Raw genomic sequence first — 71705 nt, 5'->3', positions numbered from 1 at the left:
TATTTGTGATAAAAAGACGAGAACCTACAATAAAAAAATTACACACCACTGAAGACGAAATTTGAAAACGGCAGACTTTTCGACGTGCATCCGTTAGAACTATTTCCTAATTAAGAAATACGGGTTTTTATGCGTCGTTTTTGGCATAGCTGCTTCAGATAATGAGATTTTTTTCCTTCTGTTCAATTTTGGATTTCATAGTACTAAGTTTAATCATGTGATGATTTATAAAAATCCCGAATAATCCTCATCAAAATACATTTCCTCAGGTGGCATGCACTGTGTGTAGATTTCAAGCTGTAAAAGACGACAAAACAAAAACTTTTCAACCAAACAATAGAAGATAGAAACGAATTTAAACAATAATATTTAGAAACAATCTTTTGTTTTGCAGAAAGTATTTATATGTTTTGTATTTGGCTTGTTGTGAAAATGGAATATTTAAACTGTTAAAGTCATTTAACAAACAATTAAATATTACAAAAAGTACATATAGTACTCACATCGTCAATATCTCCTTCAAAATCATCTAAGTTCTCGCCATGTCCAATTTGTAGCGCACACGGTCTAGACTGAATTTTTCCTTTTAAAAAAATATCAGGATAATTTCTCACGCATATTATTAACACATGAAAACACGTTTAAGGTATATATTTTTTTAATCTATAAGATTTTGAAGTCTTGTTACATGTTTTCAAATAGGTCCGTGTTTTGATTAACATATAATCTTACCTCCACCCGGAATCCATCTGGTGACTTGCTCATTATTCACTGAACCCTGAAGACGGCCAAGGTTGTATGAATATTTCACATTTTTCCATTCAGTGTTCTATTTAAGATAAAAAGACAATGTTCAACTTGAAACACTTGCTGATAACATCATTCAACTTCTTAATTGAAATACTAATATTACAATGGAATTTCAAAATTTTATATTATTCCTTAAAGCTTGAAAAAATAAAGTCTTCCTTGTTAAAATAAGTCAATCCTACCGGTTTCGGAATTTCTATTTGAGTGTAGTCCCCCTTTTCAGTATGGGCGCCAAACATGATGCGATCCTTGTCTTTTGCAATTAGAATAGATGCATTATTCCCACAATCTGCGTTACTAATAATAGCCTGTGGACGCCCGGAACTATTAGTGGAGTCCCGGAAACGGATCCTGAGCATGACTGCATCTCCATAATCCACATTTGAAAGCTGGGGCACGCGCAATCGACTACTTCCGGTAAATTTAGCAACTCCTCCCGAAAAAGAGACGTTGTTGTTGACAATGTACACTGGTCGTTTGTCACGCTCATCTTCAAATCCGTCTGAAAAGTTCAGCTTCACCTTCGATGTGCATTCAGCAGCTACAAAGCAAATTGCAACGCTGTTATAACGGGTAAAACATATCGAGCGTACTTAGCAATTTAGCAAAATAACAGTATAATAGTATATAGTATATATACTTCATCAATAACTTCAGTTATTTTAATAATAATATGCGTTTTATATTAAGTAACACGTGTTTGAAATGATACACTTGTATACGAGGTGATACTGACTTTTGTTTGAGGAGTATGGTACTCTAGTCGTACATTCACAATCGGCCTGACTGTATTGTGTACCGGGGGCACAAGGCATCTTAATCCATCCATACCGCTGTACAAACTGTTCAAAGCTGTTGGAATCTCCTCGGACAGGCTTCTTGTCACAAGCTACGAGTGAAAAAAATACAGTTGAATGTGTACTGTAAATTTTTATTATTGATACAATATAATTTTTTAAAATGGTGTTTATTCAGTTTATTCTATCTGGAAAGGTATATGCAGGAATCATCGCAAAAGTACGAATGACACTCGCCTGGTTTTCGTGGTTTTATCGTCAGTTTGGGTTTTAAAGCTGAAAATGGAAAATTCATTATTGTACTATGTCAATGCTCATAATAAGCAAGATTTTATAAATAAACTTGAAGTCATATTCACATTAAAATGTTAAAGAACCTGGCCCTCTTTGATGGAATTACATTATCAGATTAAAATCGGAATTTACCTGGAAGAGAAAGTTTTCTAAGGGGTGCGTTCTTTTTAGGGTTCAATTTGTCTGACATCAGAGCTCTTGGATTCAGATGTTGTGTTGGACGAGGTGGGCAAGGATCTTTGCAACCGCTATCCGGAAGACAGCCTATTCCGGAATGGTACGAAGTGCCGTACGGACAACACATCGGAATTGACTCTCCGCCTTCACAGGCCCAGAAAGACCGACAACTTCCGGGGAGGTCATAGGTTAATACTTCCGGGTCCAGACAGCGGTCTGAAAGAAATAAACTTTTCATTGAAGTAAGCCAGTACAAATTTTGATAACTATTTTGTAATTTGTTGATTATATACAAGAAAGGCAATTTGCGCTTCTAAAGGTGGAAATACAATTTCATTTTCCAAGTGATTTTACTTTTCAAGAGTAATAATTTGTTTGTTTTTTTTCCCGAACGTTAATAGTATTTAACCGCTTACTTCACAAAATAAAAAGTTTATTTCTTTTTTATTGTTAAAAAAAGAACGAAAACTGGCAATTTCATTTAAAATTTGATTTTAATTTTACTTGATTGTTGTAAAGATACATATACCCTGAAATCCATTCTAAAAAGGGAGACAAATCTTTTTTAAAATAAAATAAATTATATTGCCATAATGAATGATTGTATACTGATTGTGCCGACTTTTAAAGTCAAACTTGAGATCATGTGTTTTAGTCACTGACATTGCTCATATCTAGGCTAACTTCCTGGCTTTCGCTGCTGCTGCTGCTACTGCTGCTGTCACGTGACTTATAAAATACCTTTTTACGCATTTGATTGGGTTGGTTTGCAACCTTAACCTTTTGGAAGAGATAAATATAATTATCTCTCAAATGAACGCGAAACTTTCTTATGAGACGATTATACTGTTTGGACTTAAAAAATCCTCGTCGTACTCGAAGTCTTTGCTCACCAGTGGGACATTTGACTCTGTGTGCAGGTTGGCAGGTCAAGGACCTTTGGTCCCAGAAGTTTCCCCAAGGACATTCCTGATATGACATCTTTTTTAGACCATTATTCCCGAAATAACACTGAATGAACTTGGAGCAGTCCGTGGGATGGCGTGTAAAACCGGCGCCATTTGACATTTTACAGCTATCACATGGATCTGTGAATGAAATGTATTCAGTAGAAATATAGGAAACATTCCGACATATTTGAGCAGAAAATCAGCTTTAAATTAATTTATATTTTATTTGCAGAAACAGTACGTTTTTCCAGGAAAGAAAAACCTATGTCAATAATAAATTTGATATCTAATTACAATGTATTTCATAAGTGTACATAAAGCGCGAAAATATAAATGCTTGTGAATAAATACAAACGCTTTTGCGCAATGGATAATAAAATTAACAAATATTGAATAACAGTACTAACTCTTTGGTTTCTTGGTGGTAGGTGGTAGAGTGGTGGTGGGTTTAGGGGTTGTGGTGGTGGTGGTGGTGGTGGTGGTAGTACTCGTCGTCGTGGTAGGACACACCTACCAAATTCAACAGAAAATATCAATAAAAGTCCTCACGACTAAAGAAGAGGGTTCAAGAAAATGTAGAATTGAAAAATCGAAATCGGAGAAGACTTAAGGATGGGATTAAATGAGAAGAGGGTGAGATATACCTGAACGACCAAAGATGAGAACACAAGTTTGAGCTGGTCAAAGCTGGATACAGAGAGAACCCTAGTTCCATTGGATGCAATAGATTTCAATTCATCTTCTGCGATCAAATTGGACACGCCAACAGCGTACAGTTTGATGCCCTCTGACCTCGCGAGGGCGCTTTCTTTGGCAGTGTCTCCGGGATTCTTAGATATTCCGTCAGTGATAACTACTCCCACCCTTGGAACACCAGGGCGACCTTGGCTGGAGAACATTTTTCGCAACGACTTGATGCCTGAAAAGCGAATAGTTTTTCATTAAAATAAGAGCACAAAGGATCATCCGATTCATTTCGATAAAATGGATAGGAGTTTATTGTTTGCTGTTTTGCATATTAAGTTATCCGCATAATTTGAAAACTTTGCACTAAAATACCTAGATCCGTTCTGGTTCCGTCTCTTGGGTGCCTTAGTCCCATGATTTTGTTTCTCAGTTGTCGTCTGTCGGAACTAAGAGGAATTTCGGCGGCAACGTTGCTACTGTACAGAACGAGACCAAATCTTGCCTGGTCGTCTGCTAGTTGTAAACTTTCCATCATGTCTACCATGGAACTCTTCAGTGTCTGGAAATCCTTTGAGGTTATACTGTCTGATCCGTCAACAACAGCCACGACATCTAGCAGGTTCCTGCAAGCTTTAACAATAGGAAGATCTGAAGCATTGTCATTTCTGTTTCGAATAATGGACATACTGTCAGATTGTAATTTTTCTATTTACTACCACACTGTAATTTCAAAAATTACAACATGACAATACCATTCTATTCCAGAAATGTTTAATAGCCAAAACATTTGTCACTAAAACTTTACAGGGTTACATGCTTAAAGAACTTGTTTTATTTTACAACTTGGAGCAAAAAACTCATCTTTATGAGCAGTAACTCGTGTGTCACTGGGAAAGTCTACTTTCTTTCCATTCCTAGCGAAAATCTGAAGTCACATGGTGTCACGTGTTGCCATACTTTGGTAACGTGTGTTTTACTAGCAGGAATTTGATATTTTGACCATTGTCTTGTATCTAACAGTCTAAATATATATACATGTAATAATTGTTAAACATCTCATTTACTCTCCGATTTTAGGACATTTGACCTTTCATATAAGAGGTCAAGACGTGCGATCATTCTCAACCTAGACACAATGACATTAATATTTACGGTTACAAGTGTCGAGGACGTGAACACAATATGTATTCGGCAATTACATGAATTTCCTCAATGTTTACAACCTATATCTAGAACTCCAAGATTTTATTTGTATGGGAACTTTTCTTCGACTGTAAATAAAAACCTTCGTGGGTTTTTTTTTTTGTTTGTTTGTTTGTTTTATACTTATATTATTCAACTTTCTTGTTAAGAATCCGTTATGGCGAATACTAGTATATACTATATTTGTGCAATATGCGAACACTAGTGTGACACCGCCGATGGATACCGGTACTTAATTTTACTTTGTTTTGTGATGTCTTGTATCGTTTTGTTTGATATTAATTTTATATGCCCCCGAAATCAAAGTTTCGGGTGTGTATATTGTGTTTGCCCTCTCCGTCTGTCTGATTGTCTGCAAAATCCTTGTCCATATTCTTTGTTGGTTGGAGGTATGACTTTAATATTTTATTGGTTGAAGGCGTGGCTTTAATACTTCCAGTACATGTATTTCAAACGTGCATTTCTTCTGAAAAGACCTTTCTTTGGGTATGAATACTGTATATTTGAGCTCTTGGCCTTGACTTTCGAGTTTAACCCACTTTGGTTTTTTGGTGTTTCTTATAATTATTATTAATTCGTGATATTTGTGATAAAAGTTAGTTATTCATACTTTCTTTACATACATGTATTTCATTCCACTGAAAACGGTGGGTAGAAAATGGTTTTGACCATAAAAAATGTATATGAAATGTGTATTTCTTGTGACAATACCTTTCTTTGGGTATGAATGTATTTGACATTTTGACCTTGATCTTTGTGTTTAACCCACTTTGGTTCTTTTGTTTCTTTATACTCAGTAATTACATGTATTTGTTTGTAATATTTGTGACAAAAGTCAGTTATTCATACTTTCTTTATATTTTTTATTCCATTGAAAACTATAGGCCCCCTACCTAGTCCCAAAATCGACTGAGCCTTCAAGAAATCCTGCATCCTCGACTGTAACTTATTGGAAGCTAATGTACTAGAAACAGTTTGACATAACCAACAAATTTTAACTTTATGCTTTTTATACCCTATGGGGGAGTCCCCTGGCTTTTTGCGCGTGCGTGTGTTTAAACATATAACGCTCATAACAGTTCATTTCATGCACGAACCTATTCTACAATAAAATCATAAAGCAGGTTTGTAAGCAACTAATGCAAAGCAATTCCAAATATTCAGGAAGTCTGAATTATAAGGCTAGAAATACTTTTTGAATTGCAATATTACTCTTTTGTAATTTCTACGTGATTTTTTTTATATGAGGCAAGTTATGCACACATTTCTTTCCCGCAATATGCATGCAAAATGGAAGAGAATTTAATTACATGTGTTTTCAATGAACTGCATTGTATAATTGACGAGATGATATTTTTTTCTTTCATCAAAAGTAATAAAAGTAGGGCCAAATTAATTCTAAGGCCCCGTAAAATTACGTCATTTTGACGTTACCGACACCAACACCGTGCGCGACGTCAAAGCAGGTTTTGTAAGCAACTACTGCAAAGCCATTCCAAAAAGTCAGAAAGTCTGAATTATAAGTCAAGAAACACTATTTGAATTGCACGTACTGATTGTTCCATTAGAGGTACAATAGTCGAAAGCGTTTAAACAATCTTTCAAAGACAAAAGCCAATCATAAGCCAGGACTATAACTAAATCTATACAATGCATATCGCTAAATTTTACCTTAAAAAGTTTTCTTATCTACATTTACATACCTGGTAAAATCCCTGTTTATTCAAAAACAGTAAAACATATCAAGACAATACATATGGTGCAGTTGCATAAAATGTTGGAAAATTTATCAAAATCATTTTCTATCCATACGACTTTTTATATTTGTTGGTATTCAGTTTAGAGTAAACGAATTTAACTTTGATAGTATGACAAAAGTACTGGATGAAAACCTACTTATAGATACTATTGTTTTAAAGAAAACTATTTCTGTGATGATAAATAACACAAAATAACACTAAAGTATTAATTTCTAAAATCTTTTATATTTAGTTTTCTACGTGAAACTACATTTTTACCTTGGTTTGTTTTCGCTTTAACTACTTTTCTTGCTTGGAATTGGTTTCTAGCTGGTGCCGGGGATTCGGGAAGCCGAACTTTTGCTTGGAATTGTTTTCTTACTGGTGCCGGAGATTCGGGAAGCCGAACTTTTGCTTGGAATTGATTTCTTGTCGGTGCCGAAGATTCGGGAAGTCGTACTCTGATACCTCCAGGATTTGGGATAGATTGACAAAATCCAAATAAACCAAAAATTAATAAAACAAAATTCATTTTTTTGATCGAATATTCTTTTTCTTTTTTCGAATTACTACCACACGTCCATGTGCCCCAAACCCAAATGTTTCCCCTTTGAACCACCGCGGTGGAATATCGCTAGGTCTTGCACGGAGAGTGGATTATTTGTCCTGGCTGTCATGAATAACAACCGAAAGCAATTAATGTTTTACAGGTTTAAGGAATTAATTAACATTTGCTATTATTAGTGGTCAAAAATAATGGATAGTGTTAGTACGTTAAGCATTGTTTTCAGGAATGACCAATATTATGCTGTTGTCCTTTGCATGTAAAACATAGTTTTTGAGTAGCTCGCTGCGAAATGTCATTGGTAATGTCTAATAGTGTAACGGCGTAGAGTGGTATGACAAATGAGATAAACACAACACCACATGATGTGCGTAGAAAATTCTAAGTAATTTTAAAGCGTACAAGACATGAAAAGTTTGAAATAATTTTATTTTTTACATGAATTTGGTCAAATCTCTGGACTAAGTGTCAAAGTTAAATACATGAGAATCCCGAAATGTTTTAAGAATATATTAAGTAAATGGTCCTTCAGCCAAGAATTTCCTTTGGTGTAGGTAGGCTGACAGACCTGGTCACTTTCTGATGTGAACGTTTCGTGTCCGTTTTTTTCAATATCGAAACTAAGTCCGCCTTTACTTTCTGTCTCGGTTTTTTCTCGAATGGTGGAATTTGACATTTTAGTTTCGAACCACCGGTGACGGTAAAATACTTGTACATCTGTAGCTGTTCTTCTTCGGTGAGAATATTTGTCGGTACGACAACATTGGAGTAGCTCTTCAAAGAAATTTGTGTCATTCGTATGTCATACAGTAAATCCCCTAGAACCTGTCTTTTATTTTCACCGTCGGCTGGTAACTTTTGTCGACGACATTCTTCTTCCGCCCACTTTGCAGCTGCGCTGAACATTTCAATTTCCAGAACGGACGTGGCGTCAGATTTCAAAATGGATTCCAAGCCCTGACGGGATATTGATTTGAAACCTTCTGATTTGAAAACAACTTTTGCATTCCTTTGAATAAATCGAAGAGTTATGTCTTTAATTTCTTTCATGTCAAATCTGAAAGCAACAACAAGAGTTGCACAGGCATTTTTACTGCATAACGATGATTCCAAGTGGCTAACACATCTCTCAATGAGATCGTCTAATTTATACTTTTCAGCAAGTTCTATCAAAGGCAAAGTACTGCTTTCATTTAGATTGGTTTCGTTAGTATATATGTATCTACAGAAAAAAAATCAAGCCATAAATATGTCGGAAAATAAAGAAACGGCTTAAAATATAGAGGAAATCATATTTTTCGCTGAGACACCTAAGAAGAAAAAGAGGTACCCAAAAACTATGTGCAGTTCCTTACCTTAACAGCATTTCGAATATTTCTCTTGAAGTTCCCTCTATTAGAATCTTTGGTTCCGGTATTTCGGTGTAGAATATTCTTTCAAATTCTTCGCTCCTCATCGACAAGATGAACTTGTGTCCTGGCAGAGGTTTCCCGCCATCAGTGAAAGTGAAGTGAGCGTCTGCTAGCGTTTCATTCAGACAGAGATACTTCAGACATTGAAGCGGAGACTTCCCCATCCGCTATTGAGGTCCAAAGATGCTAGCCATCTATGTTTTTCTTTTTAGCTTTTGACACTGTTGGTTTTAATTAATTATATTCATTATCCCTCTAACATGTATAATCCAAAGAGATGTAACAGTCAAATCATAGGTGATTCAAACCTGGAACTTATAATAAAATATTCCATTTTGCCTCTTTACAGAAGTGTAAAGATAATTATTTTCCAAAGAATTTCACATACATTGAATTGGGAATTATTAAAATATCTTTCTACAAGAGAAACTTTTTCTGACTTTTCTGAACGCTTGATTACGGGATGACCTTTTCTTTGTTAAAACACTTTGTAGAACAATGGATTTCTGATTAACAACTAGGATAGGATTGCAATTTTAAAAACTTTAAATGAAAGAAAGTGCAATAAGCATAGATGTAAAGCGATATCCATGCTATCGAAAGTTTAGACAGCTGTTTTGAGATTGTGTGCATGCAGATATTAAGTAATCTAAAGAAAACCACAACCAAACGCATTTTTGAGAAAACTAACAATTTTATTAATTCAATAACAGTTTTCGAGTATACTTTAGAGCATTCATCATTCGATGCGTCTTTTTGGCGAATATTACTTGTAATCATAATCTGAGTTATTGATAACAATATAATCCAGTGCCCCGTTTTCAATTTGCTTTCTTGTGGATAACTCTGTTGTTTACATTTAACTTCCGTTTTGATAACTCAGACTATATATACATAATCACTACGTGTTTTGTCACATGTAACTACTGTAATCACAACAGAAACAATCCTACTTTTTTGATTGTTTTCACCTTCTAAGGTAAATCTGAGTCACATGTACACTTGTTAGAAGTCAATTACTCTTTTTGTCCTGAGGATATCGGTGTTTATATGTTTATTTCATCTATATTTAGATAGTCATTCGAAAGGAATGACCTCCCTATATCGGACCAGCTGACCATTGGGTGCTTTCGTTCCCTCTGGAAGAGTGGCCAACCAGACGACATCTTTTGCCGCTTCCTCCACGGATCTAGGTTTTATACCTTGGCAGGTGCCATCTTCGCCAACGTAGACCTCGCTGCCCTGTGATGTCATCCATCCAGGACAACACGCGTTTATAAGGATGTTCCGTCGTACGTCTCCTGCAAGTTCTCTCGTTAGAACACGAGCTAATGCCGAGAGAAATATCTTCGCAAGCACACATGGCGAATCTGGCCATCCATAACTCTTGTGGTTGCCATATTTGACGGCCTTCATATATTCATCTGCGAGTGTAATAAGCTTGTACATATTGCATTTTTCAAGGTCAAGTTCTTGTTGCAGTTTCTCACCCAGTTCCTTTCTTTTGCCTATGTACCCATTTGTGATAAGAACAACACGACCATGAGGATGCATGTGTGGAAGTAATATTCTGCAAACATTAAGGGTTCCTTTGAAATCTGTTTCTATGGACAATTGTGCTTGGCGAAATAAAGGAACTAGTTCATTTTTCTTGTAAGTTACAGCGGCATTGTTGATAAGCACATCAATTCCACCATATTCTGACTTGATGAAGTCTTCAAACATTCGAATGCTGGCCGCCTGAGTGATATCGAGTTCGTGATACCTCGGCCGTAATCCTTCCACTTTCAGTTTGTTTAAGGCAGCATTGCCTTTATCAGACATTCGGGAAGTGAGAATGACGTCACCATCAAACGTCTTACATAGCTGCCTTACGAGTTCCAATCCAAGTCCTCTGTTTGCTCCCGTAACCACTGCCACCTTCCTCCCCATTCTACGAGAAATTTAAAAAATATATTTACTAATTTGTTAAAATTTTCCGTGTTTGATCAATAGTATATCGATTGCAAGGTTTAAGATAAAAGATATTGCCTGGCAAAAAATGTTCAAAAGAAACATTGGATTATTCAGATCTGTTTTCACAGATAATACTGATCAAAGGCATATGCAAATTTCAAAATTTAAAATTCAGACTTAAACGCCTTTTTTAACTTCCTCTGATTTCAAATTAGAAAATAAATCTGAAAGTAATTACAGCTTTTCCAAAGAAAACTGAAGTAAAATACAAAGCTGGAATTTTAAGAATGGATACTGGACTAGTCTAGGAGAAAATTAAGTTCTTCGTTCATTATTAATTTGTACAACCCAAAAAAATCAATATAATATATGGCTTGACAAAGGTTACTGAATGTGGGAGAAAGAGTATGGCTTGGTTTGTGAGATGACCATAAACAAAGACTATCTATCATGATACATGGTTGCCAATGTAAACTAGTCCGAGATTTCTCTGTTGCAGTTTCCTTGTTTATCGTTCAGGGCATTCAACCAAAAATATATTCTTTTTGTTTCATAGCCGAAGAAAAATATCATTCTAACACTCTTATGGAATTAACCTGCTACAAATTCATATGTAAATCAATTAACTTACCTGTTTATTTGTCACAAATGGTAGCTCGTGAATGGCTTCAGGTCTCGACTTGATATAAGTATCAGGGATTTAAAGCCCCGTTTCGATTTTTTGCAGCAATAACCTCATTATAATCTTGCTGGTTCAGAATGTAAACAAACCGACAGGTAATGTGAAGTGCAGTTCAACCTGATTATTGATTTCCCGTTTAATTCGAAAAACAAGTAAAATGTAATTTATGTACCTGCATCGCTTTCAAATGTGGTAAACGCCAAAGAGAAAACTAAAGAGCAACAACACTTTCGGCTGACATAACGGACCTACTTCACATGTTGAAAAATGCTGATTTTCATTAAACAGTTGCTTTCATATCTTGATACCAATTACAACTAAGGCGTGTTGAACAGAGCGAGCCGAGCGCTCGCGAACATTTCTGTTGGGGGTATAAGGAATCTTTGCGAACGCTCGCGAACGTTCGCTCTTTTGAACCGGCCTCTGGTTTGCAAAGTCTGTGGAAAGGAATTGGCTTCAGGAGTGTTCTTTTTGTTTATCTCAAGTTATTTTCTCTTTCAGGGGGCTGCTAAGAAGAGTTTTTTTTAAAAAGAAACTTGAACCTAATTATGTTTTCAACTTAGATACATCGACTCGATTAACAGAGTAGCCAATTTGATTATAGCATAGTTTACGGTAGAAAAGTGAATCCAGTTTGACAAATGTAACTGTTCTCTGAAAATTCAACTCTTGCAGAAAAAAATAAAGAAAGTCAACAAGAACAGATGAAGAGCATTTCATTGTTAGCAACTTTTGACCACAAATACTAGGACATGTATGTAGACATGTAATGATGAAATTGGCATACAGTCAAATAATTAACAAATGAAATGAACAACTAAACAAACGCACTCAAAAGATTGCTTTTCATTGTATTTAATAACATTAACAGATTAATTAACATGTTTATTAATAAATAGTTATTGACTAAACAACTTGTTTTTGTTTCTGTTCGCATTTCTTACAGACAAATTTCTGTGACCTTGACATTGTAATCTTCCTGAATAAGTTCTTGTAAATGTCCTTGCAGTGATTTCTGAAATCAAGGTCAAAGAATCCATAAAAGAAAGCGTTCATGACATTGTTGATGAGATAAAGTCTTATGGCCATTAGGTAGAAAACTCGGCCAACCTCTGATAAGTTGTCCTTGAACTCTGGCTTAACAGCGTAAATTATCAAAACAATGATATAAGGATAATAGGTTACAATAAAGGTCAAGGTTATAAAAAATAACAATTTAGTGATTCGGCGCTCGCGAATACTTTCGACCGTTTTTGATTTTTTCCTTTTTCGTAAGAACGTCTTCAGTGGTTTCCGGGACTTTTTGGTCTTCATTTCCTCATTTGATTCATTTGGTTCATTGTCTTGGGTTTTACTTTTATCATCGAACAAATCTTTATTTGAACCTATAAGTATCTGTGTTGTGTTGTTGGCACAATCTGTCACGATGATGTCCGGGATGACACAGGTCCTTTCGGAAGTACCTCTTCTGTTCAATACGAAGCCCTTGAGAGTTTCCGGTACACTGGCCACTTTACTAAAAACGTACCTGATTGATGACATCTTTCTTGAAGATTCATCGCCCTCACATAGCTTACAAGTACTCGAAAATCCAGTACTTTCTGTATTGCTTTTGTCGTTACCACTTTCTTTGTTTGTAAACACATCGTCTTCTTCTTCAATGGTACCTGAACTTTCTTTTTCTTTTGGGTCCTTGATTTGTATTTCGATCTCGAGAGATTCAAGGGAATCGCTTGACATCGGAGCAGGGGAGTCAACCCCGGAATCCCGGTCCGTTTGCGTGGATTCTATGGATTCCCGCACTGCGGATTCCTCGTCCTTATTGGAACCTATTGATGATTCCCTGCCCTTTTTAGATTTAACAGATTTTTTTACATGAAATCTAACAATCCTGGTTGATTTCATTCGCTTATTGTGTGCTCGCAAGGCTTTGCCAACAAACGAGTAAAGAATTGTCAAGCATACCATGCAAGAAATTACAATCAACAGTTCCAAAGCATAGTAAATATAGCCATAGTAAGAATTTGAAACTGCGTCCGACCATGAACACTCGGTTCCATTTAAGTTAATTGTTGTCTCAATGACCACTGTATGGCTACCGTATATCAACAAGGCCGGAGAGGTAGCAATGGAAGATCCAATGATTACAGCAATGATAGAACGGATGGCTCTTTTTTCCGTGACTTGTAAACCGTTTGGTCGACAAATTTTTCGGAACCTCTCTGCAGCAATAACCACAAGCATCAGAGCAGCTGCAATGGCTAAATTCGTGTCGAAGAATCTGAAGATTTTGCAGGCGATCGGGGCATTGAAGGTGTAGGGATTGGTCTCGTCAATGATCTGGAACGGGATAGAAACCATGCAACCAAGCATGTCGATGCATCCCAGAGCCAGAACGAACACTCGATATGTGGATCTCTTGATTTTGGTTCCAAACACGAAAAGCACGTGCGTGTTGGCTATGATTCCAATGGCGGACAATACGGATAGAACCAACAGTAGAGGCAGACGATTGAGGACTTCTTCGGAGTTGAGTTGCGCCAGCATCTCGGGGGCATGTGCACTGTGGTTAAGCATTTTAAAAATGTCCCTATGAAGGTCTCTGAACGCCATGGTTGTCGTCTTTATATAGGAAACACAGTTACTGGCTATTTTGAAGCTTACATGTATCTATCATGTCTATTGTGATTCAATATCCGATTGGTATATTGTGTCTAATAGATTTATAGATGATTCAACCCTTTCTGACCGACTTTCATCCTTTTCTCATGTAAGGTTACAAAGGGGGTCTATGAATTAATATACATTGCCATGCCTAGTTCTGTGGTATTTTTGTTGCACTTTTATAAATAATCATTCTGTGGGATTGTTTAATGTATAATTTTTTTATGTTCACATGTACTTTAGCAGAACATCAAAATTTATAGATGAATATAACATAGCAGTGAAATTGCACTACTTTGTTAAATATGGTTATATTGGTTATATTTTCTAGGTAGGGAAATTTATTTTCAAACCTCGCAGAAAAAGATTTTAGGATTTTCTTAACTAAGTCGTCATTTTTTTTGTTCGATGAGAATCAAATAAACACGTTATAATCTGGGCTTTCAAATAAAGATCTTAACACCTTTTAATATTTTAAAAGAAGATTTTGATGCGATCATTTTTATCAAATGTCTTAATTTTTTCAGTTATCAGAATTCTTTGCATTGAATGAATATAAATGATAATGGAGTTTCTTTCAGACAAATTTTGATATGTACATCTTTTTGTGCTCTAATTCTGTCCCTCCCCTTACACACAATTAAATCAAAGCTGAATCACGAAAGGATTATGACAATTAATGACGAGAAAGGCAGAAGATGGAGAGATTCTGATCAAATAGAGCTTTTGGCTCTGGTGAGCTTAATAAGGAATCAATGTCTAGGTAGTATAGTATGCCCCTGGCATAATATACTAACTAGACAGTGATTCCTTTTATTTCCATTTCTATTTTTTTCTCTGTCTTTGAAAGTTAGCGGAGTTGATTTCTTCATAATTCCACCGGAATGTAAATTATGCAGGTCTATAGGTCGGGAGCAAAGGAAGCCTGATATGAATGCAAATCTCGTGCGCATTTGTCTCTGTGTCTGACGTTAAGGAGGCCAAATATGCATGTAAATCTCGTGCGGCTGCCTTTGTGTTTGATGTCAGTGGGCGAGGACTATTGAAATTGGCATGAGAGTCCTCGTGTAATTTAAATATATGTCTACATTTTTAAAATCTAAATCTACAATTTTATTTCACAATGAAATGGAAATATAAGGAATTACTGTCTAGTTAGTATAGTATGCCAGGGACATCAACGATAGTGGGAAACTTACGTTTGAACTTCCGCCCGTTATGCAAATTATCCATGTTTCTCACTATTTTTGCACGTAGCATCGTTTTTGAAAGTGGGGGGGGGGGGGGGGCAGGCCGTTAAAATTTTTTTTTAATTACCTTAAAATGTTTACAACCAAAAAAAAAAAAAAAAAAAGGGAAATTAAAAGTTGCCCAAATCAAATCCTATTTCGTGGGGTGGGGGTGGGGGGTGGGGGGGTAGTGGCCAACTTTTTCAAAGCCAAGTTACTTTCACTTCCAATTTTTTCGAAACATTCCCTTCATATCACTATACTATGGTAAAAAGTGGGGGGGGGGGCAACCATCCTTTCAATGAACAATTACCATAGTAAAGGTAAAGTTGGGGACATCAAAGTGGGGGGGCCAGGCCCCCCTGCCCCCCCCCCTCTTGCTACGTCCCTGACTATCGTTGATGGAAATATAAATAGATAAGAATTTGTTTCCTAGGACCTTTTAATGATTTCTGGCGTGTAATTTTTAAAATGTTGCCCTTCACGTACGAGTATTTTTCTTTGTATATCATTGTCTTACTTAAATGGTAAAAAAATGTATTTAATTTTGAGTATCGCATGGTCCGCTCTCTCACACACAAATAAAATCGAGAGGTACCGTGAGCACTGAGCTCACTAGATAGTAACCCGTCTCCCATATGATTATAGTGGCAAAGTCCACGTTTTGCTCTGGAAGACCCAAAATAAGTGTCCGATCAAAAAGTAAAATAGGAGGTCACAATGGCATTATGTATAGCAAAGAATCTGTGAAAGCATGAAAATTTATTCATTTGATTAGGAGGTGTTGCGAATGATAGATGGGTGCCCTTCAATATTACATACGTGTATAATTGGAAAGAATGGCAGTGTCTTTGCTTTGCTATTGGAAACCCGAAATATGTGTCCGATCAAAAAGTAAAACTGGAGGCCACAATGGCACTATATTACAAAAATTCTGAGGAAGTCTCATTGAAATTTAATTAAGTGGTATAAGAGGAGTTGTGGATAAGAGATGGGTACCCCAAAGCGTAACAGACGGACGTGACAACAGACGGACGGACGAACGAACATCCTGATCACTATATACCCTCCCACCTTCCAAGCGGGGGATATAAAATTCCCATCGCATGGCTCTTTTCTCGTACACTTTTCGAGATTTTTGGGAGTTGAAGTATGTTCAATCTCCTATGGTCATCACGCATTTAACATGCGCAGTAATTTGTGTTGATTATATAGAGCCGAAAGCGAGGCTACTGTGTCGACCGATTTACTCCGATGATATTGAACAGAAAACATGCATAAACATCCGCCACAAATAGTTCATGTCATTTTCTCCTGAATTGGTATAATTTTTTCATAATTTGAAATGTAAGTAAATGTAATGATAAAGTAATCTTATTTTGAATATTAGATTTCCTTCAAAGTAATAACTAAATTATAAAGAACCTCAAAAGTTTTTCGTTATGGAACTCATTTTTAGTGTAGCGTCATACACTGAAAGAGATACGAATAACAACTCTACATACTGACGGCAAGCGGTAAATCTAGTATTCCCGACGCCCGACGGTCCCGGATTTTTAGCAATTTCTTTTGTGCCGGTGCACAGAATTTATTCAAACTTTTCATGAACATTTTCTTGGTTTAAATGAATTCATTAATGCATAAAAACTTTCAGGAAACATGCGTATTTATTACTAAATCAGCAGTGAATTATATAAATGATCAACCGCCTCTAATATGAATATAATGGCAGTGTCCATGTTTTGCAATGGGAAACCCAAAATATGTGCAGGATGAAAAAGTAATAGAAGGTGCACAACGGCAATATGTAATAAAGATTCTATGAAATTTTCGTTCAGTGGTGTAAGAGGAGTTGCGGATAAGAGATGGGTATACCTAAAGCGTAACAAACAGATGGACGGAAATCCCGATTAATAAATACCCTTCCGTTTTTCAAGCAGGGGGTATAAAAAAGGACTAATGTAGGCAAGCAAGCATTATGGTCCATGCATTTTTTTTTTTTTGCTATTCAATGTTTCTGAGATTGTTGCAACTCAAAAAATCTGAAACAGTTGTCTGTATTTGAAATAATAATATTGTTCACTCTCTTAATCTCCCGATCAAAGATTTTATTTTACACCATGTTCAACTCCCATGAGTGCTTTCAGTACTTTGATTTAAATATGTTTTGTAGGCTCCAAGCGCGATAACTCTAAGATTGCTACCTTAATCTAGTTTTAAGGACAGATGATACAAACAATTTTTTTCTTTGAAAAAGATTTAATATCATGTCACAAGTTTAGAAAAGTGGATGGTTCTTAGAATTTTATATCCGAAGAACTGGAAAATGAAATAGATTTGGAAAATATTAGTAAATTTCAATAAAAAAAACGAATATAGACAAATCACATTCCGTAAACGTTTACAGGTGAAAATATGTTATCTTGGCGTTAAAAGTGTAAGATAAACCTTAGAAAAGGTCACCAAGCCAGGTGAATTTTAAGAGGAACATCGAAATGACAAAAAAATGGCAATATCACATAGGCTGATTTTTTCCATTTAGCTTTTTTTCCTAATAAAATTCACCTGGCTCGGTATATTTTTCTTAAGTCACATTTCTAAACTTGTGACATGATATTAAATCTTTTTCAAAGAAAAAAATTGTTTGTATCATCTGTCCTTAAAAGAAAATTGACGTGATTGTCAAACATATGCTTTTAGTACAATATATTTAGCTAAAATGTCGGGTTGGTTGCAAAACTGTAATTAATTAAGTCAAAAAATTAATTATGCTTACGATATATAACAACGAGTGTGCCATGAGTGAAATCATTATTCCTTTGAAGCGTATTCTGGAAAATGTTTTTTTTTTTTTTACTCAATCCTTATCATCAATTCTTATCGAGTCACATCATCAATGAAGTTTGATTGATAATGTTTTATATTTGTACTATTGCAAAAAAAATTAAAACATTACGCATATAGAAGTGATACGTTCGTAGATTTGGTGGGAAGGTGGGGGTCATTGATTTTAGATGCTGTATACATGTACGGACAGATGACATGCGCGGATCTAGAGGGGGGGGGGGGTCGGGGGGGTCAGGACCCCCCCTGTAATTTACCAGGTTAAAGAATGTATATACTAAAACAAGAAAAAAGTTACCATGGACCCCCTGAAAACGCTATGGTAAACAAATATGTGTTAAATGGGTATGAAAGTGAAAGATTTGAGGCAATAGACACCACTTCCCCCGCCCCCCCCCCCCCCTCTCCCCCACGAAATAGGTTTTTGACGTTTAGGCGAGTTTATGTTTTTTTCTTATGTTTGGTCGTTAATGACATTAGTAATCAAATCATTATAGTCATTGAGAAGTCAACATTCATTTATTTGTTTAAAGAAAGAAGTAATTAGATATTGTTTCTTTTATTTCTTTATCAATGTTAGTGTTTTTTTTTATTCCTATACAATGCAATGGAATGTGACCCTCCAAATATTCTAGTTGCAGCGTTGTGGTTTTTATATCTTAGCCTATAAAACCATATAACACTACAGTTCTGCAGCTAGCTGAATGATAGCTAAAATTATCAACCGACTATCTTAAAAATAATGTAATCGAACAAAAAAAAAAAAGATAAATATATACACTGCACGTTAGATATTTATTATTAAGGACGAGAACTAATAAATATTTGCCCTAATACCAATAATTTCCTTGCTTTGTAAATTAACTAGAATATCGTGTATGTTACCAATCAATGCTGGAATCAAAGCGGTGTTTATATATTTTTTCATTAGTTCGACCAATTTATTGAATTTGTTCTTTGGGAAGGGGTTTATTCCATCTCTGCCATTGATGAGAATTTTCTAGCCGCCTGATTACACGCTCTTTGCATCAAAGGAGATTATAGAAGTTCAATGACTGAATAAAGGGTCAGTGTTGGTCACTGTCTTTTGATCTTGGGAGGGTTAATAGATTATAGCGAAGGACACAAAGTTGACAAACTTCACATTTATTTTTCTTGTATAACGTTAAACAAAATAATTTGTCAATAATCGATTTTTTTTTATCGGTATTAACTATTAAGTCGAAAAAATTGATGTGCCCTGCAAAAGATTGTTAGTAGAATAAACTATACGTCTATTAAAGATATGGAGATGGGTCATTATGGTCTTATTCTAGTGTTGGAGATAATTTTCAAGAGATAATTTTTCGTTTTCAAGAGATAATTTTTCCTATAAAAATTATTATTATTATTACTCCTAAATGTACCACCGTAACAGGCCAAAATTAATGTAATTAAGTAACTCCAAATTCTAAATCTTAGAACACTGTCTTAGGCTCATACTGTCTCAAGCAAAAAATGGTAACTGTAACAAAAACGTGAAACATGAAACATATTAGATCCACCTATGGTTCTACGAGCAGACGAAAATGAAACAAATTTTTTGACCAATCACATCACTCGTTACGTTTCTGGTTAGATTAAACCACACCTTCATTTAGCAGCCATATTGAACTCGGTTGAAAACTTTTTACGAGTGACAATTTTGAAATTTGGTAAGTAATTTAAACATTTGTTAGTATTTTCTGACAGGGATGATAGTCAGAAATCAGGGCTTATTTCACCATGTTGACGTTAAGGCAGAAGTTGTCAGAATAATCGTTAAATCACTTTTCTCCGAAACCTACCAGAAGTGACAGGACAGGTTATCAACAGATTCCTCACATGCCATCGTGTTTCTATTGTATATTTCTATTTCCGTAAACATTGCCACGTTCCCGCTTGTTCAGCTATTTGTTTTGCATTTTTAAGTAGCATTAAATGGTTTTATCTTAAAAGTTATCGAGGTGAACTTTGCATTAACTTCCTTCGCTGTCACAGGTGTTTTTTGGGATGTCACCCTGGGGCCCTGTATTTCTCACCTATTATGTGTTGCTCCGTAACAAGTATTCAGTCAGGACAGCCACATTTCTCTTTGAAGTATTAGATATAAATGTTACTTTTCATACAATGTAGATAGCAATTTTTTGTAACAGATAAACTGTCTGTGTGCAGTTTCTTTTTTATCTCAAACTTGGTGTAACTACTGCATCCTTGTGTAATGTAATCTAGGGAACTGCATTCTACACATATATTTATCACTGTCATGTCAGACTGACAGTGGTATCAAGTTCACTGTTGTATTGCAATTTTCAGTTTTAACTTGGATTAAGTGGGTACGTCTTTTAACCACAATGAACCACAAGGAACCACAATGAACCACAATGAAACCACAATGAACCACAAGGAAACCACAAGGAACCACAAGGAACCACAAGGACATCTTAATTTAATTTTAATGAATCTGTATATGGTTTATATGCATTTTTTTTAGGGATGTCAAAATTGTCAGTAATTGATATTCGAATATTCGATAGGAGTATTCGAATATATTCGAATATTCGATAAAATAAATACATCTTGCATTATAAAGTACAAAATTTTACTCTCCTGTCAAGCAGTATGGGATTTTTGCCATTATTTTGGAATAAAAACTCATGTAGAGTTCGATAAATGCACTGCAATTATATTTTTTGTAAAAATTACTGAATACATGAAGTATACATCCAAAATGTATAATGATTCTTTTTTAGAAATTTATAAGAATTCTTTAGTATGTTCCAGATCGTCTTACTCTACATTGATAATAGTTATCTATCGGTGAAGTACTACAAGCAATTACTTTTTGCTAATTATAATTTCCTGATAATGATTTTAATGATATTTACATAAACAAGGGGCCCGTGTGTTTGCTGTAACACTGTGTCCATACAACAATACAAGCTGTTAGTACTGGAAACTATCATACCACTAATTAAACGAACAAATAAATAAATTACTCTAATATATACACTCTTCACACCTTCAAGGAAATCCAAGAGGAGTATTTTTTTTTTAATTTTGTATAAACTTGGTTCTATTTCTAATTAAACTTGCCAGGTTTTTCTCTCTTTTTTATGTTTATATACTTAAAAACGAATATTCGAATCATAAATTTATATTCGAATATCAACTCATCGAATGAATATTCGAATATTCGTTGACATCCCTAATTTTTTTAGTCATTTGAGTCACATAGGTGACCTAGTTTTGTCCGATTGTGTGTTGTTTCCTCCAGCTCCTTTTCTTGAACAGCTTATCCAATTTCAACCAATTTTGGCAGGGTACAAAGCATCTATAGGTAAAGGGGAGTAAAACTTTTGGATTTTGAATATAAGATACCTTTAAGTCTGAAAATAGATTACAGGGAAGATTTTAGATTTATGATTATACTAGTATATAAATATGCATATAAATAATAAAGTTAGAGGGTCCATTCTATCTATTCCCACTTTCTGAAATTCAGGTAGGAAAAGGTAACATTTTATGTGAGAATAGGTGGAATTTTTAAGTAAACAACTAATTACCCAGTAACATAACTGCTGTATACTGTTGATCACTAAATTTTCGCGACACCATATTTTCGCGAGATAGTTATTGACTCTTTATTAGTGAGACATAATTTTCACAAATTGATGTTTTTCCTTTATATAATCGTAAGGAATACTTTTAAACGCGAGAATGTTTTCTGTGTGCAAAATTAAGCTTAAAACGTGATTTACAGTAAACAGTGATTAATGAATATTTCCATTTCTAATTTTTTTCTCTGCGATAACTCTTTGATTTGGTAAATTAGTAACTACTTGCATCCTGGTGTAATGTGCATGTAAATCTCGTGCGGCTGCCTAGGTGTTTGACGTCACGAGGACTTTTGAAATTGGCATGGAAGTCCTAATATAAGTCACATATATCTTTTATTTCACAATGAAATGAAAATATAAGGAATCACTGTTGCCCGTTATGCAAATTATCCCATGTTTCCCACTATTGTTGATGCCCTGTCAAGTGATTCCTTAATGTTTTTAAAAACCCAATATTGACTTTTTACAAATTTTAAGTTTAAATTAAAATTAAATTAAGATGTCCTTGTGGTTCATTGTGGTTTCATTGTGGTTCATTGTGGTTCATTGTGGTTCATTGTGGTTAAAAGACATACCCGGATTAAGTCTATAAAAAATATTTTGACATCCAAATTGGCCAAGGTTTCGATATTATAATCGGTAAATGTTAAAAAAATATGATCATTCAGTCCTTTTTGAAGATATGAGCTACACACTTGTAACCAACTGGAAATTTACATCCTTGTTAGAAGATGAAATTATAACAAAACTTGTTTTCAAAATGAATATATTTTGAATGTTTTTATGTAGCCTGCAATCAAGGCGTAGCAAATATTTTGTTTCAAAGTGTATTCCTAGAAAAGCTGTTACATGTATAAGGTATTACATGAAATATGATTGGAAACTTCAATAGAATTTAAATTGGTATGATACTTTATGCATTTGATTGAACTTTCTCTGTCTGAAAAAGGAAACCTATGAGTATACTGTACAATGGATACATGTAACCATAATGATTGACAGATCTTCTTGAAAATCAGCAAAACATTTTTTGATATTAACAAACTGGAGTAAAAAAAATCAAATTGAAAAACCAGAGCAAAAATAACCATATTTTAGAAAGGAAGGAAGGAAGCATTTTTTTTTTATTCAAAAGACAACAAACATCTTTATTGTGCATCTTTCTCATACACTTTGTATAATTTATAGCTTAAAAATACCCCCTTCTCTCAATCTTCTCATTAAGAAATTATTTTCTTTGAAAATTTTCTTGCAACTTGTATACATCTATTCATATGTTGATTCTTTATTTTCAATTACTGTTGCTTTGTATTGGACTTGTGTCCATTTTATGCATATTGTTATTTGTAAGGAATGCAGCATTAAAATAAATTATTTTAAAACAATTTCCTGATCCATTTCCTTTTCTGAGAATTTTTTGTATAACAAAAACGCACATTGACAATCTGACATTTCATCAATTGAATGACTGTTTAGGAAATAATCATTACATTTAATATGATAGTATGGCATTGATGCATTGCCTGTGTTTCAATCATACTTAATCAAGATTAAGTTTGAATGCGCCGTATTAGAATTCATTGGATTTGTAGAGACTAGAGAGTTGACTATTTACATTTGTAGAGGTTTGGTTATTATAAGTACAAAATATTAATCTGAATCTGCTATTTTCTGAGTGTGACAGTAGCATATATCTTGCATGTTTAATAGCTCAATCAGTCATTGAGTTCATTCATAAGTCATGAAAACCAGTTTTCCAAGCCAGCTATAGTGTCATCCGATATAGTCTCAATGTTTTGTAATGATCTGTATGGGTATGTTCCCAGTCAAAGCATGGGAGAGGGTGTGTTAATGCTATATGGACATTTAAATCTGGTACCTGTAGTTGACCATCACCAGTAATACATATACAGGGTAGGTCTGCCGGTGCTTGACACTGATCGAGTGATCGAGGCCTCCAAATAAACAGAGGCATGTCATTATATACCCCATTCTAGCCATGATCCCATTTGTACGTATGATATATACCAGGGTATATTTATAGAAGTCTTATTGGAATGTGGGGACACTAAATGACTATTTACAAATTGCTTGCTGACTTAATTTACAGGGAGTTAATTGTTGTTTTTCTATTCAATGTGAAGTCAGATTTCAAGTGCATCTGTTGCACAGATTTTTTTAAAGGCTGTAAGGTGTGCATGCAGATTTCGATATTTTAATTAACTATAATGTTGGAAGGCATGAACTGGAATATTTTGTGTTCATATTTTGAAAAGCATTGCCAATTATATTACTGTTCATTGTAGTAAACATTTGGAATGTTTTAAATATTTGGTTAGGTCATTCAACCTTTAATAACAAATTTACTACAGATTTCCACACCCACATTGTCAACATGGTCAACATTTTCATTCACTGGAAACTTCTGTATTGTGGTAGCCCATAATATTATGTATTATTTAGTTTTCTCTGCTATTTTTGAGTACGCAGATGTTATGATTCATTTAACACAATAAGCTGCAATTAGGGCTGGGTATTGGCCAGAGATTTCGTATTGCGATATATTGCGATATTTTTAACTGTATTGCAATATGTATTGCAGTATTTTCAATGTAATGAAAATGTCATTTTCTTACTATATTTACATTAATTTACATGCAGAATTTACATAACTATGATAAGTAACTAACACGAAGAAAAAAAAATCTTGTTGATTTCATTTAAGTTATGCTCTTAAATGTTCCCACAAAACAACTTCTGTCTTACTGTTTGTCTTAATAACAAACTTTCATAAGTCTTTTTTTTTTTAAATATTTAATCATTTTATTGACAAAATTCCTTAATCTAAGTATATTGCCAATATATCGATATTACAAAATCGTATTGCGATACAATATTTTTTGTCTTTGTATTGCAATATATTGAAATATCGATATTATTGCCCAGCCCTAGCTGCAATAGTGATTTAAAAATTTATACTGAAGCTATACATTATAGTACATGTAGCAACTGTACATGTAGGCATATGGTATCATTGAAACCTTAAAACATGCCTACGCAAACACTAGTCAGTGGTTGGTCTGCATACCATAAAGATATGATATACAAATAAAGGTATATATACCTCTGTGATAAAGTTGAATGGAAAATAGAAATTTTGATATGAATGTAAATCAAATAGATACAGTCATACCGTAAATTTTTGACCTAAATTTTTTTCTCCCATGGTAATTTTGTGGTCATGGTTTCTTGATTTCATTGTTGAATTTTCATGACATGGACATTAAAGTCTGTTTATGGGATGAAGGATTAGAAACATGAAGTTCTAATCTTTGTAAAAGGAAGTACAAGTGACAAATTTTTTTTTTCTCCCAAAAGAGTTTTTAAGCTGCTTAAGGAGCTGTGTAATTAAAACACTGGAGTAATTTGCGAATGCACCGTAAGTAATGAATGAGCTTATTTGGGCCATATTCTTCCAGCTATTTATGTGGAGTAGAAATTTTTGTTGAATTTGGAAACTTGATACTGAATTTATACATGATCTCTTCTCTGAGTGTGATTCCATGCGTGATAGAGAACGACTGAGAAACCTTAATTTTTTTAAGTAAAGAATGTAGGGAATGAAATTTCAGCCAGCAAATGAAAAGGTAATGAAGGATAATTTTACTTCAGGATGGTCAGGTATTTGTATTATTCTGCACCCACCCTATTTATACAGGTTAAAATGGCACAACTAATCTAAGGCCTGGAAGCACTATAAAACAAAAATTTGAAAAAAATATGATTGATAGTTAAAACTTAAATACATGGTCACATTTGCTTGATAATACTAGTAATCTATGCAGTACGTGCCACACACATGGTCATAGTTCATTCGCATTACTGTGCATCCCCATGATCTGCATGCAAAAGAGTTGAAGAGGATGTAGGTATATGATAGGTGACTTGCAGTGTATACAGTTTTTGGCAGGATTCTATCTCTTCTAATCTAACTGTCTTAATTAATTGATGTCTACGTTTAACCTCCACCCATTTACTGCAGGAAATGTATATCTTCATCTTTAAAGTTCAAGGGCAATATTGCATGTGAGGAGCAATAAATTTTACAATATATTTTTTGTATCTCCAGTTCTTTGCCAGGTTTCCGTGTCTGATTTAAGTGTCTTTCATTTCATTTTTCCATTGAGCACTGTTGAGGATATATGTACATATAAATCTTGGTGGACAAAAACCGGTTCATATGTATACTTGTTTATGTATTAAAAGCTTGGTATATTAAGATGTCATGTAATTTTTCAAAAGGTCGCAGATCCATCATGCAGGATTCTATTCAGGATTTAAAAAACTCTTATGACAATTTACTCAGTTAACCTGACAAATAGAGAGAATTTTAATAAGCAAGAATCTAACTGATAGAGAAAACAAGAACCCCTGTAACATACTGATCTCTATTCCATATAGGTATTAAGGTATATATTGAGTTGTATATTGTTTAATTAACATCCCTCTCGAGAATATTTCACTCATTATGGAGACGCCACCACTTGCCAGTGGAGAGCTACAAATTTTGTCCTATACTCGGCACTCAGGGCCATTGAGCAGTGAAGAATCAGCTTTTCATGCCAGCACCTACTGCGACATAGGACTTTAGTTTATACGCCTAACAGTCTCATCCGAAGGACCGGTCCGTACTATAAGTATAGTCAACAATACCCGCCACTGGTTAAAAGTCAGAAATTTTCAAAAAGTACCATACAAAAAAGTTCGTGCTTTCAACCAAGGATAAATCTGAAAGATTGTCTATTGTTTACTCAGTCAAGTTTTATATGTAATGATGGTTTAAGAAGAGGAATAGCTTGTTCTCTCTGGTGAGCCTCAATTGTTTTTAAATTATCAAAGCTACAAACATCTGATTTGTGTTTGTTTACATTGTTATCGTGGGTTTGAGAACCTTTTAGGGTGGAGTACATAGACAAATGGCTAATCTATAGACTGCTGCGATCTCGATGGGTTTGATTAAGACATTGCATTGATACTATTTATACTGCAGATATATTGTTACACAGAGGCATATTTGTAAAGTTGATCAAGAGTATGTTTTTGCCAGTGGCAGTGGTATAAACAGTAAAACTTCCTTTTTGCTATTTTTGCTTGGATCCATAGGCTTCTATGCATGATTATTGATATTATCTAAATTATGAAATATACCATCTTTTCCCCCACATCATAACCACAAGCAATACATCAAGCTAAGCAGTCAATATTGATCGTTGTAAAATTCGTTGTTTATAAAACTGGCAACAATTGGTCAAAACGACTCGGTGATTGATTAAAACACAAAGTGGTAAAGATTTGTAAAGATTGTAAAGACTTCACTTTAAAAGCATTACACAATAGTTTTGTGCATATGCGGATGAAATGTTGTCCATTGTTCTATAATGACGGTACAAGACTGTGTGTGTGTGTGTTATTTATTCATGATGTGGTCCTGTCCACTATTTGTGTATTTCTGCTGGAGAACCCTTTGATTCTATTTCTGTACCTCCGATTACAAGACTGACAATGAGAAATTGTGTGGTTTGTATTTGTAGAGAAGTTTTAGAATAACACAAAAAATAACTATAAGTAGATGTGTCCATTCATCTATTTTTGTGTGCTAGCTATTGGATAAGTGAATATAAGGTTAATTACTAGTTTTTTATTGTTAACAGGTGATCACTAATGAGATTTTTTTCATAAATTTAATTTCATTCGAGGGAAATGTCCATTAAATTGAATGGACCATCTGCCATCATTTGACATTTCATATTATCATAATTTCGTGTTAAATGTGTTTACATTTGTTACATGTATATTGAAAGTTGTGTATATTGTTAAACTGAATGATGCTCTTAAGTGTTTTTAATTCCACAAGTACGTATAAATGCACTTTAATTAAAGTGTATTACATTTTGTATTGCCAAACAAAACAGTAATGTAAGAAGTTGACTTAGTCACTGGCCACCAAAAGGCATTAAAAGGAATTGCATCCCAAGAATAGGAAGATCTGATAAATGTTTGAAATAAAAAAAAAAAACATCACTTGAATGCAATTAACGAGATTCCCATTACCCTCGTTATCATTTCCTGCAATTACAAAAATGATTCATTGTGTTTTGTAGAACTGCGTTGCTGCATTGTTTGGATGAGCTGATATACCCACAGTGTTGTGGAGATGTCTTTGAATGAGGACTTAGTACAACCTACTAATGATAGTTTCTGGGAGATCGGCAAATACCACCGCACTGTCAAACGTATAGACAATGGTAAAGCCCTTTGTGACAGTCTTAGACAGCTGATCAAAGAGAGGAGTGAAATCGAAACATCTTACGCCAAAAACCTCACAAATTGGTCCAGAAAGTGGAATGATTTTCTTGACAAAGGTATTATTTATTTTTAAACTTTTAGCTCACCTGAGTTTTTATGATCATGGCGAGTGTCTGTTTGTCTGCTGTGTGATGTCTATAAGCTTTTCACATTTTCATCTTCTCAAAAGTCACTGGGTCACATTCAATGACTGTATAGTATAATAGTAAGATGCAAGTTTGTTCAAATGAAAAGCCACTCTATCATGGGTATAATATGATGAGGAAATACAGTTATTAATAAGACTTGTCTATAACTCTATTTCAAATTAAAACAACTGAATTTACTGCATTTGGAAAAGTTTACATTGTATTAGACAAAATTTTGGATTATCACCCTGAAGGAGGGGGCCAGGATTCTTTATCATATTCATGAAATTTGATATATATGAATATGATGTTTAATAAAGATATTGACAGTCACATGTGTGAAGGAAAAATGAGATAAAAAAGAATTTTGAAGAACAGCACGACCTAACTACGGTAAAACAAATTCATAAGTTAACATGCCTAAGTTGTGTGGATACAAGTTCTTTTTCCCCCTCAAATTATGGACTGTCGTGTTAGATTGGGACTGAAAGTTATCTTGCATGCACTAATGCATGCACACAAAATTCAATTTTTTCAATACGATACAATTTAAGAAAATTCATAAGGTTAAAAAAAATCTTCAAAAAAAAGAGTAAAAGGTTGATACAATAGAAATATACTTATGCAATTAAAAATCAGCATGGCTAAAAAGTTATAGCTCAAATATAGTTAAAATAAAACTAATGTTGAAAAAAAAATTAATCATTGAAAAAGTCAGGGTACTAAGGTCATTCTTTTGACAATTAAAATTTCATTCTCACTATTAAAATTAAATCATATAGAATTAATGATTATGACAGAAAATAAAAATGAATTTAAAAAAAATTATCACTTTTCTTTTCTGATGCACTAACTCATTTAGATGAAAATAAATTCATTTTGTTTGTGTTCACACTATCTTTCAGAATCAGTTTAGTGGCAATAAACGATGGTGCCACAACAAAATAGAAAATTAGGAGATTTTTCAATGTGGCTGATAAAAAAAATTAAAATACCGGTTGTACCTTTCATGTATTACATGTAAAATTTTTACATTTACTAATTTGTTAATTGCACATCTCTGAAGGTGTCTTTATTCTATAAATAATAGCAGTGAGCATTGGTGTGTGTCAAACTGTTAAAATGGGCCTCTTTTCAAAGAGTTAACCAAACCCGATTAAAAAAAACGTATTTGAATCGAACATTGTTGCCATATCGTGGTGAATCGTTTCAGCCCTACCAAATTAGCATCCAGGATAAGTCTGCTTGTGTGGACCAGCCACAACATAAGAATTTTTCAACATAAACAGTAAAAGACAATAACTCATTTACAAGTAATTAGTGTTTTTTAATTTATTTGATGAGAAAAAGAACTCATTCTAACTAAGAAATTGATACATTTGTAATAGGAAAATGAAAGTTACACCTTACCAACAAATGTACCATAATCTTATGTTTAGAACTGTTAGATGATTTTCTTCCTTCCTAAGCATTAATGCCAGGACAGCTCTTAATTTCCTCCTGATTTAATCGGTATGCTTGGGATACTCTGTGAATATTGTTCATTAGGCTGACCATCCTTCCTGATTTACACCTAATTGTCTTTTCCATAGGTAATGAGTATGGGACGATACAGGCGGGCTGGAGAGGACTACTACAGGAGGCCGATAGTCTAGCCGATTTACACAATGTAGTGTCCGAGAACTTAATAACTAAAGACTATGCCAGCATTAAAATGTGGCAGAAAGAAAACTATCACAAGTCCATGATGCATTTTAAAGAAACTAAAGAGCTCGAGGAAGGGTTTAAAAAAGTAAGGGTTTTTTTTCATTTCACTTTGTGTGAAATGTAATGATTATGAAAGGTTTGTAAAAAACGAGTTAAAATGATAACATGCTAGCTAGCTGAGGGAAATAATTTTTTTCTGATTTGTTTTACTTCATGATGCAGATTGAATCTTTTATGGCTTTAATTAAAAGATATGCAGTGTTGGAAACTCAAGAATTTCTTTCTGTTACACTACATTCGATGAGCATTAACTGTGAGAAATCTTATGGGTGCTAACAATGAATGATGTGAAAATAAAGAAGTATTGAACAGGCACTTATATGTTGTTTGACCAGCTACTTGTAGTGAAATCAAAATTGTTCATACATTGTAAAATGTTCTTTACATGAATTTAAGTCATTTGCAGCATATGCATGTAATGTAAAATGTATAGAATGAAAGTGAAATGCAAAGAAAATAAATGTAAGGGAATTTATTTTTTAGGCACAGAAACCATGGGAAAAGAAATACACAAAAGTAATGCAGTCCAGGAAAGACTATCATGCAGCATGTCGAGCAGAGAAGAGCACAGCTAATCAAGAAAATAATGCTAGGGGGGATTCAGCAGTGTCCCCTGATCAGGTACAATACATGTGTGTGTGAAAATGCTGGCACTGAAATTCAGAGAATGGGGTGGAGGGATTGGAATTTTTGTTATTTACAATTTCAATTGTTTTAAGAATACAGTTTAATCCATTGTAAATCTAATTAAAATTAAGTGTTAGATCTCTCGCATGGACGCACTAACAGCATCCCATAGAGGGTCACATCAGAGGTCAAATTCGGAACAACTCTAGACTTACTTGTGTCAACAAATATACTATAATTTTGCAGGCAACGATTTGATTGGTTGAAGAATTTGACCTCTGACATGACCCTGTATGGGATGTTGCTAGATGTTAGTGTAGCCAGTATGGGAGGGGATCTAACATCTAATTTTAATTCGATTGATTCATTGTCTAGTATGATAAAAGGCCTCAGTATGATTAAAATTCTCAAAAATTTGTCTCATACATTGCAGACGTCTGAGATTGGTGCAAATGAGACAAAGGTGTGAGTTCAATTGTGTTGATTGCCTCCAAGGGGCAAACAACTGTGTTATTCCTAATATCCTTGTTTTAACATACTGTAGATCAATTTTTGCGACACTTTATTTTCGCAAGGTACACTTTAGCCTTAGGTATAGAATATTCGAAACAAAATTTTCACAAATACTGGTTATTGCTCTAATACGTCATGTTCGTTTTTTCTATGCTTATTACACAATATCTTTAAAAAAAATTCTATATTTATTGCAAATACACTATATATAAGTTCTTTACATCTTAAGCATGCATAAAGTTCTTTATATATATTATGATGATGTTCATTTTATTTTTTATTTTTTTGCCAGCATTGTTGTCATTGCACAATTATTATTTACATGCATCATTAGAGACCTGTTGAATCTGAACTTATAATAAGTGTCTTTGAAATGTTTTGTAAAGAGAATGTATCCCTTTACATTTTTATTACAATTTTATCAATTCATTTGGCAATCATTTAAACCATTGTATATATTACAGAGAAATGCTTCAATCTCTAAGTTGTTACAATGTGTAACCAATCCCTTTATATTAATTATGCAATAAAATAAATTCAAAACAAATTAATTGGGAGTGAAATATTTGGGAGGTGATCTTATGATAGAATGTTCCATTGTAAAAATGATATTGTCCTACGGACCCTGTTTAGATGAGGGCTTTTTTTTGAGATTCGGTTTGATTAATCTAACTAAGGTGACATTTTTGGCAGAATTAAGCGCAAATAAAAGTGCGAATAAAAAGTGATTTACAGTATTATCTATAAATCTTGAATGAAGAAATGTTATTTTGTGTATTTATTATGGATGCAGCAAAAGTTTTTCTTTCAGAATATTGTTTGTTTTCTGGAAATATGATATACCAGTGTTTGCATGCATGCATTTGTTTTCTAAATTTTTTTTCACATGAAGTATTTTGCATTTGTGACTACTCGTACTTATCTGTTTTTTAAAAAAAATTGCAGTGACAAAATTTTTTTTTGATTTAAAGCATGCGAACATGGTCTTTGTTGAAATTATATTTTAAAAATTCTAAGTTAATTGAATTGAACTGAATTTCTAGTGTTGAATTTTCATGCTAAAATCGATTTTTCAGGAAAGTAATTGATAATAATACTCTTCCTCAATTTTGCAGTTGAAGAAAATCCAGGAAAAGTTACGGAAATGTCAGCAGGACGTGGAAGCTACCAGAGACAAATATGAAGCCTCGCTGAACGACCTCAATAGTTATAATGCTAAATATATTGAAGATATGAACGAGGTAATTTAATATTAAATACAAACCCTCGCTAAACAACTTCAATAGTTATCATGCTAAATGTATTGAAGATTTGAATGAGGTAATTTATTGTCCAGGAAAAAACGTCTAGTGTTACTCTGATGATAAAGGTTAAAAATAATTGTGTTTCATAAAGAGACAAATGAAAACAAATCTTCTTACTGTTTGTGAACTATTAATATCAGATCTTTGTGTAAGCAAATTTCTAAGAATTAGATGATTAAGTAAATCAACTTAACAGATTCTTGTAACTCTACTTCAGGTACGTCAAAATACTGAATTTTTTCTCCCATTTATTTTAGGTGTTCCAAAAATGCCAAGACTTTGAGAAAAGTAGAATAGAATTCTTTAAGAAGACAATGTTTGAGATCCATCAACATCTTGATCTGTCTGTTGAACCAAAGTAAGTGACATAATTAAGCTACAAGCTCATTCTGATGCTTAGTCAAAGGTTCAGCTTACAATTTTTGAGGGTACCTCATTGACAGTTTTGAAGGATTTTCTGTTGACTCTTTGTGATTGTTAATACTGTATAAGCAGAATTTTTAGCGAGGAATTAATTTTGGCATTATTAGTGACGGTGCCAAGATCACTAAAATTGAATATCTTTAAAAATATTAATTAGGGCCCCGCAAGGATTTGCGGGTGCCCTATAGTAATCACTCTGTCCGTCCGTCCGTCCGTCTGTCTGTCTGTCTGTCCGTCTGTCACTCTTCCGTCCACAAATTTTCTGTTTTTTTCTTAACTTGTTTTAAGGTTGCCCAATCAGGTTCAAATTTGGTATGGTAGTTCAGTGGGCAGAAATACATATTTTGATGCTAAGTTTGGTTCTCTGTGTCTTCTGGTTTGGAGCTGGGGTGGTGGGGTAGATTCCTTACTATGCAAAAGAATGAATGGGCAAAGAGAGATAACTGCTGAGAATGTTACCATTGTAAACTGGGAAGGCTGTGCAATTTGTCCTTTGGGATTAATTAACCTTCCACATGAAGAAAATCCTAAGCATTATCTTTATCTGTCGAATTGAGATTAATTACTCTACCAGCCTCTGTCTTCAATGAACTTTGTTTTGAAGTTAAGGTCAATTTTGAATGATGTGTACATTCTGTGAAATATGGATTTAAAATAATGTTCATACTTTATATTGGTTAAAATACTGTACACATATTTAACATAATTTTATTGAATCCTAAAATCAAGATATATATTTTATCCTTTTTTATTATTACTACTTTATTTTTTAATTATTTATTTAATTTAAATTTGTTTTGCTGCCTTAATGCTGTTAATTTTAACAGGTAATCAGATAATAACCCCATTCTGTCAGTGCTGAAAAAAGTTCTTATTGTAAATTTATATAGAAGAAAAGGATGGGAGAGCAATACAATTAATCCCCTGGGATTAATTATCTTGCTTGCTGCAGAAAATTTAGAGGCTTATCTTTATCTGTCACATGAAGATTAATGAACACCTTTGTCTGTAACTGATGTTTGTTTTGAAGTTGAGGTCAACCCTGGGTGATATTTGCATTCACTGAAGGCTTGCATTTTATAAAACACCTGCTTAAATCTTTTTTAAATACACATTAAATTTAGTTTTTTTTTTTAATAAGACATGAGGTTTTCCCTATTTTCTGTTAATACAAGGTTACTATTTACAGGTTTTTGGACATTCAGGAATTATCTTGAAATTTTAAAAATGCAGTTGTTACTTATAATCTTCATATATTTAAAAAAATGTAATCAAGTAAAACTCTCATTCAATGAGGTTCACCCTTATATTTCTACCCCTCAGCGGGGCCCTTGCTGACTGGTCAGTTTTCTAGTTGCACTTTATTTGTAAAAGCTTCTTTAGTGAGCTTGTTAAAATCGCTAAAATTACATCTAGGTAAAAATAAAAAATACCTATTTTTAAGAACAAATCACAAAATTTGCTTTTTGCTAAAATTTCCACTTATACGGTATGACGTGGATAAATTTTGAGACCGTTATTCTGATGTGTATGATTACTGAAATAGTTTTTATGATGTGTATATAATTGTGGAGATTGGTAGGATGTTTTCAAGTCTGACATGGTTTGTTATAGGTTCTCACAAGTGTACAGTAACCTTCACAGTACTATAGGACAGATAGACCCTGACAAAGATCTGAGATGGTGGTCAACAAATCATGGAGCTGACATGCCCATGAACTGGCCAACATTTGAGGTTTGTTTCTAGACACAATGTAGAATTTGAAAAGCAAAAACATTTTAATAGGCTAATTGTATTTGGCGCGTCGGCGCGCCAGCGCGTCCATCTCATCCAAATATCACACAAGTATTTTCTCCCTGCATTAAAACACTCAAATGACAGTGATTTTATTTATAATTTAAGCATTATCGGCTATATTCAAGTCGACACCCCAAGCCCGATTGTATTTTTTTGGTTAGGTGGATCCAGAAAATTTTCTTTAGGAGGTGGTGGCTCAAATCGGAAGGGTAAAAGGATTTAATACATAGCTTTAGTAATTTTACTATGTCAATTTAAAAAAAAAAAGAATTTTCCAGGGATGCGGATCCCCTTTGATCCATGCATGTCTAACCACGATTTTTGTGCAGGCAGTAATCCGAAATTTACTGCCTTTTTTTTAGTTGACCTATTCTCTCTGTTCTCTCTCTCTCTATATACATATTATATATTAATAGTTATATCTCCAAACTTTAACTATAGCATTAAAAAACATTTAGTGCTTTTGTTTTTATAAATCAACTTTATGCATAACACATAGGCATCGGGGGGGGGGGGGGGGGGGGGGGGGGGGGGGGGGGGGGGGGGGGGGGCTTATAAAGATGGACATCATATAGGTATTCAACATTGGGGCGTAGGTTTATTTAGTCCCCCCCTCCCCCAACTCTCATCAGGCAAGGCAGTGTAGTCCTAGAAGAAGGGTAAATGGTAGCGTAAGTGGTAATGTTTGAAAGAAAAAAATTGGTACTGAAAGAAGTTCGCCCCCCCCCCCCCCTCACGAAATAGGATTTTCTTGTTTGGACTATAGACACATTTTACGTTTGGGGGGGGGGGGTTGCTTGCTAAGATTTTATATGTTCGAAAAAATTTTTTTTTTCTTTCACTTAACCCCCCCCCCTTTCAATTTGCTTCCGACGCCAATGTAACAAATTAGAATTACCAGTATTACATTATGACCCTATACTCTAGAGTTTAACCTCCTTTTAAAGACTTGATTTTCATGGCAATAAGCTACCATACATTGGTATAAGTGTTTGAACAAGATGCCTTGTTACTTTTAAAAATACTACTAAAGATTAACTTGTCTTTGTAAGAGGATGGGGAGTAACTTTAGTTACAGAAATGGTTTTGCTATTAATAGCCCTTTTAAACAAACTTTAGGTCAGAACAATACTTTAAAATTTATTAAAAATAATAGAACAGAGGAAAAGTCTTACTTTTTTGGCAAATCATTCTAAGGTTATAGTGATCAAAACAACCTTTGTTACCTTTTTGACTCTGTAGAATCTTTTTTCATTTAATTCTCACATCTTTCTTACGAAGCGTAAATGAACATAATTTGAAAAAGTTGTGAACAAAGTATCAAACATTAAATTTTAATATTTACATTTGCAAATGTTTTCCTTTATATAACACTACTGAAGGCAAGCGTTTTTATAACTGTGAAAATACAGGTATGGGGTCATAGATGGGCGTTTGGATAAACGTTCGACGTAATTTCTCTGTGACGTCATAAAGGTTCGACACGCGTTTAGTGGATTACATACATGCCGTTGGGTTTGAAAAATTAACGCATTTCACACGTTAAAAGTAACAATCAGGCAAATATAAAGTATGAATAAGTCACAAATGTAAATATAAGTAATAAGGTATCATTTTTTGAGTTTTATTGAGATGTAAAACGGGTTGACACATGATCAAATCTTCCATAAAGCCCTTCGGGCTTTATGGGATTTGATCACGTGACCAACCCGTTTTACATCTCAATAAAACTCAAAAAATGATACCTTATTTCTTAATTGAAAATCGTCAAAATCAACTCCTATCGGTACTTTCCGTACTTTGATTAGTATAGGAATATCGAGTGAAATATCGAGCCCGATGCTGACAAATAATAGTATAAGCGATAAATTTTATATACAAAATCTGTTGCGCGAGCGCGCCGACGCACCGAATACAATTAGCCTTTTAATACTTCTTGTATCTAGTGCTCTATGATAGTGGGGTCATCCAATCAAAGATTTAATAACTTAAAAGGTACCTGAAGTCTGTAAATGTGAAGTAAATCATACATATAAAAGGAACATTGAAGAATTAATCAGTTAAATATTTTGCTTTACAGGAATATTCCCCAGAGCTACAAAACATTTCCAAGAAGAAGGACTCGCAGCTGGGTGGAAATGATGGCATTACAATCACCAGTATTCGTCACAAGCCCGACGCGTTTGTTCAGCAGTCAGACTCCTTTAATTCTCATCAGAGACAGACGTCTACAGAGTCGCCCAGGTCCTCCTCAGGTTCTAACGTAGTACAACAACAGCAGCAGCAGACTCAACAGTCCTCATCACTCCGGTAGGTCAAGGGTTTATATTACTGTGTTTGCATAGGGTGAATAGTTGATGAAACTTGAGCATTAGTACTTGAGAATTCTGAGTGTAGTTTTCAGAACATTTTGTAGAGTGTTCAGATTTTGTTTCTTAACTGTATATTCCTTGGAAGAAATTTTTACAAAATACTTTCAAGTGAAGTTTGATAGGAGGTATTGACTAACAGAGCGATTTGCCACTTTCACCAAAAACATTTCAATTTGGTTTGATCAGACAAAATTTGTTCTGTTTAGGGGGAGGTTTTTCTTTAAAATGAAATCAGAGAAAATTAAACATCATTTTGAGTATAAAACTTTTAGAATCATGCTTTAAAGTAAATCAAGTATATAGTGATTTTGGGATCAAAAGTTAAGAATGTTAGGAAAAAAGAGGGAATTAGTGTGATTAACATGGCAGTGTCTCTCTTGACATGGACAACCTTGACCTTTTCACCTTAGTATCCAGTCACCTTTGACCTCAGTCTGGGGAATGATAGCCTTTACTGTAAGAACTCTTCATCACAATTTTACCAGGAAAATTTCATTTGATGGCTTCTCCTTAAAAAAGAAGGAAAAAGATAAGGCCTCCAAACGGAAAACCATGTTGGATCAAGCCAAACAACCCAATGTAGAGGAGGTCAAAAGAAATTCCGATCCGTCCCGAGTGCAGCAGCCCCCAGATTCTGCGAGGCTCGCTCAAATGAACACAGACGTCTCGCAGGCCGACATTGTGACACAACAGCCAGGGGGAGAGAACTACGTCAGGACGACATCATATGACGAGTCGCTCAATCCATTTGGCGATGACGACGATGACGGTGAAGCCAATGTAACGGCAGAATCTCATGTGTACCAGGCCATAGACGAGGCCCGAGGGGAACACAAGTAAAGATTACCTCTCTCTCTCTCGGAATGATGCATTGTGTTGCATTTGCTGTAGCTGTTGCAGTGAAAGCATCTTGTTGCATATCCCTCTTGGAATGATCTTCGCCTACCAGTAGCACCTTATGGAATGTTGCATCTAATATGCTATCTATTGCACCTTCTCTTGAAACCGACCTTTTAGCGACTACTATAGTAACCAAAATATTATAAACAACAGACAATGAAATTAGCACATTAATTATAACTCTAGATGTAGACTCCATTAATAGCTTGTTAAAAATATTTATAACCAACTAAAACCTACATTAACTGATAGCCTATATTTTCTTACACATGTAATTTCTCTTTTTATTTGCTCTTTTCTGTTCTGCTTGGAAGTGAAGCCTTGACTTCCATTATAGCTATTATGAGAAATGAAGATTTTGACCTATCAGTAAAGAAGAATGCAAAACCATGGCACAGATATACATATTTTTCCTGGACATCTCTTTTGTCTATATAAATCTTATGAAATATTTTCAGATTGCCTCTGCCATACTTACTTGCCTGCCCTCAGTTGACTTGCTACATGTGTCATTCTTATGATTTGCCAATTTCTATTTATTTGCAGGTCTTATACTAATTACACATATTTCAGGTTTGTTATAACCCTTTCTTCACATTCTGTTGTCAGGTGTTTAGTTTTATTCATTCCTAGGGCACAGAGGGTGTTTATCCCTCCCCTATCTACATTGTGTAAACTTTGTCATCTGATCAAGTGGTTTGTTTACATTCCGTAAAGTAACACCAGATTCTAAAGATTTCATAGGTGTTATTAAAATTTTTGCTTTTCCAATATATGTGTAACAATTTCACATATATTTTTTTTTTTCAAATTTTTAGAAAAAAAAATTATTTTTTGGTTTTTTGTAACAAATTCATATAGATTAATTGTAAAATTTTATGTCAGCTTGTGCAGCTACTGGTAAAAAGTTCTTTCTTAATTATTTTGATTTCCAAATGTTTAATTAAATTGGTTGAAGCTATTTTTTTAATGCAGGCAAAATTTCAATTTTCACTTATCTACTAATTCTTTTTCTTTATAATATTAAATGAATTCCGACTAAAAAAAAATTTGCATGTCTGTATCCTCGTGAATAGATGTTGTATATGTGATATGTAATAGTAAATATGTTATTGAATGTATAGAATTAGCTCAGTCTAATCAAAATCAAACCTTTCAAATGATTTAACCTTTCTCATTGAAAATATTGGAACAATTATTTTTGACAGAGATCTAACTTCACTGCTAGAAAGTAAACTGAAAATTATGTATCATTGCTTGTACTTCTCAATGAAAGATTGAAGCTACAAGTTTTGTTATGCTCATCTGATGTCACACTATATCCCTATATAGTATTTTATTTATGTTGTATACTAATAAATCTCTTCTCTGTCTACAGTAAGGAGGTCGAGAAGAAGGAGGAGCCAGCGGTAGTGGAGGACACGAACCCCTTTGCTGATGATGTGGATGAACCCCCCTCCCCCTCCCCCGAGGACTCCCCCCGGCAGATGAACGGAAAGGAGGGTGTCCCTGTCAGGGCCCTGTACGATTATAACGTGACGGAGGAGGACGAATTAGAACTCAAGGCTGGTAAGTGTCTCGTTTGTTTCATGCCTATAAAATACAGCTAGAGAATACTGCTTTCCATATATACAGTGAAAGTTAAAAAAAAATCAAAAAAATTACACCATTTACATGTAGTTAGTATAAATATATAGATAAACCTTTTTTTTCCCAATATTAACGTAAAAGTAAAAGAACTAATGCATAATTCCTTCATTGCTGCAAGGGTTAAGTGCCCTGAAATGTATTCTGTTTCAACACTTGACATATAGATGATGTAACATCTACTTTTAGGCATGTACATCAGACATTTATTGCCGGAAACTTTTAAAATTTTCCAAACCTACTATTGGATTAAATTTAGATAAAAGTTAATTTCAAATTCATGTCTTCAAGGATTTTTTCCTTACAATTTCTAACATTATAAAACTGACAAACCAAAATGAATACTATTTATTTTAATGAAGGTAAAAAGTAGAAATCTGAATTTGGTTCAGTGGTAGGTATTTCATCGGACTTCAGATGCTTTAATCACATGATGTTATTTCTACTCAACAGTACAATGTAAAGGCCATAACATCTTTTACATATATGAATGAAGTACAACAAATTGATTTGGCTGTAGCATGTTAATTTATTCTTTCATTAGCCAGGATGTACAACAATTTAATTAGAATGTTTTTATTTTCTTTTCTTTCTTGGAAAAGGGAATTATACATCTTATTATACAAGATCAAATTTGATTTTGTGGTATATGGAACATATATGTACATGCCAATAATAAAGTTATACTCTTAGAAATTGTTAACCAGTAGACTATGTATTTATTATTACAATTTGTTAAGATTCTCTATCTTCTAAAAGTCATTGAATAATTTATTTGTTATTTCCCCAGAATAGAGGGAAAGTACATGGTTTATTAAAAAAAAAAAGAGAACACCTCTGTTTGTAGAAGCTATGAAATAAATTGTTTTGAATTTATCATGTTTTTTCTTCTTTGTAGGTGATGTCTTTGTTAAGTTATCTGAGGAGGACGAGCTAGGCTGGTGTAAAGGTTACAAGGACGGCCGAGAAGGATTGTACCCCGCTAATTACGTAGAACCTGTATAGATCTCACCAGAGCATCACTACATCCCACCAGCGTTTGGAACAGAGGACATATCCTACGTGCTGTTCAAACTCTCTAATAACCATGATCAAACGTTAAAATATTGGAAAGCATTGGAATGTGTCAGGGCGGCTACAGCGTGTTATTTACATATGTATAATGATATTACACTTGTTATCACTGTTACTTATGGTTATCAGTAATTGTTTGTGTATGGTTGTCTTTATATGGACGTTTAGGTTGTTTTCCATTTTACAGACAAAATATTTGTTATAATCAGAATCTTCTGTAGTTTTTTTTGTCAGTTCTCTGCATTGACACTGTTTTTTAGGCAGAATGTGTTAGGGGAAAAAACAGTGATGATATACAGAGAAGTGAGTTAACATGAAACCTTCCAGACAAAATGCTATAAACTACAAAATAGGCTTCGTGTGATATAGACTTTAATATATGTACATCCCTCTTGCCACCTTTTTTGTTAAATCAAAAAAAAAAAAATTCCATCTTTTAGCAGAGTAGGCTTTTTATGTTGCTGACTTCTTGACTTTCCTATAACTGAAACCACCCACTATGGTACTTGGAATGAAATTTTTTTTAGCATAGTTTTTAATCAGAATTTATGTTTACATTCTTGACATATCTTAAGAAAAATTTCAGTGTAAGTTTCACATGTAGAATTGTAGATATCTACCTCAGGTCAATATGTATGTTAAATTAGATTTCATCTTGGTCGCTTATCTCTTTTTCTCCAATTCTTAATTGTTGCTACGCATTCACTTTGTACATGTATGTATGGACTTCATGAACTCGTAAATCCATATTTAGGGTAGGTCACTCTCTTTAGTTTTTAAATAGCATTGTTTTGTTAATTGCATGAGCTTCCAGTTTGTGATCATGTCATTTTGTGATCTCTGTATTTTGCCATCTTTGCTTGATTGTACATTCCGCATTTATATTGTGATTCTAGGTTTTTAAATAAATAATAAGTGTCAGAAACACAGAAAATCTGCTCATTTTCCAAAAGCAATGTAAATATGATGTTAAAAATTTATACCTTTTTTTCATAGCTAGGTTTTGAAATTTTTAACATACTTTTGAACATTTCTTTACTTTTTTCCTTGTGTACATTTCTGATGCTAAGTAGCAGAAATTTTCTTAAATTATGTGTTTAACAAAATTCTTAAGTGTTAACTTCAATCATATTTTTTCTGATAAAATTATTTGTAGTTTTATTGCTGCTGAAGTATTTTTGTTCTGTCTTGTTACATCTTGGAATGTTATGTAATATATACATAGATATCTAGAGGTACACCAAAATGTTACCCAGCCCTCTTCTTATACAAATGTACTTGGAGACAGCAAAGCTAACAAATCTCTGATCAAATCATGTTCTAATGGATACTTTTATGTCAAGCTATGATCTTTTGTACAAAATGATGAAAATGGCAGAATATTATAATTCTTTTCATGTGCTGTCAAGTCCCTAAACATGTTTGTCTCTGATAATTTGGATTTTTGAGCGGATAGGATACCATGTGTTTTTGAGAGGTTCCATGTTAATTGATATATCCATTTTATGATAATATTTACATTATTATGTGCCAGTGCTAGATTTCATATATGCAATTATAGAATGTATAGTGTTCATATTACTGTGTTAGAATTGTACAATTAAAGCAGTGTCGCAGTTGTCTCCCTTTTGTGAGAAAACATTTTCTTGTTCACAAATTTTCTCAAAGTGCTGTTAGTTTATGGTGGCCAATTTTCTTTCCTAAAGCGCATATCCTCTTGCTGTACAGAATTTCAATAATTATTTCATCCTCTTATGCAATGGAATATAAAATTATGATTGTATATATTTTCAATTTGATCTGATTTTAATATGATTATAAAGGATTCAGACTGGATTCCCTCTGGTCTTGTCAGTTTAGTATAGAGATTTCTACCTTCAGTTGAGGAGAGTCTGTGTTCTGCTTTAATAGTACTGAAGAGTGTTTTTGTATATTACAAATATTATGAATTGTGTACAAGGTATACCCAATGTGTAGCTGGGAAAAACTGATAGTTATTTATTACTGAAAAAAAATATTGCAATAAATAAGATCTAACAGTTAGCAATGTGTTGATCTTTCAATGGAAAATATAATGAAGTATGAACACAAGAAATTTTTGAATAATAAGGTAATGAACAAGCCAGATTGGATAAATACATGGATCCAATACTTTTAATACTGCAACTTTTTATGTAACAAGGATGATAAAATACCTGAGCAATAACTTTCCCTTTATGGCACCAGCAAATCAAATGCTTACATTTATTTAGATTGCTACTGGGAAACAAAGAATTCTAATGTGCTAGCACTAGATTAGAAGGATACAGTCTCCTGCATAAATAGCCTGAGTATACTAATACTGGGTACAAGTTCATAATACATATATAAATGTTAGGAATAGCTATATAAATAAATAAATTTGTTTGGAGAATAGTTTTTTTTTCCAGATCAAGAAAAAGACAACTCAAATTAAAAAGATCTAAGATGTATAAAATGTCAAAATATAAAACTTTTGTGGCAATTCAGAGGTTAAATCCTCCTAGTCTTGGAGGATAATTTTGATTTGTTCATAATCTTGATGAGACCCATAAGTGGCAGGTAAAAGATTGAATTCCGAATCATACCAAGAACATTGGATACTTTGCTCTTGACCCAGAATGCACCAATCCACAACACTCTTTCTATGCCTGTCTTTGGATTTTTTATCAGCACCTCTCTCTAGCAAGAGCTGAACGGTTGACAGTTTTCCAAAATAAGCAGCACAGTGGAGTGGGGTTAATCCTTGGCCATTCAGGTCCCAAATTTGATTCTTTCCCCTTTTTGAGCTCAGAATCACCCTCACCACTTCAATATGCCCCCGCATACAGGCAAAATGAAGGGCATTGTTATTGGCCTTGTCAGTAGTTAACAAAAATTTTTCATCTGTTTCGACCAAACATTCCACAATGTTATGGAAGCCTCCACTTGCCGCATGATGAATACAGCAACGTTTAAAAACCGACTCATCTTGCACATGTTCCAAAATATTATTAGAACCCATTCGATCCAGTATTTGTTTCACAATTTCTTTGGATCCACCACGACATGCCCTGGATAGATCTCTGTGATTCAGGGAGATAGGTTGGCCATTTGATGTTAAAATTTCGAAAATTTTGTGGTTTCCTTTTAAGCATGCTTTCCTCACCCCTTCCTCTATAACGGTCTGTTCTTGGGATGTCACCAAGCTCCGAACCCTTTCAATATTGTTCGTCAGAATAGCATCAAGGAATGGAGATGAATCTACAAGATTTATTATTATTTTTTATCATATACACATTTCATAAAGTAATATTGCTAGTAAAGTTTGAGAGAGAGAATGACAGTTCCACCTAACATTAAGGAACCTAAGGAAATTACATGATATGGAAGCAAATATACACATGTAAACTTGTGACCTAAAACCAACAAACATAACTTACAGTGCGTTTTTCCAATTCTATTTTTTGAACATGACCAAGAATGCAAAGTAATCATTAAAAACGCTATCTTCTCAATTTAAAGGGATGTCAATGTTTATATTATAATAAAGTGAAGATTTATCGTTTTACGATGATGAGTTACTGGACTACTCTAAGGAAAAGCTAACCTCTTCATACCAAAATAAATGCAAGCAAATTAAAGGTATCAAAGGTTAAAAAAAATTAAGGCATTATGAAAATAAAATTATTTATGTAACGACAATGCCAGAGTTATCTCTCTTAGTTGTGGGTCGTTTGTCCTTAAGCCCATACCGTTTTCTTCAGCCGAATCATCGCTCCCGTCCACCAAGGACTCCTGTCTAGTAGTGTTCAGTTTCCCTTAATAAGATATTCACAATAAATAAATGTTCATTAAACCACTGTGGACATCGAAAGAGGAAAACGAAATTAAAAAGAAATGAATTTAATTACACTTCTTACATGTATGGATGACCCTGTCTAGGGACAATCTTTTGGCACACTGTGATGTTGCAAAATTGGGAGCATCAAGACGCAAGATCATGGAGAGAAAATCATTTTCATGGGGTGTGTCATGTACAAGTCTCCCCAAAATCTGTTTTTAATATAAATAAAAAAAAAATACCAAACTTTGCTTAAAATTTAAATATACAAAGTGTTGTCTAGTAGATAAAGGTTTGTACAGCGCCGAAGGGAGAGGTACTAGTATTTTGTTACAGCAAAAATTAAAATTACAGTAAAATTTTATTTAAATACTCCCCCCCCCCCGAACTCTTTGTTTGCAGGATCGAACATATATTTTCTTTATTTTATTCAGGAGAGTCTAACAAATCTAACAAAAAATAAATATCGGGTAAATATTAGCTATTAATTAAACTCAAGTTATCTACTTCTGTTGTCATCAGTTTAACTTTACATCCCCCCTTCCTTTTATCATTTATTATTTGTTACAAACCTCTTTAAGTCTGGGATATATATCATCAAACTTATCCTTCGTTATTTTATTAGACGATGGCAGGTGATGACAATCATTTCTGATGTCGCCAATTCGAATGACGTCTGCTCCAATGCTTTTATCTTCTGCCTTTAGTTTATCTCTCCTCCAACCATTTTCTGGCGGGAAAACGGTGCTTATATTCTTGACCAAAACACACAACAAACGGACATCGAGTTTCTCTGGATCGGCAGGACCTTTGATTTCTCCCAGAATCTTTTTTTCATCCTGGAATTGGTTACCAACACTATACGTGTGATAAAATCAATTCCAGGGACGGAAGCCGTACGTTACTTCTTTTTGCTCTTTTCATTTTAAATTGAGGGTAATTTCCCAAATCACATTTAGGACAGGTTGTAATTTAATTAACACTACGAGTTATTGTGTATTACCTGCAATCTATTAATAAGTTTAAAGATCACTGGGAAACTATGTTATCAAAGGTCATTCAAACCAATAAAAATAGGGTCAACTCTTTGTTAATATACAGGTGCCTATTCTTCATTTCAATACAAACTTATCGTTTGAAATATGAAGAAATTTGAAACATTGGGCTGTTTTTTGGTGCACAAGCTTTGGACAAATCTAGATAGCACCATAATTTGGAAATGGACACCCGTCGCGCGGTGTTAGAAAAGTTGATCAGCACAGTTAGACACATGCCGACAGACACACACCATTTGAATTGACTGAGTTTAAGGGGATGGGGTGGATTTTCATCATTTTTCTTTATTGATCAAGTGAATAAGCAGAAGAATAACAAATATACAAATGAGCTACGCCAAAAGATAGAATTTGAAGCACCATAGCTATTTCTTCTTTTAAAGAATAAAATGTTACTACATGTTTGTTTGTTTGTTTTTTTTTTTTTTTTTTAGGGGGGGGGGGTATGAACAAGGTCATTTGTTTCGGAAATAATTTTAACCCATATTATAGTATGATAATACAGTCATGTAACACATACTATAATTTATTTCCAAAACAAGTGCCTGGGGGGGGGTGTTCAGGGATATTTTTAATTAAACCTGGAAGTAATTATGTTCCCCAAACGAAGTTGGGGAACATATTGTTTTTACTCTGTTTCTTATTATTATTATTATTTTTCCTGGGAAAATTTTGTCCACGAGTGATCTTGTAAACTACACATCCGACTAAGGTAAAATGTTTTTAGGGTTAGTAGACATGTTATGTAGATTTGCCGAACGAAGGTCATTTTGCGCGCACGTGCTTGCAAGAGCGCGCACGTGCAACACGTGAAATGACCAATATAATGGATATTGCTGTAACTTTTCTTTTTTTTGATGATTTTTTTTGAAACTCAAATGTAAGAATGCATTAGTAGTATAGACAAGATGGCATGGTCAAAATAGCAAGATCTCACGCGCATGCACGTGCGCTTCGCTCTGATTGGTTGAAATTAAAGTCTCAATATCTTTCTTGTTTCTTTTCATAATCTTTTGAAATTTTGAACATAGTCCTACATTATGAAGATCTACAGCATGATATATAAAAATTATCATGAAAGCATGCGCATGTGCGCGTGCTGCAATCTGATTGGCTGAAACTTTAAATGGCTATATCTCCTTTGTTTATCGACGAAATGCTTTGAAATTTAAAACATAGTCATGCATTAGGATATCCTAAAATATGATATAGAAAAATTTTCATGAAATCACGCGCATGCACGTGTGCTGCAATCTGATTGGTTGAAACTTTAAATGGCTATATCTACTTTGTTTTTTGACGAAATGTTTGGAATTTTTAAATATAGTCATTCATTAAGATATCCTTCAATACGATAAAGATAAAAATTCATAAATTCACGCGCATACGTGTGTGCTGCAATCTGATTGGCTGAAACTTCAAATGGCTATAACTCCCTTGTTTTTCAACCAAACAAGATGGGATTTAGAACATTGATAAATATAAGGGACTTCTACAAGAATGTGTTGTCATCATGCATGTGCTTGCACGTACGTGCACATGAAATGAGTAAAATTAAAAATACACTCGAATGAGTGTATTTTTTAATACTTTTGGATTAAATGATTTGATATTAAGTATATTAAAATATATAGATAGTGTAGACAAGAATATGGTTCTTACGCACATGCAATGCTTAAATATAAATATATTTTGTATTCTTTTGGGAAGACCTTGATTAAGTCTTAATTCCATAAAGTATTTCTTGTTTAATAGAGATTACAGGGAATATGGCACCAAAAGGGAGTTGGGGAGCGTTTGGGGAACATCTGTAACGGTCCCCGTTACAATTAGCACTAGTTTCAATATATTATGAATGAATGAATTTTGAAAAAAAAAAAACGTACGTTAAACTTAACTTTTTGGGGGGGGGGGGGTAGGGGTGTTTTGTTAAGTATATAAATAGAGTATTTTTTTAAAAGTCGGATATACATTTAACAACAAAAAAATGTCAGCATCATTTTTTTCTTTCACCGACTGTTTTCTCGTTTCTCTCTTTCTGTTTTTGTCTGGTAGACAGACTACTCGGCCCAACGACACCTCGGCCCGTGCTGGTTGACACCTCGGCCCTGACAGGTCGGCTCAAAATCATTGACACCTCGGCCCATACAGAAGACTGCTCGGCCCGTTAGGAATAAAATTGAATTAAGTTTGTTTAAATTAGTTTAATTTTTTTGGGTATTTTCTATGCCACGGTAATATAAATGTGTACTATGTACATTTAATCACTATTCGTATACTATAAATATACGATAATTTCAATATTTCAGTATTTTCTAACACACCACAGCACAACATCAAATTACAATCCGTTGATTGGGAGGTACATGTAATAGGTCTACACAGCAGTTTATGCCAGTTTATGCAAGATTTATTGATTTGTTTTGACGAAGTTGGGGAACATATTGTTTTTACTCTGTTTCTTATTAAGGTCTTCCGTCTTCACGGAAGCCTTTCTAGTGATTCTATTGTTTCTTCTTATTATTATTCTTTTTTCTTCTGACCAAATTTTGTGCAGGCGATTTCTCGTAAACTATTCGGTAGATTTCAATGAAATTTTCAGGAATTATAGGTCATTATATGAATTTTATATAAAATTCCGTTCTTTGGAATATTCGGTTCCAGTGCCAAGTTATGGGCAATTTCCTGATTTTAAAATGCAATTTTGTCTTCGAATGTTCTCGAAAACGGCTCAAGATATTAACTGGAGACTTGTTAGAGATGATAGACCATGAGTTATAAATATGCAATTTTGACTTCGTTTGCGTCGTCAGTACTTCCGGTCGCTACAGGAAGCGAATTAAAAATATGCATTTTTTCCAACTTTTTTGTTTTTCAATATTTTTCTTTGATATAATTAACATTTAAGGAGACCCTACTGGAAAGGCCTAATATATAATTTATTTTAGAATTGATCAATCCACACACTTGATATTCGCATTTGAAAATCTGAAGTGGGTCAAATGGCGGCTGTCTCAGTAAACTCCGCCATTAGGCAAGTCGGGTCTAGAAGGTCAGCCGAGCGTTTGGATGAAAGAAACTTCTACCATAAAGATCAATGACATGTAAAGGATTCATTGGATTGTCACGTTGCAATTACAGTGCATTTCTGTTTCAGATTATAGTTTTAATCCGAGGTTTCCTCAAAAGTCTATTAGAATTGCTTCTGTCTGAATATTTTTGTAATAAATGCAAGTTATTGAACATAAAAAGTATCTGATTCCTTGACCGTTGGAGATTTTTTTCAGCGAAACATTCAAGTCTTTTCATGAATCTCTAACTAATCGAAAGAGTCCACTTTGGGGTAAACAGGATACAAAATTCGTGGAAAATTTTTACCGAATTCACTGCTTTAATGTTACTTTGCTGTATACGATATTATATTTGTACAATGTGATAATTATACTTTCTAAAGCTCGAAATTCTGGTGTTAAGAACATATATTTCTAAATTTTATTGAAGCTATCACATCCATTCAATAGATCAAACATTTCAAAGGAATAGCTTTAAGAACTACTCATGATGTTTGGTGCGAAAAAATGTATCGTGACCCGACTTATTTAGTAGACAAATGACAACAGAAGTGCAGTAATAGATAGCATTGGCATGCCTGTATATGGAGTTGCATGGAATAGAAAGTTGAATACATATCGAATAAAAGAAAGTAAACAGTATCATTTGTTCATCAGTGATAGATTATCTCTCCTAAAAAATACTCTTAAAATCAAGTAACAAATTCCGATGTGATATTCTTGGGCAAAGTTTTGCAAGCTAGCTCTCATTTTACAATTCCACACTGAATTTGAAAAAAATGTAATTTATGTTAGAATCAAAAAAAGCAATCTCGCGATATCGAATTTTAAATTTGAAGCGGGTTTCCGAAGGTGTCATGGGTATCAGGTTTTCACGCCGGCCACCCAGGTTCAATCCCCCTTATGTCCGATTTTTTAAAATCACTTTTTCAGTTTGATTTAACGGGTTTTTTTCAGAATCGGACGGAAGACCTCTCGTTGCTCGCAACGAGTTTCGTTTCTAGTTAAGGTCTTCCGTTTCCAACGGAAGACCTTTTTGTTTTCGTTCGGTTTCTTTTTCCCTTTTATTATTCCAACCGATTTTGTGCACGCGAGTTCTCAGAAATGACTCGTCCAATTTTCATGAAACTTTCAGATCTGGTAGCTATTGATCCGAACCTTATTGGAAATTTTTTTGATTGATGACGTCACTTCTTATCTCGAGATATTAAGGATTTCTGATTTTTCAGAGGGTCTGCTTGTCCTGAGAACTCCTCCTAAACTACTTAAAATATTGAGTCAAGATTTTCAGTGAAGTAAGAGAAAGGTTTGCAGATGTGCAAATGGGTGTTTAAAATTTTCTGGCGCAAAAGGCGCTGGAGCTCTGTGGGACCCGAAAAAATGTCTCAGACACATCTCACAAAATTTGACATCTTTGTTTCATATCTTCTTATCTGTTCATAATTTATTAAAACATATATTGAAGAAAATTTGTGCAAAATCATAAAAGCTTTCATATGATATCAAGAAAAAGGGTCTGACTCCTCAAATTAGGGGCTCAGAGGGGCCAGAAGTCTTTCATCTTTAACTCTTAAATGATCAATATTTTGTGATACATTACAGAAACAAAGATATTTATCTGAACGAGTTGCAACAATATATTATAATAGAATAATGTTCTAAACAATATGCATACTTTGAATTTTTGTAAAACGACCCCATTAAGGACTTGTAGGGGTGGCCCCTAAATATTTCAATTCAGCTTATCTCAATAACGAAAAGAAATCTCTGAATAGATGTTGAACAAAATGTCTTTGAAATTACAAGACCTTTCATTTGATATCAAGAAAAAGGGGCTGACTCCTCAAATTAGGGGCTCAGAGGGGCCAGAAGTCTTTCATCTTTAACTCTTTAATGATCAATATTTTGTGATACATTACAGAAGCAAAGATATTTATCTGAACGAGTTGCAACAATATATTATAAATATATTATAAAGTTTTGATATTATAAATATATTATAAAGTTTTGATCATATAGTACGTAAGTAGGGGCCACAAGGGGCCAGAATGCTAAATCTTTGACGCTTCATATCTCAAAAAGGGGGACAATTTAAATAAGCAATATTGAACAAAAAATAGTCAGAATAATGTCTTAACAATATGCATACTTTGAATTTTTGTAAAATGGCCCCATTAAGGACTTTAGGGGTGGCCCCTAAATATTTCAATTCAGCATATCTTAACAACGAAAAGAAATCTCTGAATAGGTGTTGAACAAAAAGTCTTTGAAATCACAAGACGTTTTACTTGATATCAGGAGAAAGGGACTGTCTCCTCAAATAAGGCGCTCAAAGGAGCCAATGGTCTTTCATTTTTAAATCTTTCATAATCAATTAAATATCAAAGATTTTCATCTTAACGATTTACAACAACGTTTTACAAAATTTTGATCATGTGTTGCGTAATAAAGGGTTACAAGGAGCCAAAATGCTAAATATTTTATGCTTTATATCTTGAAAAGGGGAAGTGTTTAAAGTAGCCATATTGAAAAAAAAGGTCGATATATTGTATTATAAATCATAAAATACAGATTAAATGAAGGAAAACATATGTCATTCTCTTTTTACGAGTATCTCATTATTATTATTTTTTTTCTTCTTCTTCTTCCTGGAACTTTTTTGTCCGGGAATGATCTTGTAAACTGTTCGTCCGATGTAGGTAAAACCTTTTTAGGGTTAGTAGACATGTTATGTAGATTTGCGGAATCAAGGTCATTTTGGAGCCGAGGTGTCAATGGGCCGAGGTATCGTTGGGCCGAGGTGTCGTTGGGCCGAGCAGTCTGACATTCTTTTGTCTATATATTATTTTCATGTTAGAATTGATCTAGGACTAAGGTGTAGTTTCCAAATAATTCAATTCAATTCAATTCTTTATTAGCACTAAAGCACATATTTATATACAGGAATGTGTTGTTAGCCATATATTATAAAATATTAAACTATTGTAAGCTTGTTTCTAATAGATCACTCAGTTGACCAAGATGTTTTCGCGTTCTCTTCGAATAAATCGGGTTAGGTGATACAGCTGTAATAACGTCGGAATCGGTATCCAATTTAGTCGCATGCGTATCGGATGGAGAAGGCTGTCAGACGAGCGTCAACTTTACTAAAACACATTGTAACTCGTCACTCACTGCAGATGACGTCCAGAGATTTTACTGCTGGGATTATTGGTAAGCAACAGAGTTGATTCTGAGAATTATTTTCTGCCTTTATGACGCAAGTAGCATCTGTCAGGGGAGGTTGTGTAACAAAAATTTTTGACATGTTGAACAGGTCAAGCACAATATACCCTTTTCTTATGACATATTTTGCTTAAGAGTTATTCCCTTTAGCCGCCATCTTGTAGGGCAAAGTAGTGAATTTACCTCTTTAAACATGCATGCAAGATAGAAATGGGGGAAAATATTTACAATCTTAAAATTATGAATTAATAGAGGCTTTGACAAACATATAAGGAAAATAGTGTTATCTTTACCTTTGTAACGAGTATAACAAATTGAACTTGGTTGAATAACGAAGGGATCTGGATATGTTGCCCTACAATATGGCGGCTAAAGGGAATAACTCCTAGACAAAATATAATGCCATAGGAAACGGGTCTTAGCTATATATAGCTTGAATTACCCATTTCGTATTAAGCTACTGAGGATAGTTTGATTAAGGTACGTTTGTGTGTTGTTCTCAAAAATGTTTTTCGGTAGATATAGACAAAAAGTAACACGTGTGTTGAAGTGTTTCATGTTTGTTGACATCTATGCAATGAGACTTATTTTAGATTAAAAAAAATCTTTACTGCAGGCAATTACTTTTGGGTAGGTAATAGAGATGGCTCCAAGATTATACTATGAATTAGATAGTAAAATTTCATTCAATTCATAATGCATCTTATAGTTGCTTAATGTATTCTTGAACAGGTTGGGAACAATCGCCCAAATGGGATATAATAGTCCGTTTGGGATATAATATCCCGAATGGGCAGCTATAAATTTACAGTGCAAAAATTGAAAATTTTTATTTTGGTTATAAATATCATAAATCCGCATCAGGCCACTTAAAATGGAATAACTTTTGGTTGACATGTTTTCCTGTATATCATTTGTTTAGGAGATCGATCCCTCAAAGTTCCTTAACTTCTTGGGGATCAATCTAACAAACGGTAGGGTTGCTGAAAAACTTGCTTACCAAAAGCTATTCCTTTTAAAGTATTTTGATGCGGATTTTTGATATTTATTGCCAAAATAAAAATTTCCAATTTTTGCACTGTAAATTTATAGCCCATTCGGGATATTATATCCCAAACGGACTATTATATCCCATTTGGGCGATTGGTCCCAACCTGTTGAAAATCAAATCACTCCAATCTGCAGAGTTGTGATTTGTTCCTCTCTCAGACACCTCTGCAGTATTGAGCTTGCATCAGGATTTTTACCAACTTCTAGTAAAAATGTGATATTCCCAAGAATATTTCAAATAAAACTAATAGTTCTAAAATATGCAAAGTCTGAAAGACAAGTCTTAAATATTGAAATTCCAAATAATGCTGTATACAGTTATTTTTGCTGTATGTTACTTTCCCCCTTTCACACTGGTAAAAAAAATTTGCTTTGGATATAATTAATTCTCCCAGTCACGGTTCTGTTAAACACATTACGCTGCATTCCTTAAATTCACCCACTTGTGTATAAGGAGAAAGAGGCAAAAGTAAAACAGGCTAAAATTTCCCTGTATACAGTAACAAAAATGTTGACTGTATTCTATAGTATTCACCTTTGATGAGCAGTTGTGGTCACTCTCAAAATTTTAAAGTCAGTTGTCTTTGATGTATCAACCCATTTACAGTTTGTAGGTTTTAAATCAGGAATGTTTTTTTACAGTGATCGGGGATGAAATTTTAAAGGGGCAGACAGCTGACACCAACTCACATTTCCTGTGCAAACATTTATTTACCCTCGGAGTCAAAGTCAAAAAGGTATCAAAGATAGAAGTATAATATGAGATAAAGACATTGTTAAGATGTGGAAATGTGTACAAAATGTTCAGATTCATTTTTCTGTGGGTTATTAACAGTACAGAATTTTGATTTTAATTTTTCTGGAAATGACAGAATAAAGAGTGCCTTTTTAAAAACACTTATAGATTTCTGTTATTGGTGATGATCTGGAAGTAATTGCAAAAGAAGTCTGTGAGTTTTCTTCGAGGTACACCCATGTGATCACCTCTGGTGGAATAGGCCCTACTCATGATGATCTCACATTTGAAGGTGCAGCTTTACATTTCATAATAACCTTACAAAATTAACGAAGAAGTTATAAACATTTAATTAAAATATTAGCTAGTGATAAAGAATTAAGTGTTGAAGAATGTAATAAAAGTTTACCTCGCTTTGATTGTTGACCATATTTTCTTTTTCTTTGCTAACATGGGATTTTTTTCACCTGTAGGTGTGGCTAAGGCCTTTAATGATGTTGTCTCCCCTCACCCTGACATTGTGGAGCTCTGTAGGCAGTTCTGGGGGGCTGAAGATCTTTCCTCACCAAAGATGAAACTGGCCATGGTAATTCTAATACATACTTAACACGCTTAATATGTTTGATACATTGTACAGTAAATCACTATAATCATGATAATATATTTTTATATTGTATAAACACTTATTGTCTTGGGGTTTTAATTTTTTTTTGGTTTAAACACCCAATTTTATGTTAATGCCCCCAAAATCTACCTGATTCAAGATCAATAATTTACCGCCTGTCAATCATTAAAAAAACAATAGCTTCCGATTTGATTGACAGGCCAGCTACCCGTGCTACCTGATAGTCTGAGTTTGTGTGTTTTGAAAACGATTGCTTGGACATGCGTCAAACACTTTCATGTACCCGCCTTGTATACACGGGGGTATTGTATTTTTAGGCAAGATGTCGTCCAAGATATCTGCTGTAATATTAGACCGTCCGTGCACAGAAACGCTACTTGCCGATTAAAATTATAACAAATCGGAATATAATAAATAAGAAAAGATGTTTAGCACAAACGGCATGGATAAAAAATTACTTTATCCCATGTTTTATCTTTGTATATATATGAATGCAATCTACACTATGTTCAATATTGTTGTAAAGTTCTGAAATGTCAGAAACATAAGTTTCAAGATTGTAACTTTTAGGAATTTCCTAACGTCTGTCAGTACCCAGTATTCGAAATTAAAAAGTGAATATAAAGACAAAGATCAATGCTTAAAAGTATAAAAGAAATCTTGCAAACAATAAAAAAATATAACAACGAACACCCGGAAATGGTGAATATTTTCGACACTTTAACGAGGCTGGGGTGTGGCAGCCATTTTTAGACTATTTTTATCTCCTTTAAAAGAAGAGCTCCATATAAAGATATAAAAAATGATCAAATTTTAAAACTAAAATATATGAATTTTTTCTATGCCAAATGATAGTTGACAGCTTAAGATACTGTATGTAAAAAAATAAGTTAAATCTGGTGGTTAATTTTTGATTAATTTGTTGACCCCCCAGCCTCCTTAATAGTGTTGGTCAGAATGCAAGCAATATTCCTATCGCGCGGTACATTGTAAATGTTCACATGACAGATAGGCCCATGAATGGAATTTTTTTTTTTTTTTTTTTTTATTTTGATATTCACACACAATTAAAAAAGATATGTTTACTTTGTAGTTTTACTCTGTGTTCTTCTTCTTTAATTTAACAATTTTTTTTTTAAAATGTAAAAACGACATTTCTTTATAATTTTTTTTCTTCAATAGATATCGCTGAAAGTATCTATAAATAAATTTCATATTGAAATATTTCGATTATATCAAGTGGTTTCAATCAAATTAAGACATGAAACATGGAATGTTGACCCTGATCACCAAACACCGACTTCCTGTGTACTACTACGTGTATATAGATTTTTGACATCTTGAGTATTGGGGGTCTCCATGCAGGTAAATAACACCCCCTGTTACTTGGACCACTCCCCCTCCTCAGGTAACCGTACGGTAAAAAAATTGGGTCTTTAAAGAAAAAATGCTGTTATGATCAAAAGGATTTGATTTCATGGTTGAAGAAGAAAAAAGATACCACTGTAACCATACTAGTACTTTATGTAGTACATGTATAACATTTTGTGCTGACATGAATTCAGGGATTCCTTTGAACCTAGAAAATACATTGAAACTTGAAACCCCACTAAAATAAATAATTTCACAGTAATAAGGAAGTGCCTTATAATTATTATAGTTAAAAAGCATATGGATTTTTGAAGAAAAAAATTTCTTTCCATATGCAATGCTCTATATACAAGTTCAGTGAGTTATTATTGTAAAATTCCCAATTAATTTTTGACAGTTTGTCAACAAGATCAATGTGTTAATTATAGCAATGCAACTCACAGGAAGAATTAAATGTGAATATTAAATTTGACTTTTGAATAACTGGACTTCAAATGTTTTTGTGGAAGTTTTTATGATATCAATCTTGTGTCCTTAATGTACTGTAAATCACGTTTTATTCGCGAGAACTTAATTTTCGCGTAATTACGCGAGACAATGAGCTTGCGAAAATTTCATTCTCGCGTTTAAAAGTATTCCTTACGATTATATAGAGGAAAAACAACAATTCATGAAAAGTATGTCTCGCTAATAAAGAGTCAATTACTATCTCGCGAAAATAAGGTGTCGCAAAAATTTAGTGATCTACAGTATACTTTGAAATTATAGTGGGTCCTTGCTTCATTTTTTGTTTTCTAAAAACACTTTCCAGTACATGTTTTCCTCATCCTTTGAATGTACTAGGACTGCACAATAATTTTGATCTTAGGTAAACTGCAATTTGTTGACAATAACTATCATATTGTAATACATTTATATTCTAGCAAAATGCTCAAGTTTGGGATTTCCTAAGTAAATACAAAGTTTTGGATATCAGAAACATTTTCAATCATATACCACACAGTAAACTATGGTAGCTGTTGCATGGTTGCATTTTGATGTAAACTGTTGTGAAATCATCAAGAACTTTTTAGTTCACCTGAGTTGAAAGCTCGAGTGAGCTTTTCTAATCACCAATTGTCTGTCGTCCATCCATCAGTCTAGCTGTTTGCATGTCTGTAAACTTTTCACATTTTCAATTTCTTCGTAAGAACCACTTGGCAAATTTTAACCACATTTGGTACAAAACATCCTTCAGTGAAGGGGGAGTTTAAATTGTTAAAATGAAAGGCCAAGTCCCCTTGCAAGAAAACACAAAAAAGGTTGGGGTCATTCTCTAGAAACACTGGGCCAGAAAAGCTGAAACTTAATATGTGGAAGCATCCTGGGGTAGTGTAGATTCTAAATTGTTAAAACCATGGTCCCCAGGGGTAGGGCAGGGCCACAATTGGGAATCCAAGATTTACAGTGAAATACAAATGTATATAGGAAAAAATCTTCTTCTCAAGAACCACTGGGCAAGAAAAGCTGAAACTTATGTGGAAGCATCCTGGGATAGTGTAGATTCTAAATTGTTAAAATCCTGTTTCCCAGGGGTAGGGCGGGACCAGAGTAGGGAATCCAATTTTTACATTGAAATATATAGGAGAAATCTTTAAAAATTTCAAGAACCACTGGGTCAGAAGAGCTGAAACTAATGTATAAGCAACCTGGGGTATTGTAGATTCAAAATTGTCCAAATCACGCATGTCCCCTAGGGGAAGGAAGGGGTCACACTAGGTATTACAAGGGGGGAAATCTGGTAAAGAACAGCATGGCCAGAGTTACTAAGGTGAGCGATGTGGACCATGGGCCTCGTGTTTGTTCCAACATATCATAGTAGTTACATACACTCTGCTTATATAATTATGTAAGTGGAGATTTATAAAGCTCAGAAAAGGAAATTTTAATTTCTGTTAAAAATATTGCAATTCATATTGCATAAAGTTAATATATATATTGCAATATATTGCAACAAAAAGTTATCAGCCTTAGAATAATAACTCCTTTTATTTAATAAAATGAAGCAAAAACTGTATACTCAAATGAAAAAAAAAAACCTGTAACTGATACAAATACATATACATGATATCTAAGAAAAATTCCTATGATGGATTTTAAATTTTTTTTTTCCTTTCTTATTTCTTAAACATTTGATCTTAAATTTCCATAGTTAGTTGCCAATGTTTAAATGGTGTGTAAAATGAAAGGAAGTGATGTCAGCCTTAGGGGAAGTCTATGTATATAAGTCACAAAAAGACTTTGACGTGCATTCATTCAACAGGGCATGTGAAAAATTTGCATGGTTGAATCACCAGGATATAGAATTACAGATAAACTTTTCAGCAGATGATATTTCTGGTTTGTCATACTTATATTGACCTAGTGGTTTACCTGAATCATTTTTTCATCGCCACAGTAGCTGAAATGTGGCCATTTACTTTTTTCATTCTGTGTAAACAGGGAAGCTCTATAGACTTAGGTATCGTCAATTCAGCCAAAGGTTTGTAAAAAGTGTTTTTTCCTCTAGATTCCAAAGTCGGCCCGACTGGTGTATGGGGTTAACAAGAAGACCGGAGAGAAGAATAAGTTCCCTCTAGTGGTGGTCAATAATGTGTATATATTCCCCGGTGTCCCATCCATTATGGAGAGGAGTTTTATAGCTTTAGAGGTCAGTAATGCAGAAAACTATCTTAAAAATTTAAATAAATTTTAAATTTAAATAGTACCTTTAATTTATACATTTTTTTCAAGAAAAGATTTTTTTTTTAATTTTAAAAAGTTAATAAGTTTAGTTTTATAGCTTTAGAGGTAAGTTATGCAGAAAACAACTATTAAATTTATTTTTAGAATTATCTTTTAAACATATTTCCATGAAAAGCCTTTTTTTTAATTTTTAAAAAGTTAATAAGTATAATACTCATCTCTTTAGGGTATATTTTTTTTCACATTACATAAGGTTCTAAGCTATCCATTGTTCTTGCCTATCATTTTCTGTCCTCCTCATGGATGCTTTCATGGCTGATTTCCTTGATGCTTGATACATTTAAAATATTAAAACAACATTTACATGACAATGGGTTTCTAGATATTAAGCAGGATACTTGAGAAACTGCCTTGCAATCAAATTTTACATTAGGTGGAGTTATCTATAGCCCATTGCCAAGAAATATAATATAGCTTTTCAACTCTGTACAGCCTCTAATAAAGACACGACAAGCTCCTACCGTGAAAAAGGCCTGTAATTTTAGCAGCGTCCTTTATAATAATACCGTATAATCCCTATTAACCGCCCCGGGCGCTTAGAAAATTGCGGAAAGGGGGCGGTTATTTTGATATTCTTGCTAAAATTTTGAATGTCATATTTTAACTTCAAGAAATCTTTTTTTAAAAAAAACAAATAACAAAGAATCACTAAAAATTGTCTAACCTTCCTTTAAATTACAATAATTCACCCAAATTATGCTATATGACTCATTTTCCCACTTCGAAATTAGGGAATAGGCAAGGAGAACAAATTTTGTACTTGTATGTTTAACTTTCACTTTCAGAAATACATGATTAGGTCGTTCTAAAAATCTCTTACTTTCAAGAATATTTTATGTATGAGTTACCTAAAAACAAAGTTTCATTTTCACTTTCTTCATTATGGTGGACTTTTGATACGATTCTGGATGATTTTGATCACTGTAAAGGGGGCCCTTATTTCCTGACAATTAAAAAAGACCCAGGGGGGCGCTTATAGGGGTAGGGGCGGTTAATAGGGATTATACGGTAGTATATAGTTCATGGTCTGTGAACTTTCAGATTGAATAAAAAGTACAAACTTCAAGTCTACGTACACCCACAATGAATACTTTTTTTCCTGTGTTTTGTGTTTCTATACTTCTTTGGTTAAAGTCCATCCAGCAACCAACCAATTTTGAAAAAGTTAAATTGTTCAATAAGGGAGGGCATTACTTAATGCTGATTGAAATAAAGAGCAAAAAGAGGCAGTTATCTGAAATCTTTCTATCATACGCCCGTCTTAAGACGGGACGTATTATGTAATAGGCTTCGTGTCCGTCTGTCTGTCTGTTAGCTTTTTCGTTTCCGGCTCATAACTTTAATACTACTAGGCCTAGGATTATCAAACTTTGTCATCTGATGCATCTTGGGTAGAAGGTGTGTCGCGCACAAAAAGTAGGTCGCTCTGACCTTTAATTAAGAAGCTATAGCCAAATATGGAAAAATCCTTTCCGGCCCATAACTAGAAAACCATAAGACTTACAATCATCAAACTTGGCCAGTTTATGCATATTAGGTAGAGGTTGTGTCGCGATCTATTTCAAGGTCACTGTGACCTTTAATTTAAGTGAATTTTTAAAAAAAAATGTGTCTTTTTACTATTCATTTACACATCCCAAATAACGTAAGAGTATTGCACTGTTCTTGTTAAAAAAGTGTTAAATCAAGAAAATACTTATTTTTTTCAAGCATATACTTGACAGCAATCTATAACAAATATAATGTTTGTCAGAGAAATCCTACCTCTCCCATGAGTATTATTATCAAGCACTGGTCAAGAAGAATTTTGATAACAGAAAATAGCATGTCAAATTAGAGAGAAATTAATGGGTTTTGAGTGCGAGGAGCTAACTGACAGAGCATTGGTGTTATCTATATCCCTTGAGTATTGGGCAAATAGGTAAGCCTGTTTGATTAAAAATAGCTCTTGTTGACTAGCTTAAGTTTTAAAATGAATTTGATGAAAAGTAATTAAAACTAATTTCATATTGCATAATAGACTAATCTGATATTATGTAATATTATTAATTTAAAAACTAATTTTATGGGGTGGGGTGGAATTAGCATGTCCATATGAATTACATATTAAAACCTGTCGGACATTAAATCTCAACCAAAAAAAAAATCTTTGAGTATTTTATATGTTTTTTAAAAAAAATTATAGTAGATAGTGCAGACCCATTCATCTCTTGGTAGTAATGAGTAGACAAGCATCCAGTTAAAGATTAATTAATGAGTTCAATGTATGAAGACTAGCTGTCTCAGTCGCTCTGATTAAGCAGTCTTATCTGTACCCTTTGGGGATTAGACAGAAGAACTGCTGGTCAGTTTATAACATATGTCATTTGATGGCCAGCCTTTTCTTTTCAAAATTAATTTGGTATAGATTAAGTTTTTAAGACTAATTTGATGACGGGCATTTGACAAGGTCTAACACAACCAGCACAGAAATCTATCGGTGATGTAATATTTATTATAATTGATGCCTACATCACAGGGGATGGATAAATATTTTAAGGAATGGAAAAATCATTGAAATCTTAGAATCAAGGTTGATGTGATTTTCTTGCACCTAAACTGTTCAAGAAAATTGTAATTTTTTGACGGGCGTATCATGCTGTGGCGTGGCACTTCATTTTATATATACAAACACATGCATTGTGTAGTACCTCTGTTATCACTTGATTTTGACAAGGCTGATGCTTTTTGGGAGTTGAACTATGTTCAATCTCCCATGGTCGCCACGCGATTTCTAGCGCAGTAATTTTACAATGAATAATATAGCGGCTGTCGTGGTGCTTCTGTGTCGGCCAATTTACTCCCCTGTGATATTCAATATAAACTCGCACTATTCTATATAAACTTGCAGAAACATCCGCAATAGAAATAGTCCATCTCATTTTTCTGAATTAATCTTAATTTTCATAAATGATTTGAAAGTAAATTAAATTGAATTTTATTTAACTCAACTTGAATAGCATATTTTTGTCATATTTCCTAGAAATGACTCATAAATTTGATTTCCGGATTAAAAAATAGTCCCAGTTTTCTGTCATTTATCAATTGACAATCCTCGGCCGACTCCACTACGCCCCAGTGCTGTTAAGAGTTTATTCTGAATAGTAAACTTTTTGATACTTAAGTTTAGTTCATTCTCTCCTTTATATACCAAGTGGTTCAATGGCCATGTCATTTAAAGGAATGACAAGATTTAGGAAAATCTTTGGAAAGGGTCGGAATTATTCAAAATAGAGCTTTTGTCTGCTGTCAGAGTAAGAAGCTGTGAAATACATGTAATGTCAAAAGGAACGCTAAGGTTTTACACAACTTCTTTCAATTTGTTTCAGCAATGAAGAGACAGAACAACGTTTCGTTTAAAAAAATAGTACAGAAATAAAATCACGATCAGACATTTTTTGTTCTGACAAGTAAAAATGATCTGTTAGACTGGAAAAAGTTTTGTCAGACCAGATACATGCAACTCATTTTTTTTTTTACGTTGGTAAAGGGAAATAATACGTCCCGTCTTAAGACGGGTGTATAAAAATAATAGCATTTAAATGCTATTCAAGTTTTATGATATTCGATATCACGATTTCAAATGACATTAATTTTTAATTTCATGAATTTATCAGCATTTAGTTGGTCACGTGTTCAACACTAGAACTGAACTAGAAAAATGTGCGTGGCTTTAATTAATAATTAAGAGCCATTCTCTGTAATGATTTGAAATTTTATATAGGAGCTGTGGCACGCATAGTCTCAAAATTTCTCCAAACTCTCTATAATAAAAGTCATTGACACCCTAAACTGAAATCAGGCAAAAATTGGTTGCTATGTTTTATAGTTACCATGGCAACATGTCTTAAAGTTCGAAAAATGGCATTTTTTAAACATGTTTAGAGCCCCATAGATAACATTTGCGACAAAGCAAACAATTGGCAATGATTGTTTCCAAAAGTTGAAGGTCAGATGTCTCAAATGCATGATAAACATCTTTGGTAAATCAACTATTACATACGTTACTATGGTAACAAAGTATTCAAAAGTAAAAAAAATATTCATTTAATTTTATAAAGTCATACACGTAAAAATAAAAAGCAATTATAGGATGAATTGTGACCAAATAATAGAAAAAGGAGCCTTGAATCACATACCAAGAACAAAATATGATATTTTATTTTGGTTGGCAATGGTTGCCAAGGTTATTATACCACAGAGAGTCGTCAAAGTAACACTTTGTATGTTTAAATCTGATCCTATCTTTTAAAAAAGCACATTTCCTCATAACTAATGATCAATTTTTAAAGATGTTGGTGTGCTCCTATTTTTCCCATTTGAAAAAATTCAGATTAGATTCTTTAAATAGAGCGTTGCTATGGAAATAAGCAGAAAATATATGCTTAAAAACCTGAAAAATATTTTCTTTCCTTGGATACGTACCCTTAAATGTAGATTCCCAAAACTTTTATGATTGATATTTATTAACAGCTAACCTGCCTTTTAATTTTGACTATCATCCAATCTCTAAGTGGATGCAAGAAGTTGGCACACAGGGTTTAATACTGATATAAAGTTCACAAAATCGAACATTTTCCCTTCTTGGTAACCATAGCAACAGTGTTGTTTTCTTCATCAAATTTTATCAACATATGATATTCAACTTCAGTTCTAACAGATAAGTACTATTCAAGCTGAGTCCTTTAATTTGTTTCTTGATTAAATGGCAACTTAATTCTTAATGCAGCGAAAAATAATTCACTTTTAAGCACTGGTACTTTGTTTCCATGGTAACACTGCAAAGTAGCAATTATACCCAATTTTTCTTATGGTTTTGGTGTTGCAAGGTCCTAAGGATGCATATTTGCCAGTCTTGAATTTTCATGTTTTTCCTCAAGACAGTAGCATTAACCCAATCTTAGTTACTGGTTTTGCATGGTTACACTGTGTTACCATGGCAACCATAAAAGTTATTTACAGAATAATATTGCTTACACTTATATACTTAAGGTCAAACATTTTCATTGCTTTTCTTAAGTCGTTGATTGAGTTTGAGCATGTAACACCTACCATTAGTGAATACGGAGTGTTTTTCAGCATATTTCAGCATTTTAAATGTATTCCAAATGTACCCTTGGTTACCACTTACTTAGAGATATATTCTAAACAGTTTCTTTACAGTATAAGTGACATCAAGGTGTCATGTTTTTGTGAATATGGTTGGTTTGCTTTTTCTAGCTTTCATTCAGCCACAGTCAAGATTAAAAGTGGCTGAAAATCTTGATTTTTCAAACTTTTCCGGCTGTTGCCATAGCAACCGACACACATAGCAACGAAATTTTGTTTGATATTTGTTTCTGGTGTCAAGTACTAAGCATGGGTGAAGATTCATCAAAATCGGTGACCATGCGTGGCAACAAAGTTTAAGTGGTTACAGAGAATGGCTATTAATAAAACAATTAAAATGCAGTGTGCGAAACTAACTTCAAAGTCCTATAGACTTTCGGACCATAGACATTTCATTTTCTATAGACCGCAGCAACTTCCTATGGACCGAAATTTAGAATACTACATTCAATGCTAAAATATTGAAATTAAAATTAATAATACATGAAAACTTGTTCATACATAGTTTAATTATATTCTCTTTCAATCTCATAGACCAACTTATTAATCAACATTTCATTTTCTTTTTCACTTTGTTCAGGTTCACTGTCTGAATCACTTTCTGGTTCCATGGATTCTGTCTCAATAAGCTCAGGTTCCATCTCAATCATAGTCTCTGTCTCTGCCACCTGACCTGTCTCTGCCACCTGACCTTTGTCATACTCAGCATCTTTTTCTGTCTTGTTGGAACTCGCTGTCTTCGCTACCTTCCGCTCAATAATAATTCCTGGGCGTGCACCCTCAACATACTTTAAACGGTCGAAGAAGGACATGTTTCTTCTGCACTGTTTTGGTGTCCGCGGCCATTAAGTAATCACAACTTAACCTCCCCTCATGTTAAAAATAAAATATTCCAATTCGAATTATTTCTGCATACATCGTGGAACAAACTATTATAACTAAGGGGTGAACGGAATACATCAGTGTAATACAGACGTTTTATTTAAACTGGTCCTCCTTTTTGTGGTTTGTTTATTAGAGACAAGCAGGGAACCAGTTTCTTACTCAGAATTCCTATAGACAAGTCGGTCTATTAATATTTCGATCGGTATAGACCGACTAGATTTTCTATAGACATTGTCTACCGGTCCACCGTTAATTTCGCACACTGAAATGAAAACGTGTATGCAGACACAATGGTATAATAATCCCAATGATCGATGTGTGAAAACACATCGTTCCTCAAGTTTTTTTCTTGTAGTAGCTTGTTAAACTATGTCTGATTTTTAATTACATTTGAGTCAAATCAAAATCACAAAATTTAAGTGTCACTCGCGTGGCGCAGTTGTTAAAATAGTTTGCTCTAGAGATTCAAAGTAAGGTGTTGATCCTTGCATCTCACGTTCCTGCGGGATGCATTTTGAGATGATCTCTTTTGATGAGACCATTATAAACCGAAATCCCATTTCGCTGTAGGTGCTGGCACAAAAAGACCCCTCCGATTACTGCTCAATGGTTCTGAGTGCTGTGTATGGGTCAGGCATGGGCACGATTACTAAAAAATGTAATCGATTAATAATCGATTACTTGGAGGAATTTTGTGTAATCGATTAATAATCGATTACAGTCAGTTTTGTCCTGTAATCGATTGTAAACGATTACTTTAGACATTGTAATCGATTACGTGTAATAATCGATTACATTCAATCTTCTTCCACCCTTAAATATCAGAGCAGGAAAATATTTAAATATATTTTGTAGCAATGTTGATGATATATCCTCTGAAGTTTGAATGTATTCAGGCAGTTTGGATTTGAACCTCCGTACTATATAACTTGATTGTTGCAGAAATTATTTAATACAGTTAATTCTCGATAAACCGCCACCTTTTGTAATTTAGAAGTCATGGTGGTATAACGAATTTGGCGATGAATTGAATTTCCCATCTTTTAGGAAACAAGAAGAGTTACCGTTCTTAGAAATACCATTTAACATTTCTATTCTTATTATTACATGCACATGTATATAAAAACATATTTCTAAATTTGAAAATACTTTCTAATGTACAATTTTGCTAAAACAAAATGTGCAGTTGTGAAATAAATACAAGTACATATGTTTGCATGTAAATCTGCACGTCGGATATTGAAAAAATAACGTGTTGGGTCGATCGTCGTGATATATTGCCGATAGTAGGTAAAATGAATTCTTGAATAAATTCATTGTTTATGGCATCATTGTTAATGAAACGTTCACATTTTATACCGTATAATTATTTTTTTAAGTTTAAAGCAGAGATCATCAAAATAATATCGTTATTATAATATCAATGTACTTTAACAAAGACCGCTTTCGTCACAGTGTCGAAGCCGTGACTAAATGATTTTTATTAAATGGAATACAAAGTTATTATAACAGTGCATGTTAAAATTATTGTTTATTTAAATCTTATTGAATTATTTAATTGCATGTACCTCGCTGGGTTTGCATACTTTACAAGAGGGGAAGCGTCAACCAATTAGCCGTGCTTCACTGACCACATACACCTGTGGCGGTATATCGAGAAAATTGACACTTAAAAATGGACGTTTGTTGTGAAAACAGGGTGGCGGATGGCGGTATGCGAATTTGGCGTTATAAAGAGAATTTTATATAGCAGGAAAAACGTTCTTGGGAAATCATGGCGGTAATGCGAAAATGGCGATGAATCGAATGGCGATAATTCGAGAATTGACTGTATTTTACTGTGATTTACAAGTATCTGAACATTCTGCATGCTGGCAGTACACATTTACACGATTCCTAGGTTTTAATTATTTCGAAAAAATGAATCAAGTAGAGCTTGTAGTGATTAACATTTAAACTCAATGTACCTTCAAGTATAACAAATAGTTCAATTTCTTCTGTGTTGAAATATTTGTTTTGAGAGCAATCAATTGTTTTATAAGATTGTTTGCCTGTAGTGGATTTATTAATTATAAAATACTAGTCTATGAAGTTCACAGTTCACACCTCATTATCAGGGATATCCCAGCCAATTAGCCAAGATAAACACAGTGACACTTAATACCCCCTCTTTTAACATAAAGACACTCATTGACAAAACAAGTCAATCTTTAATGAAAACATGGAAATGATTTTGAAAATTTTAAACACAAGCAGATATGAAAAGTATTTCTCTTTTTCTAATAGGCCCTAGCTAGTACAATATAGTTTGTATTTCAGATAATTTTTATTTATATAAAAGCACTCAAATCTATTTTTGCTATATATTATTTTCTGTTAGCAGACAAACTTTATCAACATCTAAAATTTGAAAAAAAAAGTCTAGACAAGTATGTCTATGATGCAAATGTTATTGTGAACATTATTCAAGTTATGATTTTAAAAGTTAGGAAATCAACAAATATTGAGTGGTTTGTATATTATATTTATGTTTGATTGACTGTTGAAATATGATTCTACAAAAAAACATTTATGTATAAAGTAGAGCTGTATGTATATGTATAAAGTAATTGAAAGTAATCGAAAAAGTAATTACAATTACATTGGAAATTTGGGCTGTAATCTATTAAATTACGATTACAAGTAATTGAAAATTTCTTCGATTACAGATTACTGTCGATTACTTGAAAAAAAGTAATCATTACAATCGATTACGATTACTCGATTACGATTACCCCATGCCTGGTATGGGTAAAATTTTATAGACCTACATGTAGCTAGCTCCATCGGCAAGTGGTAGTGTCTCACTATGAGTGAAAAATTTCCGAACGTAAAACGAACAAAATGTAAAGTATTCAGACATACTTACTTCTATATAGAAATTACTTAAAATGAAATTTAAAATTATTGAATATATAAAGATAGATACATTTGATAGAAAAGATAACCACAGAATTCTATAAAAATTAATGATTGGGTCCGAAAAGAACCATTCATTCCCAAAAGAGAAAAGCAAATGATTGTTTTAATCAGAGAAAGAAAAGTGACAATCTAGTGTCTGTTGATGGTAACATCGAATAAAAAGAGTGTTTGCCTCTTCATTCAAAAGAGAGAAGGGGGCGTTTTGATTCAGATGTTTCATAAGTATGAGGGCAGTGTTTGAGTAATAAATGGTACTGAAAGAAGTTTGAATCCTACCCACAAAATAGTATTTTCAATTTTGGAAAAACTATTTTTTTTGTGGTGGGGGTTGTTTGTTTGGTTTGGTCAAAATTTTGTCCGGTTTTTATAAGGTAATTTAAATTTTTTTTCTCTGCCCCCCCCCCCCCCCCCCCTTACACACACTTTCAAAAACGGTGCTAAGTAAACTGAACTTATTTCTAATGCTTAGTGTTGTATCTCTTTCAAATCTGCACTAACTGACCTGTATCTAAAAGTAGCTGCAGAACTGTAGCTCTCTGAAAAAAATATTTTGACAGACCCCAGATCTACAGCGCCACCCATTGTAAAAACTGTACATTTATTGAGCACGAAAAGTTGAGCTTAGTTCTGGATTAATTCTTTCTAATTCTTACCTCAAACGTGAAAAAGATTTATAAAAATCCCTTCCTCCTCTATGAAGTTCGCTTATATTTGACATCTGCACGAAGTGGGTTGGACCAAATTATCTTGCAAACCAAAATTGCAGCGCAGCATAGATAGACAACATTTTATATGATCTCAATTTTGAGGCCAGAAGGGACTGAAGGGCTATTTACAACAATTATAAGGAATGTTTTGTTGTGGAAACAGTGAAAGAATATATTTTAGAACATATTAGTAATATTTTGATGTGACAGTTAAAAAACATGGAAAAATAAATCGAGAACCAGCGCACGCACTTTTTTTGTGCAGTAAATATACACAGTTTTTTAATGGGTGCCACTGTAGCTCTCCGGTCTATCAAAATATTTTTTTTCAGAAAGCAACAGTTCTGCAGCTAATTTAAAAGCAGTCCCATGATCTTCACTATTCAAATGCAATTGAAATTATTTTTAATGTTTCGTGTTGTATCTCTAACAAATTAGTTCTAGCTGACTTAAATCTGAAAGCATGAAAATCTTCCTCTACTTCCTGTGAGATCTTTCAGATTACCATGTTCAACTCCCATGAGTACTTTCAGTACTTTGATTTAATTCAGTAATTGTGTATTTTTTAGTGCCCCAGTAAAGAATACAAAGTAGAATTTATCTGAATGTGCTTTGTTTGTTGTTTTATTGTAGGATTTGTTTAAGAATCCTGATGCCCATTTTTACACAGAAGAAATCTTTGTCCAGCAAGATGAGGTATCAATTGCTGCCATACTGAATGAGGTGGACCAAGAATTTAAACTTGATGTAACACTGGGATCATACCCAGACTTTCATAACAGGTAAGTTTAGTGCTTTCCTATTTAAGTAGCACTCGGTATTTTTTTCTTTAAATAGAATGCCCAGTATTTTTTTAGATGAATATCTAAATTTAGCTGATGCTGGAGTATATTTATGACAGAAACATTTAAAAGTTAATCTGAAACAGGAATATAAAAACTACAGCTGTAACAAAGAAAACTATATAATGCTAGCATCTGTGAATTGCTTATTATACCTCACTTAAATTTACTAATTAGATTATTATTGTTGGCATTTTTTAAATACAGTTATTACAAAGTTAAATTGATGCTGGAATCCAGTAAACCAGAACAAATACATAAAGCTATTGCTTCACTGAAAGAAAAATTACCTGAAGGTATGTAAAAAAAATTGTTTATTTGGTTTTGAATTGGGAAAAAACTGCAGTCAGATCATTTTTAAGTTTCAATATACATACTGTATATGTACTTTGACCCATACACTTGCCTACAAATACCATATAAGTGGAAATTTTAGAGGGAGGCAAATTTAGCGATTTCTTCTTAAAAGTTGCTATTTTAAATTTAGTGAAAATTAATTTTAGCAATTTGAAAATGCTCATTAAAGAAGTTACTACAAATAAAACGCAATTAATTTTTAGTGATATTCAATTTTAGCTAACTCAGCATCCTTGCTAAAAATTCTGCCTACAAAAGGTTGTTTTGGTATAGGATAGAGCTGTTTGATTTTAGAAGAGATTTCTATTCACAGGTAGCATTGTAGACTATGATAGCCAGCCCATCAAAAATGCAACACGTAGAGTTTATGATGTGATCGAGTCAAGTAACTCTGATGACCATTACAGGAACTGTGTTAAAGAGGCTGTGTCTGTATTAGAGGAATGTCTAGAAAAATACAGGTACTAAACAGTGTTTGGATTAAAGTACTAGTGCTTTGTATTCCTAATATGGGGTTATTTTTAGTATGAAGTGTATATTGAAAAAAGTGTCATTGATATACTGTAGTTATATATACTTAAATTTCTATGGTTTTCTCATTTATCATGTGGTTGCAATTCATTGCTGTAATGAATACTGATACCGCAAAGAAAATTTGAGTTATAAATAATGAATGTTTGAGTAAAACAAAACCTGAAAAAAAGTCAATAACATGTTGGAAAAAGAAATAAATAATGCTGAATGAAATTGAATCTTATGTATTAACTTTATTTTACTTTCCTCAGTTTAGATGAAATATGTATTGGCTTCAATGGAGGAAAAGATTGCACAGTCTTACTTCACATTTATTATGCAGTTGTGAAAAGGTATGTAACAAATTTTTATTTCCTTTAAACACAATAACAGCATTTGGGGGTTTTGGCAATGACAATCGGATGAAAACATTGGATTCAGAAGTTGGCTTTGAAAATACAAGATATCCTATTTTTATTTCAGAAAGTATCCCGATTTTCAAGGAAGGCTGAAAGCTTTGTATATCAAGAGCAGACTCCCATTTCCTGAGGAAGAAAAATTTACACAGTTATCACGAGATAAGTATGTGGAATAATTTTTCTTTGAATTTTCATTCATATTTTTAAAATTTCTGTGAATAAACACTAGAATCATCCAGCATTTGACTTTTTTTAAAACCAGACCTGCTCATTGATAAAATATGTGTTTTGTAAATTAGTTCATAGCCAGAATGCTGTGATATCAATGACTAGGCCTGTAAAAATTCTATTTAAATGAAATTTTCTTCCTTTGTACAAAGTTTATTTCCAACCCACTTCATCTTGCCTCTACAATTTTTGCATGTAATCATTAGATTTGGAGATCTAATGAAAAAAAATATCATTTTGAGATGTATAATTTAGGTATAACCTTGAAATGATTTATATTTTTAGTATTGACTTGAGATTTAAATTTTATATATCAACTTGAGATGTTGTATATTTTAGGTATCGACTTGAAATGTTTTATACTTCAGGTATCTACTTGAGATCATGTAAATTAGAGGTATTGACTTGAGATGCTGTATATTTTAGATATTGACTTGAGATGTTGTATACTTTAGGTATCGACTTGAGATGTTGCACTTTGAGGGTCGTATAAAAGACAGTCTCCAACAGTTGAAAGATAAGCATTCTGACATCAAAGCTGTTATAATGGGCACCAGGATTACAGACCCATACTCAAGTATGTAGATTTTACAGACTGCAATATACTGCAATTTTGTAGTGATTTTGAGTGGAAAGTATGAGAAAAATGCCTTTTATGACAGGAAGTTTTACTAAATACCCTTCTCATAATTTTCTTGTTGTCTTGCTGTGTATTGTTTAAAAAAGGATGTTCTTTTACTAAATTATTTATTCCTCTGTTAACTAACTTTTTCTCATCTTTTTAGGTCATTTACAAGCCTTCAGTATGACCGATTCTGATTGGCCACAGTTTATGAGGGTGAATCCTGTTTTAAACTGGTCTTATAGACATATATGGAAGTTTCTTAGAGACCTAAATATACCTTACTGTAGTTTATATGATAGAGGGTAAGTGAATTTATTTCACATTTCACACTTTTGACAAAAAGCACTGAGTACCAAAAATTGAGTTGCATCTTCTTCTATTTTGGCTCAGCAGTATGCACAAGTTGAAAAAGCTAAAGAAGATTTTTATTAATTTCATTTGTCACATGCTTTATAAGGTCTTGCCCTATCAGATTTTGAGCTTGTTCAGGTCATAGTATTTTATAAACAAATAATTTTGTTGGATTTTTATTTTTCAGATATACCTCTTTAGGTAGTATGAACAACACACACCCCAATCCACTGTTACAGTACATTGATGATCATGGAGTGTTGAGGTATAAACCAGCCTACACCTTGTCAGATCCTACAAAGGAGAGAGATGGCAGGAACTGATCCTATTGTAGAGAAGGCTGGT

The 71705-nt window shown here is 33.6% G+C and overlaps 6 protein-coding genes across 13 annotated transcripts; 2 read left to right on the top strand and 4 right to left on the bottom strand.

Moving 5' to 3' along the window:
• Positions 1 to 10: 10 nt before the first annotated feature.
• LOC134259571 (protein PIF-like) lies at positions 11 to 7248 on the bottom strand. Its single transcript, XM_062742180.1, has 14 exons — positions 7040 to 7248; positions 6622 to 6633; positions 6016 to 6020; positions 4088 to 4380; positions 3673 to 3947; positions 3436 to 3538; positions 2972 to 3166; positions 2034 to 2294; positions 1845 to 1883; positions 1547 to 1699; positions 993 to 1351; positions 733 to 829; positions 504 to 583; positions 11 to 297 (listed from the first exon to the last, which is right to left on the bottom strand). The coding sequence occupies exons 1-14, from the start codon at positions 7187 to 7189 to the stop codon at positions 226 to 228; spliced, it is 2094 nt and encodes a 697-aa protein (XP_062598164.1). The 5' UTR covers positions 7190 to 7248; the 3' UTR covers positions 11 to 225.
• A 493-nt stretch (positions 7249 to 7741) lies between these two features.
• LOC134259561 (BTB/POZ domain-containing protein 3-like) lies at positions 7742 to 8997 on the bottom strand. Its single transcript, XM_062742147.1, has 2 exons — positions 8578 to 8997; positions 7742 to 8444 (listed from the first exon to the last, which is right to left on the bottom strand). Exons 1-2 carry the CDS (start codon positions 8796 to 8798, stop codon positions 7751 to 7753), a joined length of 915 nt encoding a protein of 304 aa, XP_062598131.1. The 5' UTR covers positions 8799 to 8997; the 3' UTR covers positions 7742 to 7750.
• Positions 8998 to 9308: 311 nt separating this feature from the next.
• LOC134259567 (uncharacterized) lies at positions 9309 to 13949 on the bottom strand. The gene is made up of 2 exons (XM_062742161.1): positions 12310 to 13949; positions 9309 to 10568 (listed from the first exon to the last, which is right to left on the bottom strand). Exons 1-2 carry the CDS (start codon positions 13883 to 13885, stop codon positions 9712 to 9714), a joined length of 2433 nt encoding a protein of 810 aa, XP_062598145.1. The 5' UTR covers positions 13886 to 13949; the 3' UTR covers positions 9309 to 9711.
• A 5675-nt stretch (positions 13950 to 19624) lies between these two features.
• LOC134259564 (protein kinase C and casein kinase substrate in neurons protein 1-like) lies at positions 19625 to 42609 on the top strand. 8 transcript variants are annotated; one of them, XM_062742157.1, is made up of 12 exons: positions 19625 to 19703; positions 27809 to 28069; positions 29734 to 29933; positions 30392 to 30529; positions 30969 to 30998; positions 32164 to 32289; positions 32610 to 32710; positions 34390 to 34510; positions 36654 to 36883; positions 38392 to 38418; positions 39224 to 39414; positions 40391 to 42609. In XM_062742157.1, the coding sequence occupies exons 2-12, from the start codon at positions 27862 to 27864 to the stop codon at positions 40495 to 40497; spliced, it is 1479 nt and encodes a 492-aa protein (XP_062598141.1). In that variant the 5' UTR covers positions 19625 to 19703; positions 27809 to 27861; the 3' UTR covers positions 40498 to 42609. The 8 variants fall into 8 exon arrangements, with proteins under 8 accessions (XP_062598141.1, XP_062598139.1, XP_062598135.1 ...); XM_062742155.1 differs by lacking the exon at positions 38392 to 38418 and adding an exon at positions 37431 to 37781; XM_062742151.1 differs by lacking the exon at positions 38392 to 38418 and adding an exon at positions 37356 to 37781.
• A 92-nt stretch (positions 42610 to 42701) lies between these two features.
• On the bottom strand, positions 42702 to 45247 carry LOC134259566 (ankyrin-1-like). The gene is made up of 4 exons (XM_062742160.1): positions 44980 to 45247; positions 44487 to 44619; positions 44319 to 44384; positions 42702 to 43827 (listed from the first exon to the last, which is right to left on the bottom strand). Exons 2-4 carry the CDS (start codon positions 44566 to 44568, stop codon positions 43088 to 43090), a joined length of 888 nt encoding a protein of 295 aa, XP_062598144.1. The 5' UTR covers positions 44569 to 44619; positions 44980 to 45247; the 3' UTR covers positions 42702 to 43087.
• A 6390-nt stretch (positions 45248 to 51637) lies between these two features.
• Positions 51638 to 71693, top strand: LOC134259563 (FAD synthase-like). The gene is made up of 13 exons (XM_062742150.1): positions 51638 to 51746; positions 53451 to 53545; positions 53713 to 53836; positions 54018 to 54130; positions 58089 to 58229; positions 68659 to 68807; positions 69075 to 69163; positions 69538 to 69685; positions 70010 to 70090; positions 70221 to 70319; positions 70840 to 70961; positions 71170 to 71311; positions 71548 to 71693. Exons 1-13 carry the CDS (start codon positions 51647 to 51649, stop codon positions 71681 to 71683), a joined length of 1539 nt encoding a protein of 512 aa, XP_062598134.1. The 5' UTR covers positions 51638 to 51646; the 3' UTR covers positions 71684 to 71693.
• The last annotated feature ends 12 nt before the right edge of the window (positions 71694 to 71705 follow it).

The sequence above is a fragment of the Saccostrea cucullata genome, unplaced genomic scaffold, assembly GCF_032062105.1.
Source record: "Saccostrea cucullata isolate Sc308-1 unplaced genomic scaffold, CSIRO_AGI_Scuc_v1 ctg749, whole genome shotgun sequence".
Taxonomy (NCBI): Eukaryota; Metazoa; Mollusca; class Bivalvia; order Ostreida; family Ostreidae; genus Saccostrea; species Saccostrea cuccullata.
Note: the sequence above shows the minus strand (reverse complement) of the source record. Positions and strands in the feature narration are given on the sequence as shown.

Excerpts from the sequence above, each read along its gene's own strand:
- LOC134259571 (XM_062742180.1), bottom strand. The coding sequence starts at position 7,189 with ATGAATTTTGTTTTATTAATTTTTGGTTTATTTGGATTTTGTCAATCT. Across the intron at positions 1,884-2,033 it reads TAGAAAACTTTCTCTTCCAG|CTTTAAAACCCAAACTGACG; the intron begins GTAAATTCCGAT and ends TTCCATTTTCAG. Across the intron at positions 830-992 it reads AAATAGAAATTCCGAAACCG|AACACTGAATGGAAAAATGT; the intron begins GTAGGATTGACT and ends TATCTTAAATAG.
- LOC134259561 (XM_062742147.1), bottom strand. The coding sequence starts at position 8,798 with ATGGGGAAGTCTCCGCTTCAATGTCTGAAGTATCTCTGTCTGAATGAA. Across the intron at positions 8,445-8,577 it reads ATATTCGAAATGCTGTTAAG|ATACATATATACTAACGAAA; the intron begins GTAAGGAACTGC and ends TTTTTTCTGTAG.
- LOC134259567 (XM_062742161.1), bottom strand. The coding sequence starts at position 13,885 with ATGGCGTTCAGAGACCTTCATAGGGACATTTTTAAAATGCTTAACCAC. Across the intron at positions 10,569-12,309 it reads CATGAACGCTTTCTTTTATG|GAATGGGGAGGAAGGTGGCA; the intron begins GATTCTTTGACC and ends AAATTTCTCGTA.
- LOC134259564 (XM_062742151.1), top strand. The coding sequence starts at position 27,862 with ATGTCTTTGAATGAGGACTTAGTACAACCTACTAATGATAGTTTCTGG. Across the intron at positions 32,290-32,609 it reads ATATTGAAGATATGAACGAG|GTGTTCCAAAAATGCCAAGA; the intron begins GTAATTTAATAT and ends CATTTATTTTAG. Across the intron at positions 36,884-37,355 it reads CAACAGTCCTCATCACTCCG|TATCCAGTCACCTTTGACCT; the intron begins GTAGGTCAAGGG and ends TTTTCACCTTAG.
- LOC134259566 (XM_062742160.1), bottom strand. The coding sequence starts at position 44,568 with ATGATCTTGCGTCTTGATGCTCCCAATTTTGCAACATCACAGTGTGCC. Across the intron at positions 44,385-44,486 it reads AGACAGGGTCATCCATACAT|GGAAACTGAACACTACTAGA; the intron begins GTAAGAAGTGTA and ends TATCTTATTAAG. Across the intron at positions 43,828-44,318 it reads TGATTCGGCTGAAGAAAACG|ATTCATCTCCATTCCTTGAT; the intron begins GTATGGGCTTAA and ends TAAATCTTGTAG.
- LOC134259563 (XM_062742150.1), top strand. The coding sequence starts at position 51,647 with ATGGAGAAGGCTGTCAGACGAGCGTCAACTTTACTAAAACACATTGTA. Across the intron at positions 68,808-69,074 it reads TACCCAGACTTTCATAACAG|TTATTACAAAGTTAAATTGA; the intron begins GTAAGTTTAGTG and ends TTTTAAATACAG. Across the intron at positions 71,312-71,547 it reads TGTAGTTTATATGATAGAGG|ATATACCTCTTTAGGTAGTA; the intron begins GTAAGTGAATTT and ends TTTATTTTTCAG.